General features: G+C 30.1%; 5 protein-coding genes, 2 non-coding genes and 2 pseudogenes across 9 annotated transcripts; 5 read left to right on the top strand and 4 right to left on the bottom strand.

The window, feature by feature from the left end:
- Nucleotides 1–328: 328 nt before the first annotated feature.
- LOC100781534 (serine/arginine-rich splicing factor RS40) lies at nt 329–4,467 on the bottom strand. Of its 2 annotated transcripts, XM_003556037.4 has the most exons (6): nt 4,346–4,467; nt 3,533–3,643; nt 1,949–2,061; nt 1,622–1,857; nt 695–1,330; nt 329–589 (listed from the first exon to the last, which is right to left on the bottom strand). In XM_003556037.4, the coding sequence occupies exons 1-6, from the start codon at nt 4,353–4,355 to the stop codon at nt 565–567; spliced, it is 1,131 nt and encodes a 376-aa protein (XP_003556085.1). In that variant the 5' UTR covers nt 4,356–4,467; the 3' UTR covers nt 329–564. The 2 variants fall into 2 exon arrangements, with proteins under 2 accessions (XP_003556085.1, XP_006606092.1); XM_006606029.3 differs by lacking the exons at nt 3,533–3,643; nt 4,346–4,467 and adding an exon at nt 2,290–2,625.
- Nucleotides 4,468–8,255: 3,788 nt separating this feature from the next.
- Nucleotides 8,256–13,721, bottom strand: LOC100780993 (uncharacterized; annotated as a pseudogene).
- A 9,742-nt stretch (nt 13,722–23,463) lies between these two features.
- Nucleotides 23,464–25,072, top strand: LOC100776717 (ethylene-responsive transcription factor ERF027). The gene has a single exon (XM_006606027.4). The coding sequence runs from the start codon at nt 23,744–23,746 to the stop codon at nt 24,362–24,364; it is 621 nt and encodes a 206-aa protein (XP_006606090.1). The 5' UTR covers nt 23,464–23,743; the 3' UTR covers nt 24,365–25,072.
- Nucleotides 25,073–38,891: 13,819 nt separating this feature from the next.
- LOC100101894 (dehydration-responsive element binding protein 7) lies at nt 38,892–39,770 on the top strand. The gene has a single exon (NM_001248108.2). It carries the CDS (start codon nt 38,997–38,999, stop codon nt 39,618–39,620), a length of 624 nt encoding a protein of 207 aa, NP_001235037.2. The 5' UTR covers nt 38,892–38,996; the 3' UTR covers nt 39,621–39,770.
- Nucleotides 39,771–42,323: 2,553 nt separating this feature from the next.
- LOC100776179 (valine--tRNA ligase, mitochondrial 1-like) lies at nt 42,324–45,355 on the bottom strand (annotated as a pseudogene).
- A 7,898-nt stretch (nt 45,356–53,253) lies between these two features.
- On the bottom strand, nt 53,254–53,927 carry LOC100500035 (uncharacterized). Its single transcript, NM_001248988.3, has one exon. It carries the CDS (start codon nt 53,907–53,909, stop codon nt 53,604–53,606), a length of 306 nt encoding a protein of 101 aa, NP_001235917.1. The 5' UTR covers nt 53,910–53,927; the 3' UTR covers nt 53,254–53,603.
- Nucleotides 53,928–61,277: 7,350 nt separating this feature from the next.
- Nucleotides 61,278–64,343, top strand: LOC100780453 (protein HOTHEAD). Of its 2 annotated transcripts, XM_041013325.1 has the most exons (6): nt 61,278–61,470; nt 61,547–61,672; nt 61,888–62,532; nt 62,779–63,176; nt 63,445–63,980; nt 64,097–64,343. In XM_041013325.1, the coding sequence occupies exons 2-6, from the start codon at nt 61,591–61,593 to the stop codon at nt 64,146–64,148; spliced, it is 1,713 nt and encodes a 570-aa protein (XP_040869259.1). In that variant the 5' UTR covers nt 61,278–61,470; nt 61,547–61,590; the 3' UTR covers nt 64,149–64,343. The 2 variants fall into 2 exon arrangements, with proteins under 2 accessions (XP_040869259.1, XP_006606089.1); XM_006606026.4 differs by having other exon boundaries at nt 61,278–61,672.
- A 901-nt stretch (nt 64,344–65,244) lies between these two features.
- Nucleotides 65,245–65,338, top strand: MIR399C (microRNA MIR399c). The gene has a single exon (NR_126681.1). It is a non-coding gene; the product is annotated as a microRNA MIR399c (primary transcript).
- Nucleotides 65,339–68,386: 3,048 nt separating this feature from the next.
- MIR399O (microRNA MIR399o) lies at nt 68,387–68,497 on the top strand. The gene has a single exon (NR_161751.1). It is a non-coding gene; the product is annotated as a microRNA MIR399o (primary transcript).
- The last annotated feature ends 3,592 nt before the right edge of the window (nt 68,498–72,089 follow it).

Here is a 72,089-nt window from a genome sequence, read left to right as displayed (position 1 = left end):
TTAACCTAGGACCACGATTCTCATCCCTCACCTAGCCTTTGGAGCTAATACATGATCAAGAATATAACAAAACAATTGCCTTGAATTATCAGAATTTCTCCATTAGCCAAAATAACTATATTGTTAGAATTGCTTTTAGGTCTTACGGTTCTACTTATTTCTAAAATCCCGTTCCACAGAGTAAGTGGTTTTTAGGATGATAAGCGAGTTTGTCCAACCTCAAATTCAGCAACCGTCTTGCAATAAAATGGCGGCCAATTATGTTGGAATGGTTCAAGGGCACCCGAGGATTTTAGCGACATTGCCAACATCTATAAGTTCGCCAATATTAATCAAAAGATATAGTACCATCTTTCTTTACTGTAAACAAAGATTCTACAATACTAAGCTGACAAAGAAATATGAAACTAACTAAACAAATAAAGGACTAAGTCGTCGCAACACAAGTTTCAGAGCTTTATCACTACTACACTAAAATAAATTGCTTAAATGAAATTTTTAGTCCAGCCATGAAACAGAACTACAATCAGTTGGCCCTTCCGGCTTCTTCATCAAAGACTGCAATCATTCTTCTGCAGGGGGTGACTGGCTACATTATCAAAAATGAACACAATTAAAACAATGAAGATTACAGAAGGCTGAAGAAAATAAACAGGAATAACAAACTCTAAGAAATAGTTAGATGTTTGCAAACCTGCGGTATCTTTCATGCATGGGACTTTCAGGACCGCCATAGTTGGGACTGTCCCTGGGATCAGGCATATTATTTGGGCTCCCTCCATAACCATTGTAAGGGCTGGGATTCCCTTTTTCATCAGGACTTCCGGAGCCAAGTCCATTTTCAGGGCTAGTCTTCCCAGTATCATGAGGACTACGGCTAGAACCATGACCATTTTGGGGGCTTTTCTTCCCTCTTCCTTCTGGACTCTGAGAAGGAGAAATACCATGGTCAGTTCTCCCTCGCTCTTTGTGATAAGGACTGCGGCTGGAGTCACGAACAGGTTCAGAACCCTCCCTTTCTCTTCTATGTGGACTAAGGCTTCTACGCCCATAAGCAGGGCTAGCTCTCTCCCTCCTAGGGGGGCTTCTGCTACGGCTACGGTCACGGTCACGGCCATAGTCAGGGCTGCCCCTCTCTCTCTGATATGGACTGGGCCCACGGCCATAATCAGGACTACCCCTTTCTCTACGATAAGGACTAGGAGATCGCCTTCCATCACGGCTTCTATCACGGTGACGATCACGGCCTCTCTCAGGGCTATATCCATTTCTCCTATCATCATCATCTTTAACAGCAAATTCAACAGAAATAACTCGATCCAGTAACTTGCTGTTGGAAGAAAAAGAAAAAGTGTTATCATAACAGTGGTAAGCCAATAATAAAATATACCGGAAGGTAAAACTGACTAGAACTTAAAATTAACATGATAAAATATCATTTGGCCATAAAACTAACTGGCTAAAGGACACAGGTATACAGAAAGACCAAGCCAAAAAACCCAAATCTGCTAACAATGGTCAATTGGTCATACAATGACTAGTGGCCAATGACAGATTTGAAAGAAACATGAAACAGAAATGCTTAACTGTTTGAAACAAATATCCAAATACATTAACTCACCTCATATTTGTAGCTTCCAGTGCTCTGCTAGCATCATCCTCTGATTCATATTGAACAAAAGCAAAATTCCTTCTGATCCTCACACTAACTATCTTTCCATATGGTTCAAAGTGCCTCTCCAAGTCCCTTGTTCTGGTATGGTATGTATCAAAATTAATTACAAACAAGGTCTTTGATGGCCTCCCATTAGCTGAAGATCTTCTTGAACTAGCAGGCTTTCTAACACCACGTTCATGCTGCAACAAAGTATATGTAAATGTGTAATGATGAAGAAAACATAATGGATGAAAACAACATTCTAATAGAAAAAGACTAATGATGTGTTACCTTTGTCCATTCCACACGGAGTCTGCGTCCCTTCCGACCAAATTCTACTCGATCAAGAGCACGAATAGCAGCCTCAGCATCTCTCTCGTCTTCCATATAGATAAAAGCAAAACCTACAGACCATGCAAAGTTTTCTCATTTTGATATTAAATTAAATTTATCATTAAACTGAGAAACGACATTTCAGTCAATTAGTCCAATCAACAAACACTTGACGTCTGATGTGACAACTGACCCTTCTGCCATGCACAAAAATCTCAACAGTTACTACTCGAAATTAAAATTTTGGTAAACCTCCTTATTTCTAGAAACTAATTTGACCAATAAAATTAGCAACAGACCTTGATAAGTAAACAAATTGGTGTCAAGAACAAGAACCCAAAAGTGTAGGTCTCATGGATGGTCAATGGAAAGTGAGTGCCTTCTCCATCCATTCTGCTGCCTCTGCTGTGAGGTTGGCAATATTTCAACCTCAAAACATGTCCAAAAGTGGGCTGGGCAAAGGCACAAAAATTGAAAGGCAAATGTGACCGATGAATACGTGGAACAGGTGTGCCATTGCAGATCAAATTGAACAATTCTTCATTAAAAGAAGAAGATGTGCATCACAGGCAGGAAATGGATTTCTGAAAAGCCCACCCATTGGCTTGGGAGTAAATGGATATGCCAAGATAATCCTGCGTCAAAGAAAACGTTGAGTATGGGGGTCGATGCTTCAAAAAAGATGATTTTTACTTAAAAGATATCTTGATCCCCACGAATGCTCAACAAGAAGCTGTACACCAAGATCCAACTCCTGAAACTGAATCACCAATCTTGGAAGATACTATCTAGCTGCTGAACCAGAGGAAAGTTGTCAAGCCATATGTCAGATAACTTCTCTGCTGCTGCTCCCATGCTGCTGGATGTCTTAAAGGTCCAATTGCGAATGTGCAACTTGTGAATGTTACTCTCGTCTAGAACTTAATGTTCATGCTCAGGATGACAAATCATTGAGGTACTTGTCCAGTTCACAAGTTAAAAGTTTTAATTATAAATCAACCAATTTGTTATTTTAAACAGCCATGTCATGTTAACATGACATTGCTTATCCTAGACCCAGTAACTCGTCCTCAATTTCTCTGGAGTATATATAGATGATAATATATAATTTATATTTAATAACTGAATTCAATACCATAGTTATTAATTCAGTCCAGTTCACAGTTCCTAAGTAACAATAATCTCATTTTCCTTTCAACAAGTGGATTGAACCACACAAGGCCACAATCTAATGGAAAAAAAAAACTATTACACACAATAAACTCGCCTGTTTAAAATGATCGAATCTGCTCAATTTTAAGAAAAAAACATCTTTTAAGTTTCAAAATTCAATTGCTTGTAAGCTTGATGACCCATCCGAAAACCACTTAATTAATAAACACCTAAAAGTCCAAGTTCAATCTCAAATATCTGCTCCAGGATAATCCCCCAACCCCAATCCAACCAACAAAAATAAACAAAAGGATTGACGGCTATTAAGTCATCCACCCTAAAATATACAATTTACAATAAGAGAATGAAAAGAAAAAGGAAAAAACTTACCAGACTTCATATCCACCCTATCAACCTTCCCATATCGTCTAAAAAGCCGCTCCAGCTCTGACTGCCGGGCATCATATTCAAAATTTCCACAGAAAATAGGCCTCATTTTCCCTGAACACAAGTTAAGAAATACTCAATACTCGAAGTCACCCTGTGTAACATGGATAAGCATAACTGCGCAATTATCAAACAGAGAAAATTCTCTCAAGTCAACTCGAGAATACAAACACTCCTTGAAGCTTCTGCAAATGTTATAACCTAATACCGCTATTACACATCATTCATGAGAAAATTAAGCATCAAATTTTGCAAAAGAAAAAGAACAGTAAACAATTTCCAACACAAACAACAAAAGTTATGTTACTCTTCTGACAGTTTCTATACCACCACCCAACCCACATCTAAATTTTATTTTATTTTTAAAAAGAAAAACTATATAATCAAGCTCAAGCACATACAAACTAACAGTATCGCAAATTGAAATAGAAGTTATTATTACAACCAAAATCCATTAAAAAAAATACAAAGGGATTAAATCTAACTAATGGAGAAAAAAAATCGGCATGCAAAAAAGGAGAGCACGAAGCATACTTCGTAGAACAGAAAGAGCTTCAACACCAAATGGTTAGGGAGAATCTCATAGAACAGAGGGTAACAGAGAATCAAAACCTGGAATTTGGGTTCCAGATCTCAGATCTCGGTTTTCCCTAAAAGTTGAAAAAGAAGCGAAAAGAACAAATTTCGAATGAAAAACAGAGATGAAAGATGAAAATTGAAGATGGGAATTGAAGGAATCCGAGAACGATGGATCACCTTGTTGCATGAGAACGATAAGTGTTGGGTTGGAAGTTGGAACCCTAAGCAGAGTAGAGAGCAACAGATATTTTTGGTGTTGACCAAGACAAAGATGCGGATCTCAGGAAACTCATAAGCATATATATATATATATATATATATATATATATGTGTGTGTGTGTGTGTGTGTTTATTTTATTTTCTGCCTAAATGCCCTTTTTTAATTTTGCAAACTGTTTTCTTATTTTATTTATTTTTTATTGCATCAACCATGTGATGACAAAACATATATATCCACGGATTTTTTTTTCTGGATTTAGATTAATTTATTTGAAAACTGATAAAAAAATAATTTATTTAAAATAAAGAAAAAATGTTATAAGTTTTTTTGTTAAACTTTTTAAAAGATATATCAACTAAAAAGAAAACTCTTAATTCTTAAACATGTTTGTATTTGTTTGTGATTTTTTTTTTGAATGGATGTGAAATTGATTTTAAATCAATGTGATTATGTAAAATTTAAAGTAAATATTTTTGTCAAAAAGTAAATATGAGTTTATAGATATGTAAATTTTGTTCGGATAAAAAATTAGAAATTAATTTTGACAAAGAATGTTATTTAGAAATTTGTAATTAAAATTGATTTTGTGTAAGTAATTATCAAAATATATTTTAATATTCATATAAGTTTTTTTTATGTAAATGACTTTATATTGTAATTAATTATATTTCTATAGATTAATTGTTTATATTTTCAATATTTAAAAAAATCAATAAAATAGTTGCATGATATGTAAGCATAATAAATTTGTAGTCAATAATGAGAAATCAAGTTTGACTTCCACAGCATAATAAATTTAAATATATTAATATCCAATATATTAATTTGGGGAAACTAACAAAGTAAAAGAAGTATTCTATATATTAATTTGGAATAAACATATAAAATAAGTAATAAATATGCAATTAATTTTTTTATAAAGAGAATTAATTATTAATTATATTTAAATTGATGTATACATTAATAATTTAAAATCAAGTTGTTAGGTTTGCAATGATTTGTATAATACATTTAATAACTAGAATATTTGCATACTGGATAAATAGTTAGAATGAGAATTGGAGTTTGACTTGTACAATCAACTATACTCAATATATCAATTTTAAAAAAAGCATTTAAAGTAAAAGAAAATTTCAATGTATTAATTTGGAATAAGTATATAAAATAAGAAAAAAGAACATGCCAATTAATTTTTTTATGTAAAAGTCATTTGTATTGTAATTGATTATATTGAAATTTATATATACATTAATAATTTAAAACCAAGTTGTTAGGTTTGCAATTATTTTTATAATATATTTAATAACTAGAATATTCGCATAATAAATTAATAGTTAGAAAAGATAATGAAAATTTGATGTGTACCGTCGCAATTTATCTTTAACGCGGAAATGACTTATAAACTAGTATATTAATTTGTGCATTGGCAACATAACATAAAATAAATATTTATTTTATACCACTAAAATTTATAATTTATAGTTAAAATTAGTAACAAAATGCTGTCAATCCACAGACTAATATACTAAGATTATAAATTATTATATAAATAGAATGAATTTATATATTTATTATATACAAAATGTATTTATATACACATTTTGTTAATTTTTTTAAAAATACCACAAATAACCTTTCTAAGATTTAAATTTGAGTGAGCACTGATTAAGTAGGAATTAAAATTCAAGTTACAAATTTTTTTAAAGACTATAAATAATATTTTCAATATTCAAACTAGACAAAAAGGTTAAATTAAAACAATTTTACAGACTAGTTGATGATAATTGCATTTGTTTTTAACACAAAAGTTACATGTAATTGATTTGAATGAAACTCTACTTTATTCTAAAAAAGTGTTTTTTTTTCAATTCATTTACAAACATTCTGAATGAAAGGTTTTTTTAAAATATCATGAAAGGGCTTGTTAAATAATCTAACTTTACATTTAAGCAACACGGTTGGAGTTGCTTTAAGTAATTAAGTATAAATTACTAATAGATTATAGTTTATCAATCAAATCCTGCAATTATTTTTCCCATAACGATTGCCAATCTTTCTTTTTTTTCTGAGGCCTGGGACGATTGCCAATCATTCTTTCCTTTTATTATTTAAAGTTTGTTGGGAAAACGAAAAAGAAACAACAAATCTTCAAGGTAGATGAATTGTTTTATTTAATTCAATCTTTAGCACAAATAATGCATTCTATTATATCAAGCAGAAATTAAAAATCCCCAGACAACCTTGCTTCCATAAAAATTTTGAAAGGAAATTGCGTCCAAACTGAAACAGGCCCATGCTATGTGCAAACAAGACATCGAAATTTGATTCATATTCAACTGTTGGGTTTTGGAGCCTGAGAATGCTAATTTGAGCTTGAATTTTGGCTAACTCAGTTTCTGTACTATGGATTTGTTTCATAATATAAACTATCTGCGGCCTGTGCCCGGACATTGGGAGGAATTTGTTGTAAAGTTAAAATTTCACAAAATATTTATGAATACAAACCTCTGAATATAAAGTTACTTTCATTTTCCTTAAAAATATGATATCCAATCATCCACCATGTTATGTGGGAGAAATGCTCTAATTTTTTTATACATGGACCTGCCTTAAAAACAAAACATATAAGATCCACGTCAAACAATTGTCAATTTTTCTCTTATATATATATATATATATAATCACTCTACTCTTGTATACGAGGTTTATTACTAAATAATTAAACATTTTAGATCATTTTTATAAACAAAATACTAACATTAGTCTCTTTTAACCATTGATTGATCGAAATTTACAGATTAACTGATAGGTTTAAGAAAAATATGTAACTGATAGGTTTAAGGAAAATATGACATGACATATTTTCTATAAATATGTTGATTATACATATAATTTTAATTGATTGTCAAAAGAGACACATGTGAGTAGATTATTTTGGAAGAGACTCATATTGATATTTTATTTCTAAAAAATGACTCAAAATAGATAATCGCTCGTTTATTATTATTATTGTACATTTTTTTTAAATATTGAAATAATTTTTTCTATTAAATTTCAATTAAAACAAATGATTCTTTAACAAAAAAACTAACAAAGGAAGGAAACAATAGTAATTTCTAATGACATTTTTCTATTAGAAGGACCAAGAAAGAAATAAAAAAAAATGGACCTGAAAGATGAAAATGGAAGGTCAATATACAAATCAAAGTTGTACAATTATATACTTGAAAGATTAATTTTGCACCATTGAAATTCGAGGATGAAAATCACACAATTATGATACATAAAAAAACTAAAAATATGATTAAGCAAAAGAAAAATTTGTACCAAGTATAGTTTGAGTTAACAACTCTGAGGCATAGCGAGAGTTACTAGTTAACTGTTTCAACATTAAACTTGTTTTTCTTTTTATCATATTGGACCATGTGAAAAATAAGATTATTTATTATTGGATAAATTTGTTGCAATATTTTATAATATTTATAGTGTTTTAGTTTTATGAAAGATCTTTTAATAGGATCATTAAGTTATAGCACTTCAAGTTCAAATTCCTCAAATTTTCAAAGTAATTGTCATAGTGAGGAAGCTTTCATTCTAGCAAGTCAAGTTCAAATTCCTCAAAGTTTCAAAGTAATTGTCATAAAGCTTTCATTCTAGCACTTCAACTTCAATCGTCCATAAAATTTGAAAAAAGTTTAGTAAAAGAGATATTTGAATCTGTTTCATTGGTCAAATGTACAAATAGATAAAATGTGAGACACTGTAATTTGTACATTTTTTATATAATAAAACTAAGAAACATGACATGATATAATGTGATAAATAAAAATTAAAAACAATATCATAGAAAGTGATATATAAATAATATAAATCATAATATTTTCATTTTTATATTTAATCAGTGGAAAGTTTTACTTGTGCATAATATTTGTTTGGAAAACATCAATTAATCTAACACAATCCCATTCTTTCCTTCTTTTTTCCTATTTCTTTATAAAAATGAACCACGCCCGCCTACTGTATGCGAGGTACAACAAAAATCTCTTAGCTTATATCTATTGCTCTTTATTTTTTTAATCTTGGAAATTATAATAAAAGATGAAAAACTAAATGGGCCTGCTTCATGTTCCTCCATTTACTAATTCATATAAGGCCCATAATGATTGTGTCCCTCACTAAGCTCTTGATTAGATCATCAATCCAACCACTAGAACCTCCATCATATGAATCTTTCCCTACAAGGTCTCGAAACCTCAAATTTCCTGTGTCGGATAACAATGCATATATTACACCGTTCATATGGCCTTTTCCAATGACACCCACAACGTTTTTACTGTTATTCACAGCTTTGCTCCGCTTCAATGACCATGCAAGATACTGCACAAACCACCATTTTTTACTTGTATTTGTTGGATCAATTACATGCAAAAAGATATTATAAGTGTAACAATATTTTAGTCAGGGATAGTTAGTCATGGGCTCATACATACAACTTGAATGAAAGATATTTATTTATGCAATAACTTCTCAATGAGGTGGTCCAACATTTATCTAGGCTTAAACTATTTTTTAAGATGAGGCATTTATAAAAAAAAAAAATTGAAATGATTATAATTTTACATATTTAGAAGGACCCAAAGAGGAAAACATTCAAGTGAAATAGACAAAAGAAAGACTTACAATGTCTCGTTCATGTATGAGAGGTGACAATAAGGAAGGGTATGAAAAACTCAATTGCTCATAAAGTTGAAATATATACCATCATCCGAACTTGCTTCCTCCAACTAACAATATTTGACTCTTTAGATTTTCAAATATCTACTATCGCAAACTCTGACATACATTTCATGAATATCATATTGAATTATGTATCTTTCTCTTACACACACAAATGTAAATGACTAACGTAGATAAAACAAACATTCTTATGATAACATTGTTATTACATCATGTATTATTATATCAATAAGATAGTTGTTAATTATCTAGAAAGGACAATGCCAAAATCCTTTTATTTCAACTTACTGTTCTTTCCCTTTTCATCTCCCAATTTTTTTGTTCATCCTCATCAAACTAATAACTTTCTTGATAATCAAACATACTGTTGTTAGAAATTTCAGACTACTTCACCATGACATAAGGCATGCATGAATGCAATTTTACTCAATTCTGCCAGACATGCTAATGAAACAGTATAATAATGTCCTCAAATGATTAGAATATGGGTAGATGAGTAAAAGAATTAGTTTACTCTGTATAAAAATGAGTAGTGAGTGTTCCACTTCTCAATGCAATTAACAATATGACAAACTATGCTTGAAGCCTCTCGAACCGTAGCATGGTGAGACAAGAAGTCATGAAGGTACTTTATTTTCTCAATCCGTGCATTGATTATTCTAAACTTCCCTCCGCCATTAACAATGGACATTTAACTTCTCAATTTGTTTTCCATCATTTTCTTTTTATTTCTGAAAATGTGAAGGTAAAAATAAATATTTTCACGTTTGTTAGAGGGCTATAAAAATATATACATTATTTCCCGTAAAGTTACATTACGATGTTTTAAGTAATTTTTATTTTCATGAGGAGGAGATGAATAGATATCTCGTATTCTCGTGAAAACAAAAGTTATTTTCTAATATATATATATATATATATATATATATATATATATATATATATATATAACCCATTTTCACTACATATTATGACATTTTTAAATTTTTTCTAAAATGACTAAATTGAAATAACATTCTTATAATATTTTTGGGAATGTGATTCCTTAATTCCATATGATAATCTAATGTTTTGGAGAATGAAAGTGAATGAATAATATAATAGCAGTGCTTGTGAAGTTGTGCTTACCTGCTTCTGCAGAGCTCAACAACGACATTCTCTGGCCTCAAAGCACGCACCACGCGTTCACCTCCATGGCGGAATCCTCAGAAACATGGGTGGTTCCAATCAACCAAATGGAATCCGGTTCGAAGAATTCGGTCCTCCAATAAGGGACAGGGCCGAACCGCTTCATCTAGACCAAAATTAAGCTCCCATTGTCAGCCAGTTCGAGCAACTCAGGGTGAGATTCGGCTATGGCGGCTCTGGAGGTGGGGGTTTCACGGAAAGCATCATGATGTTGAGAGGGAAAATGGGTTCTTGGTCCTGGAAATTAGGAAGGTTGATCTAATCACCGTCATGGACTCCATGGAATGATGACGATGATAAAATATTATTCTAATGTTTTGTTTGTGAGTGAGGAAACAAATAGCAGCAATTTGTGGCGGCGAATTAGGTTCAACTTCACAACACAAAAAATCAAATCCTCTTTCGGCTATCTGCCTCTAGTTTTCTCGGTGGTCACTTTTGTCTTCTTATCCAAACTTTTGTATATGTATGGAAAGTATCACTTATTTTTAAAATTAATAAATTTATCATATTTATTAGATTATGATCAGATAATTATATAAAAATATTATTTTGTTAGTACATAATATTATTTTCTTCTTTTTCATTAAATAATTAATTATTAAACACTTTTGTTTTGAATACTTTTTTAATCCTTATAAATTTAAAGATTTTTTTGTTTTTCATCTTTATAAAATTATTTTTATTTTGAGTCTTTATAAATTCTATTTATTTTATTTTTTATTATTATAACATTTTACATAAAAAAAATCATTAAAAACTTTACCTAAATTATTTTAAGAACTAAAAAAAATTAAACTGTAAGGACTAAAAATAAATAATAATTATATAAGGACGAAAAATAAAAAAATATCAAATTACAAGAAATAAAAAGGTATTTAAGTCTTGTTTTTAAAAAATTTATTTACTTATTTAATAAACAAAAACATATCTAATAAAATTTGCTACTTGAATTCAATTATAAAATATAATGTTAACCAACAATGATGAGTTATGGTTTGGAACTTACTACACCAAAAAAATCATAAAATATAATGTTAGTATGTAATAAATTGTTGCGATGTATTGCCGGGGTATAACTTTATAGAAACAATTTAACTTCTATATTGAATTATATTATTTAATGTGTTAATAAGATATTTTATACAATCTAAAAGATCTGAACTTAATCAAATAATAATATATATTTTTTGGCCCTGCGTATAAAAAAATACTGAAAAAGATAAAATTTACTTCTATGATGGAGATATTTTGCTTTCAACAAAAATAAATAAATAAACAAATAGTTATTATGTTAGAAGTGTAAAGTATCAGTTAAATTATTTGATGTTAAATTTTTTCAAAGAATTTAGACAACAATCTTAAATAAATCTTATCTTTCAATCATGTATTTTTTATTTTTTTTGAGAAAACTTAAGAGCACCTCATTTTGGATTACTTTTACTTGATAATTTCAAAAATTTTAAAAATAACAATCAATTTTTTTTTACCAACTTTTAGTTTCAAATAAATTCATTTTAAAATATTTTATCATATTAAAATTATTGAGGATATTTTTGTGTAATGATAATGAGAATAACAATAATAATAGTTTTTTGTGTCAATACTATTGGCTGATTGTGCTAGAGGCAATGAAAATAATATGTTTTGTTATATTTGCAAACCCGCAGAAAAATTATACTCACATAATTTTTGGGATTTAACACAATTTTATTTGACAGCTTCATTTCCTTTTTAAAAATTAAATTGCTTAGCTTTTTTTTTAAAAAAAAAATCAGATAATACATTTTCTGTTTTTAAAAAGAAGAAAAACTATAAAAAAAACCTCAAGCACCGTGATGGGCTTATGGGCTTTATGCTTGTTTATTCTCACCTATTAAAGGCCCCCTTCCATGCTCTTGAATTTTCGAAGCGGTAAATTTGGACTAAATGGACATGTTGCTATTTATTAATGGAAATTTCTTTATGTACTCCCCATTTTTTAACTACACTTTCTGTGTTTTTTGTAATCTTTCTCTAAAAACATTTCAATACACATGGCTGGATTCATCTTACCGAAAATTAAATTATAGAAATTTGCAAGGTTTTCATCTTTCTGGAAATTAAATTCTGAAGCATCACATACTTCCATAATTTATTTTCTGTACAGTTGAATCCTATCAATAAGATATTTGTTTATGCTGGAACTCATTGAATTTTTTCAAAAGTACCATTTTTATTTTCCATTACTAGTACAAATTTATTTAAGGAATGTTTTATGTTTTCCCGTCATAGCAACAAGAGAGAAGAAAAAAGGAAAAGTTGCAGACTTGCACGTATAATAGAAAACTTGAAGCTGCAGGAATAATAGGTATGAAAACTCAAAGAACAAGTGTATCAACTTGCTGTTTCTACATAGCAAAATCAAAACCATACATAGATATTTAAATTTTCAATTTAAAATATAATGGTTCCTATAAATGAAGGATTTAATATTATTGCACTCCATTTTAATTTTTTTACATTAATTAAAAATTATAATTAGTATGACTTTTAAGATAAAGTATTAAAGTCAATAAAGTTATCCTATATGATTTGTAACTAATTTACAATGGAAGTATATAATCTAGTTCTATTTTCAAGAACACAAATAATTAATATATTAAAATTAAAATTGAATTAATTAATATTTAAATTCAATTCTTGACAAAAATAATTATTGATAAGATTTTACTTACTTTTCGGTCGAACTTGAGATTACTCATATCCTTTTTCTCTAATAAACAGAGAGAATAATACCAAAAAAGATACTCACAATCTGTGTATCTCTGATTTTTTGAAAAAATATATTGTATATATATGGATAGTGTAACCATTTGATCTTCTTGATGTTTTAATATCAGATTCCCTCGTTAAAAAAACCCCACTTTCTGCATTATATAAATGCACTGTATAACGGGTTTTTTAGGCCCTTAATCCTATTAACGAGGCCTATGCTTTCCTACCTCACATTCTTTCACTATACACACACTTCTCAATGTGAATACCCTCCATGAAATAAAGTTGATCATCCAATTAGTACCTTTGCACGTACTATTTCTCAGGACATACACAAATTTGTGACAGACAGACTAGAGATTTGGACCAAAAACAACAAATAGATATCAAGGGTACTATTTTTACATTGAACATACATCCAACTCTATCTATATTCACATAACATAAATATATTCTACCTACCATCACAGTTTTCCAGCAAAATTAGCACACATACTATCAGAGCAAGTGTTCCAAATAAACAATAATATGACTTCCCACCAACAACGTACGTCTGTGCTTCCTTTTGGCACCACACGCGGACACAGCATGTTAAAAGAAGACATAAGACAAACCAATGCACAGAGCTAGACCAGAAACCTCGAATAACATTTTACCTTTGGGGAAGTTCATAGAGTACGTACATCAGAATCTGCAGAAAGTGAGAAGCGGATCAATATTTTAAGAGTATTAATTAATTTTCCCTTATTTCATTGGAATTAATCAAGCTTTGAAAGAAGCTGACGGTTACAGTCTTTACAGAGAGACAAAAGTTTGTGCTCCGAAGAGAATCGTAGTTATAATCATTTTGAAAAGCACCATGACATGACCCAAATAAACAAAGAAATGCAACAAGAGAAGGATGATGTTCAAAACTGTGAAGAGGACGATCATTTCCTTATTGGTTGCGCCAAAGGAAGCATCATTTGATGGTTGAAGATATAATATTAATGTACTGTTAAACCATTGTCTGAGTTTGAGGACTCGATCCTAACTATAATTTTATGCTTTTTCTAGCATATGATCGAGTTGTTTTTCTTCTCTCTCTACTCCCATTATAATTTCTTAGGATATAGAGAAAAATAATAATAAAAAGAAAATGAGAAAAATGTATAATTATATCAAATGATATTTAAATCTTTATGATATGATAAAATGAAGTTGACATATTAATATACACAAATTTGTCATTTGGATTTTTTCCTCATCCCGTTTTCTCCTCAAATCAAGAGGGAAATTTCTTTTACATGAATTTTACTTAATTTTATCTTTCTCTTCATTTTTCTCTTTTTTTCAAGAAAAAAACTATTAAAAAAAACATTTTCTCTCTTTTCAAATCACTACTTAATTATACCCTTATATCGCAAGGTACATCTAAAGTAGAACACCTTTTGTTATCCATTTTTATTTTGGGAGAATATATTTGAAATCATACATATGAAAAATAAATAAATAAATTATAGGGTAATACAATTGATATGATAATAATACACTAAACTTACATGCAATTTCTTTCCCAACGCAAATTCGTTTAATACCTTAAAAAGCTTATTCTATTTTAGGAAAATGTTAATAAATATTCTTAATATACTAGTCAAATAATCAAAAGTGGAAAGTTAAAACATAAAGTGTCGTCAATAAATTATCATCTTGATTTCTAATGCATCATATCGTGATTGTCATATCAATTTTTTTATCGATCGATTTCTTCAGCAGTGTGAATTGATTAGTAATTAAGTTGGACCCTTTATTTTATTCGATCAATAATATATGCTTACTATATTTAGAGTACATACAAAATCTTATTACATTAAATAAGTTAATCTTCTCAATAAAGAAACATGTACGGGGTGGAAGTGAGTAATACTCAGTACAGATGCAGATAAGAAAAGTTTCCATAATTATATAGGTTATCACAGGTACACTTGCGTAAAAAAAAACCTACTTTCTACTGTTTAACCTAGAGCATACGTATCGTGATATACGAAATTGTAGTTACTGTTTTGCTTTTCTGGGTAAAGTTAATTAGGTCAAGGTCAAATGTCACTTTCTTTTTTAATATGGCATGGTCAAAGCCCAGAAGTCAGGTAAATATGGCTTTATACATTATTGAAACACCAATTGATCAGTTTGGCAATTTAACATGACAGACACCCATATCTTTTTTGTGTGTCCTTACTAGTTTGAGCCTTGAGGGCGGGGGAGAGGGGAGTTTGTGTTAAAAAGTAGTTTGCTTATTTTTATCATAGTTATTCAAAAATAATAAATAAATGACAAGGTAATGTATAATTTAACTAATAAATAAATCTGTAAGATTGATAAAAAAAAACTTTATATTATTATATATATATATCGATTGTGCATAAAAAACTTATTTTAAAATATTAAAATGTTAAATGCTTACATTATTATCTAATATGCTTTTTATTTTTTAAAAAATTATAACTTAGACAAATACCTTTACAAAATATTAAAATTCAAGGCTAAAAACATATTAAGTATGGGAACTGAATATTATGTAAAGTACAATAATATATTTGTTATGATACCAAAAATATAGAAAAAGAAGAAGAAGAATGTAGTGACCCAGGTGGGCCAATAGTTACTTGCGAAATCAATTTGGCATCCACTTGGCTCAGTCAGTAAGTGCCACACACTATTAACAGAAATGATTGGATCGATTCTCTACATAAATATAAGATTTACTCCACTCTCCAAATCTATTTTACTATTTTTATACTATCACCAATGTTCTAAAAGCAAAACATCAAGTCAGACAAAAAAATAACTGGACAAACTGGCAATTGGTGAAAATTTCGTGCACACGCATAGAACAAAGCAATATCAGTGCTGATTGGTTGGAACGCAATACTTCTAAGTTGCCTTTTCGTTCTTCATATTTTCAACCATTCAATTCAGATATAACTTTTCTTTAAATAAATTTGGTATTTTTTTTATGTTCTTAAATAGATTTTTACAATCATAAAAAATGGTTTTTTTTATAAAAATAGTTATAATTAAAGCATTTAATAATATTTTTTGTAGTATCGTGAGTTCGTAACCACAATGAGGTTGAATTTATAGTTTCTTATAAATTATTTAAATCTTAATAGTTTCATTCTTTAATAATTTAACAAAAAATTAAATGAATATAAAATCATAAATAAAAGGCAAACTCTTGCAGATATGATTCGGTTACCTTTTGTAGATACTTAATTAAGACTGTGGGGGTCGCAGGTTGCTTGATTTTGCTTGACCAAGACATTTTTTCTTCTTCTTTTTTTTGTCCTTTCTTTCACTTGATTTTGGGGGTGGCCCTCCATCTTAACCTGAAATAATAGGTTGCAAATAAACATACGTGTATCCACGTGATTAGGGTGTGGGCAAGGGGACACTAGGTATGGAGCAATAAGAGATTTGTTGTTTGTTGTATTATGATAAAAAGATTATTTTAATTTAATCAAGTGATATGTAATTATTTTAAATATGAAAAGAAGTTTTATCATTATGATAATTTTACATAACTCAAAAATGATTGTTTTCTACGTAGTAGTATTATAATAATACACTGTACGTGAAGTAAAAAAAAAACCTACGCCAACGAAATGAGAAATGCTAAGTTGTTAGAGACAATGGATATATTCCAGATGGGCATGAGACTATCCAAGCATAATGTATAATGTGTGGACCAGGGAGGCAAAACTCAGCAACCAATAACAGAAGCTGAAAATGATCGCAAAATGTACCGTGCAGATTTTTTATGATTTCACCGCACTCCCAAAAGAAAAGAGAGAAAATAAATTATATTCCCAAAGATATTTTGCTTTTGCCAACAACGGTATAATAATGATATGATTGATTACCCTTTAAATAATTGACATAATTTACAAGGCGCTGACACTACTTCGATTGAATTTTCAAAAACAAAATTTTATTCCTTAATTTGTCAAAAGACTGACAAATTCGTCTCATCATTTATTTTTTTTGTTAATACAAACGCGCAGTTTACGTGACATTATTAGATCGTTAATTTAGTCTCAATCGACTTGTTTAGGATTCCTTAATGATCTTTTCTTTGTCTTTCCGTTTATGGTTAACTGGGGAGTTCATTTTTACGATTAAATTAAAATATGAGCCTATTGACTACGAGAATATGTCGATGAGCAATTTTCACTCGATGCTTCGTAAATTGTTTTTAAATTTTCATTTATTTAAAATAAGAGATGTATATTAAAGAAAATATAAAGTTGTAATTATTAATTCAAAATTTGATGAGTTAAACTTATCATTTAGGATCGCCTTTAAGACCATTAAAGATTCACGAAAAACTAAAGTATTGTATGTCAACTGTTTTGGATAAATACTTAACTTATTGAGTTCATAACACATTGACACTTGGATCCTTAAATTTTTTTAAAAATAAAATTGTATCCCTTAATTTGTAAAAAGATCAAAAAATTTGTTCCACCGTCTATTTTTTCTGTTAACACAAATGACACAATTTATGTGATATTATTGGATAATTTTGATAATGAGAAATTGTGTTGAGTGAATTGCTGACTTTGATGGATGAAATTGTCAATTGAAATTTTGATGGACTAATTTGTCAGTTTGGACAAATTTTCATTTTTTTAAAGCATGGATAATACAAAATGAAATAAACCTTTGTTACCCATGCATTCTCACCAATGCCTACTAGTTCTATCTTTTGGTGTTCATGTCTTCTTTGAGTGAGAGTGAGAGTTAGAGGGAGAGACAAACCCTTAAATGAGTGGAAAGTTGTCGTTGACAATTGTGCTTTGACTGACATTTGAAGACGAAACCAATCGTTCTTCGTCAATTTGATCAAAAGGTAAGCATTTGATACTGGACTACTCATATTTTTTTGGAAGTTGTTTGGCAATGCATGATTGTGTCATGAACTTTTTTCGTTGTTGTTTGTACAAGAATACATTTATGATGTTGAAAAAGCTATTATTTTTCATTTCTATAACATAATTAGGGTTTAGGGTTTGTATTGATATGTTTCTATTAAAGTATGGGTGCACTTTGTTTTCGATATACAAATTTGACAATTGGTATTGATATTAGTTTAGATATTGAAATCATCATGTTGTTGCTTATAAAAATTGTCTTTGTGTTGGTGCTTAAGTAAATGGTCTTGTATGTGAAGAAATTAATCATGTTAATTTTTTCATGGTTTGTTGGATGTCTGATCCCATCAATCTTATTATGCACCACAAGGGGAGATATAGAAGGGATGATCATGGTGCATTGAAATATGAGGACGTTGAGTTCTATGTTTGGGAGAATTGTGAAGTGGATTTGGTGATAGTGTGGATTGTTTTTTACTTGTGGAAATGTTGTGGAGGTTATCAATGATTTTCCATGTGTATTTTTTGGATCCTAGCAATAATGGGGATGGTGTGTTGCTTCAATTGGAGAATGACATAGATATCTTACACATGTGCTGCATAGGTATGGCTCACCTTGACAAATATGTGCATGTCTACTATGAGCATATAGTGGATGATTTTTTTAATATAGTAGGTGGTGTGCTTAACAAGGTTGTGGTGAATCAAACTAAGGATGAAGTTGAAGGTATTGATACTAACCTTAACAAGGAAATTGAAATGTCTGATGATTTGAATAATGTTACAAATGTCTGATGATTTGAATAATGTTGTTGATGCTGAAGATGGTATTCAAGCACCCGTTGATGGATATCAATGGTTACTTTGTTGTTGTAAAAAAAGGAAATTTTTTTCAAATTGACAAAATCATTCATCCAAGTTAGCAGCTCACTTAGCATAATTTCTCGATATCAAAGTAGTCCAATAATATCATGTAGGCTGCCCGATTTGTGTTAACAGAAGAAATAGAAGGTGAGACGAATTTATCGATCTTTTTACAAATTGAGGAATAATTTTATTTTTTCAAAATTTAAGGACCGAAATGTTACTATCTTACAAATTTAAAGACTAAATTAGATATTTATCCCATTAATAGCTTGGTTAGATAACGGTTTAGAATGAGTAGATGTTTGTCGAACTTTCATAAGAAGAAGCAACTCCTTTGTAACTTTTGCAATAAATGTACTTTTAGAAATGGATGAATGGATTTCCAAACAGGCTATAAGTTCAACAGAAGCTCAACACACACATATAATTCTCCGATAGCTAGCCATATGAGTTACTGCACCACGATTTACATGTAGGTCAATCATCCATTAGCACCAAGTTCTTTTCCTAGACTCAATTACACCTACGTAAATCTCGCCTAACTCACAAGGGTCAAAAGCCTAGCTCAATCCTTTAGTCTCCTAATTATAACAAGAGGCTCAACACTATAAATGCATTCATACAATTTTTTTTTCTTTCTTAACAAGATAGTTATTAAGTGTTATCTGAAATATATAGTTTCTGAGAAAGTGTTATATATCTAAGTTGTCCTCAGAAAGTGCTTATTTTGGATGCACTATTTGAATTATTAAATTTGAAAACACTTAATTGAATAACCATTAAATGAAATAACATTTAGAAAGAGTTTTCCTAAACAAGTCCTATCTAAGTTGCACTCAAATAGCACTTTTCTAGAAAATCTCTACTTGGTGTCTTTTTTTTTTAACCCTTTTAAATTCAACAAATCCAAGTGTATAACAAAATATGTTAATTTAACAACAAGATATTTTGCAATCCAAGTGTACACTTTTTTTCTTTCTAAAACTAATACAAATACAGATTAAGCTTGTTACACATAGCTGTTAATAAAAAGCTTGTTACACATAGTCTATAGACTTTGAACAATAATTCAAGTAAACAAATCTTCCTAAAACTAACGCAAATACAAATTAAGCCCAGTGCATGAATATGGTTTGCATGTGAACTCTTCTTCAACTTAAGTAAGTTTTTTCTGTATGTCTTTTTTATTTTATTTTTAAGTTTAGTGCAATTCACAGAGAACTCAAAGTAAATTTCACATATATACTAACCATTTAAAGCAGACTTAACACTTCATAGTTAGTAATTCCATGGAAAAAAAACTGGATGAGTTATAGATGTTAGGGTAATTCAATTTTGTGTCTGGGTAATTCAATTGAGTATTTTAATTTTAAAATTCTTCAAAATTATATTAATAAGCATAATATTATTATTTTATAACAATTTAAAAAATATCTTATTGTATTTAATGTTGGTAAAAAAAAACTATATATTAATTAAAAATAAAAATGAAAGATTTCATTCAATTGAATAAATAATTAAATAAAATGTCTATTTATTTTAATAGTAAATCTTTCAAGATATGTTACAAATGTGAGAAATACTGAATCCAGTTATTAATTTTTAATTAATAACTATAACTCTTTTTTTCTAAATATCATTGGAAAAAAAACTAAATTTCAATAGTCGCCTCTACTTAATTTATCTCAAGGTTTTCTCCGTATCCTGTAAGGTTTAAAATCTTCTAAAAATAGCCTCTACAATTCTAGACTTCTAGTTACAAATCTTATACAGAAAACAAAATGGAAAAGAGGTATTCATCAAATATATATTAAGGGTTTTATAGTCTTTTATTAAAAATTCAGGGCATGAAAAAAAAATATTATAATCTTGTTTGGTTTTATTTGTTTAGTTTTTACTTTTTCTCTTTTCCTTCAACTACGCATTGGGTATCATCTTTGGCATGGAAAGCATCGGCAAGTGTCGTTCATTGTCGGAATTCGAATAAAGATATTTCTCCTTTTTTGATTTCTATACTTTCTAACTGGCTCCAGTCCTGAGTTCGAAGGCCATTTCTTCTTCGAACTCTCAATTGAACTTCTAGTGACTGATCTTTCCTTTTCCATCAATCAATAATGAGAATACCAATATGGGTTGAATTTAGTTGCCTGCGAGAAGCTGTCGTCGTTAATGTCTTTTTGTTGCAACTAAGATTTTCGAGAAAATGCCACCATTAGAAAACAGAGTTTTGAATATACTTCATATAGAATAATAATCAATCTATTCTACGATAATTAAGCGGTGGATGGAATGGAAGAGTGCCATGTCGTAGATGAATAATTATATAATAACTTAAGGATGTTAAATGATAAATATATTATTATCGAGATATATATTTGTCGTGGTGATGCATCAATGAATTACACTAAACTTACATTTCATGTTCATAATTAGTTGAATGTTGTCAGCATTCCTCATTATATTAATATATAGAGTTTTTAAAGTAAACTTTTGTACTTATCTTAATAGTTAATTTTATTTCTTTAAAAAAATTTGTTGCCTTGCTTCTTTGAGGTAAATAAAGAAAAAAAATCTTGAATTTGGAAATAAAGTTAAAATTAATTTGACCAAAGACACAAATGACCTCCTAACTTTTAAAAGAAGTTCTGAGAGAAAGTTTAGCTTACATAATTATTGGTAAAGTTATTATGTCAATAATTTTTGTCTTTATATGTTTCTGTTTATTTTATATTTTATTTTTCTTAATCAGGATTTGATGTCTTGGTTCTTTTGAGGTAGAGAATGAGTCCGATCAAATCAATTGGGGTACGAATTACTATTGGTGAAAACATATTCATTGTTACTTATAATAGTGAAAATAGTAATTCATTGTTACTATAGGTGAAAACATATTCATATTAAAATTTTATATTAAAAATGTAAATTCATTATTTTAATTTCTCATCCAATATGAAAGTATTTCTATTATACGTTCCTCCAAAGTGGAATATAAGTTTTAATATTATGCAGATAAATACTTATAATAAGAGAATGATCAATTATGATCAAATAAATGTAATGTCTATATTGAAAATTTATAAAATTCTCCTATATACTTTTCATTACATTTTGAGATATCGTCATTTTTTAATAAAATCTTGGGATATAAAATTTATTAATTAATTTTGCCATGGTGATAGAATTCCATTATCCATTGTCATTGGCTAAGTTAATATTTCTGCAAAAAAAAATTGATTTGTCATATTAAAAATTCTTTTTACAATTTCAATCCACAAATTAATTTGTTTGCCTAACATGTTATTTATTAACATATGAACTTTAATAATATTTTTTTTCTAATACTTAATAAAAATGTTGCTAAATACTTTTGACAATATTAAAAAATATTATCAAATATGAATAATGTTATTAATATATTTTTATACTATTTTATAAAATATTGTGTATAACCCATGTTAATAGGGATACAAAACCAACCAATTCACTATTCCAAGATTTAAATGTCGCAAAAACATATTTATGAGTAATATTTATTCATATGGGATGATATTTTTTAAATATTGTTAAAGCTTTTAACAATATTTTATTAAGTGTTAGACTAAAAAATATTGCTAAAGTTTAAGTATCTCATATTTCATAATACATTTCATATATGTATTACATATACACATGTGTATGTTAATATACACTCATTTATTATTTAGAAATGGTATTTTAACAAGCTACACATTCAAATATATTTTATAAAAAAATCAAATATAACACATGCAATTGTACAAAGATATTTATTAAAAAAAAGGCAGTGTATATTATCAATAATAAGTTTTCACATACGTCACTTAATTGTTTTAGAAAGAATATATTAAGAAGTTAATTATATCTTTGGGTTTACTTTACCAAAACCAAAATTCTATCTTTTAATATATAAAATAGCATTTGTGCCTACAACCTATGGTTAGAATAAGCATTTCAATAGTTGTCAGTTGATGCCTAACGTGTTTAATTATAGTCTTAAAAAAAATCTTGACCTAGATAGTATTTTAAATAGCTAGGCTTGGTCACGTTTGATTTAGTCTTAACGTACAGAGGAAAAACACAAGCTAATGACTACTGATCAGTTTATTAAAAATATCAATTAAAAAACGATAAATACATATATTAAATACTTCTTGCAATAAAAATATACTAATAGTATTTTATTTTCTACGGGTGCCTTTAACTGAACCATCACATAACACACTCGATCAGATGTTTACTCATCCAATCCAATGAAGTGTATGATAGAAAAGGGTAAGAAAAGGTATAGTAGTGACACTCTTTTTGCAGTACGTACACAAAATGTGGTCATTAATATTTAATACTCATAAAGAGAGACCCCATCCCCATGTGTACAAAATGAGTGAAATCCATGATCCTCCCAATGACCAGCAAGTAAACAGCTATATATTAATTTGTTGCTGCAAATTGTGTGCCTAATACGTGTTCATAGTGTGGCCTCTCCTCAACTTGACGTTCGTAGTATACCATGCCAACATCCGTATATACAAAAGAGTGTAGCATAGCAAAACCCGTTAATTAAAGTCCCTTCCGCGAGTTTCCCACGCTTTATCCCATTGGTTCAGTTTCAGTTTAGTTCCCCTTTTGTTACTACTTATTATTAACCCCTCCCAACACAGAAAGAAAAAAAAAAAAGAAACATTGCTTTCAGGTTTCATTTCAACTCCCTCTCTCTCTCTCTCTCTCACCTCTTAAAGCAAAAACCCTTAATTATTATCAACGACCGCACACCACAGTCACTTTTATCAATTTCCTTAATCTCCACACAACAACGAACTAACGCCACCACATTCATTCTTTCCTTCTATGTGCCTACAATACTACTACTAATTCTACATGGATGGCAACCCTTTTGGAAACGTGCCACCCCCTCCAATACAAGTCCCTGATAACTTGGCTATCTCTTCCTCGTCTTCGCCAACTCCTACGACGTCGTCTCCGTCTCCGACACCCTCCGGAGGCGTCCGGTACCGCGGGACGCGGTACCGGAGCGGAAAGTGGGTGTCGGAGATAAGGGAGCCACGTAAAACGAAGCGCATTTGGCTGGGGACTTACCCGACAGCCGAAATGGCTGCGGCGGCTTATGATGTCGCGGCCCTCGCGTTGAAGGGTCCCGACACGCCCCTTAACTTCCCCAATTCGATACTCTCGTACCCGATTCCTGCGTCATTGTCCGCCACGGATATTCGCGCCGCGGCCGCGGCCGCCGCGCAGGCTAGGATCGTGAGGGCGCCGCAGGAGTGTGGGGAAACGGTAAACCCTGATGATGGCGGGGGGCAAGGGATGTCGGAGAGGCGTGAGGAGTACATTGATGAGGATGAGTTGTTGAACATGCCGAATTTGCTCGATGATATGGCCAGGGGAATGCAGGTTAGTCCCCTTAGGATCACTTCCTATTCTTCAGATGATTCGCCTGGGAATTCTGATGGAGATAACCTTTGGAGTTATACCCTTTGATCACTGGTTTGTTGTTTGTTTGTGTGAGTGAGTGTATGGTAATTTCTGTTGTGTTTGTTTGAGTGTGTGTGACGTAGTATTAAGTTTGAGTCCTGAGTATGTATGTTCAACCTTGTCAAATATTTAGAAGGAGAGCTCTAATGGGATTGTGGGAATACTTGTGGTCTCGTCCAAAAGAAAATTGTTTGTGTGTGTGTGGTTGTGTTTGTGTTTGGTTTGCCCTCTTTCTTGGTTGAAGGCTTGAAGCTGATTTCGGTTTTGGTGGCTGCGATGTATATGGAATGCGATAAGGTGAAGGGATGAGATGAGGTTACTTTCATCGTCGCTGGATTTGGTGAGAGATGCCATCGCTGGTTTATGTGATCCATTGTGTCTTAGATCCTTAGTTTCGTAGTTTCCGTACGGTCTAATCAGTTTGGGGAACCTAGCTAGCTAGAAGGATTCTACTTTTGGTCATGGGTCTTTCTTTCTTTCTCCCTAGTCCCTGGTAATACATTACATAGACGATTTTATGTGTGGGTTTTGTATTGCCCTTTTGGGTACTTTTTCGACAGATTTGTATTGAATGAATAAGTACTATTTCTGGCAGTTTGTCTGTTTGTTTGTTGCTGAGATGGTGCTAGCGGTTTGTAGAAGTTTCAGGATCTTTCGTGTGTATGTAACTATTAACTAAGCCCTTTTGGAGAATGATATATAGTATATGACAAATGACTCTTGTATCTATTCTCTTGTGTTATATGTATATATACCTGGAGGCTGGAGGCTGGAGGCTGGAGGCTGGAGCCAAAAGTTTCCGTACACAGCAATGTTTCTGCTTATCATAACTTGCTTCATATATATCAAATTATAAACTGATGCATCAGCATTAAACAGGAGAGTTGCTATGCTAGGAAGAGAAATGTAAGGGTTTTGGTACAATTGTTTTTTGAGCCACTAGTTAAATAAGTTAATGGAGACATTAATTAGGCATACCGTAAGAGAGCGATAGAGAAATCTAACAGTTTTATTACAGTTGTTTTCTGAATCGATAGTTGGATGAGTTTGAACACATCAAGGAAGAAAGGAAGAGTTTCTCAAAAATAGTATCAAAACCCTTAAATTTCTGAGGGTATTATAGAATTTCTCTTTAAACAGATATTAGGAAATGATTAATTCCAAAGTGACACGTCTCTCTTTTGATGCTTTTCTATTAGCTAGATTAGAAGAATCAATGATTGTTCTCTTTTTCATTCAGCAGTGTGCAATCAAGAGAGATTTTGTTGGCATTAAATATCGATGTAATTCTAGAGGTTCTTTCGGGTGTGTGTTGGTGGAACAAGATATTTTACTACTCTAGCAAGATATCCATCACGTTCATGTCGGTAGCCTGATATATTTATAGTATATGTTTCTGCTTTTAATTATTAGTAGGATTCAATCCCTAAATGTTCTGGGTTCACCGAAACTTGACCAATGAGCAGACAATTATAAGAAAAAGAACTTTGGTATGCATCAACGACGGTTGAAAAATGACAATCACTCCTTTTCTTTTGGTTATGGATCCCTTCTCATTGACATGTGACCACTACCATGTGTACAACTATAAGGATTTTCTTGAATTAGAACAAGGTTTATAAATGCTGTGGAAATTGGAACATGGATTAAGATAGAGCACTCTGGTCTATCATAGACATTTACCTTTTGGAGGCCTTCCATTGTCAATATTTGCCGACATGATGCAAAGTTTCTGCCGACGGTTATGACAGAATGTTAGATAATATTGATGATCTGACCAAGGCGCCTCTATTTGAACAGTGGCTTTTTTTTTCCTCTGCAATTGTTATATTTACCTATTCATATGTTTGATTAGGATATAGTATTTTTATTTGACTCATTATCGAAAAATAAAATAAAATTGATTGGGATAAGGACGAAATGTCAGTATACCAAATTCACCAAGTTATAACATTATGTTTGTTTGAGTGTGAGAAGAAAATTTCCTCCTTATGGTATGGTATCAATGTACATTGTTGATGAAGTTATTAGAAATCGATAAAGAAATTATAACAGATGATTAACCAATGAAAGTTATCTAATTTTTACCTTACTCGAAACTTTGAAGAAGATTGCTCTTATATACAACTGTCTACATGTAAGATTAATTAATTTGGTTTAGTTTTTTTCTCTCTTAATTTTCGCTGCATCTTTAGATCTTCTTTTATGACAATATAATCTGAGAATGCTGGTTTCGGATTTATAATTTAGAAAGGATATTTGGTGGACATTAATTAGCAGGAAGGATATTTTTGTTGAAATGAAAATTTGTTACTCCGTACTTTAGATACATGAATATAGAATCAATGTTGTTTGTAGAATTGAGATGTTTTTATTGTGGGAAGTTTGTAGAATTGATATGTGTAAATGAAATGATGATTAATAATGCACAGAAGACGTCTAGGAAGAAAAGAAAAGAGAATATTAGGTCAGAAAAATGGCAATCTCATTATGATATGACTGTCATGTTCTTCTGTGGGGAAAAACTTATTTGTAATTTAATATTTACATAAGATATAATGACATTGGCAATTTTTCTTCTTTTATCCAGAAAGAGCATACTATTTTCATATTGTGAGAAACTTTTTACACAAAAAGTGCATGATCATATGATGAAAAACTCACTCAGACAATTGTATTGTGCCTAACATTAATTTAAAGTTGAATTAAAATACATTGATGATATAGATATTTTTATATTATAATTTAATCATAAATTGTTATATTTTTTATTTTTGTAATTAGTACTTTAAATTTCATATCTAAAAGGGATTTTAATTGGTTGACTATTTTATATAGTTTCGATATAAAAAAAAAGTCTTAACTTTATTAAGTTACATTGAGATAACTGTAACACTTGAAAGAGGGGTTTGGGGTGAGTTAAAAGTTAACTAACTTGTTTGATTTCAACAAAAAATAAATGTTCAAGATAGTTCTTATTTAAATTTAAAAAAAATATTTAAGTGCAATTCAAACATTCATTTAAAAGGATGAATAATTAAGTTTCACTCACAATGATTGAATCTAAATAAGAATGTCAAATTGCAGGAAATAGCAGTGTGGCCCCGCCTCCCTCCCTCTCCCTTCTTTTAATGTTTTCAGAATCTTATTTTTATGCATGATCAAGACTTATGAAAGGATTAGTTTCATTCCGGATTATGTAAAGGCTATTTTTTTCAACCAGTATTATTACAGTTGAGTTTTTAGGGCCTTTTCTTATTTTATTTGTTCATATATATTCATCAGTCTTGTTGAAAGGTGAGATATTTGACTGCATGTCTTAAATCTAGTGGAAGACGTAGATAGGAAGATTCATTGTCACACTTTACCTATTTTGTTTTGATATGCGCAGAAGGTCTAACCCGTTGAACTTTGCTGAAGCGAAATGGAAAAGGTTGGAAGGTGAGAGTCAAAGAGCAATTGTCCCTCTATCACCTATTTTTCCATACAAAGAATTGCTTCCACTATTTTCCCTCTAAAAGCACACCGTAATGAGTTCATAAAGTATACCAAGAATCAGCGTTTGAATGTGTATTAAGTTTTTTTTTCGTTCTATTTTTTAATTTTTGGTCAAGATAAATATTAAGGAATCCATCATAACTTACAATTTATTTTCGTGGGAATCAAAAATAAATATTAAAGAATTTATAATAACTCACATTTTATTCAATTAAATGAGTTAGATGCCTTAATATAAAAAGGAAGATATAATTATAACTATAAATCATTTTTTTTAATATCCATTATTTGTTAACAATGATAACATTTTGAAAAAAAATATTGACGACCAAATGGGATAATCCTTTACAATAATATCTACGGATACTATATTGATATGGCATAGGATTGATATTCGATTATTAAGAAATCCAAAATTTAGAACATTCAATTTTGATTACTAATTTGAAAGGCAACGACAGACTTGGTTGGTAAGCCATCTGATGCAGGTAGCGAAGTACTCTTACAATATCAATTTTGTGGCACATCCAGTGTGTGTATAATGAGTAGTTTCAAGTTTCCCAACTCCCTGAACATTAATTTTTTGGCTTAATAGTAAAAATAATCTTTCTGATTTTTCCAACTCACTTTTCTATTTTTTAATTAATTATTAGAATTTTTTTCTTTTAAATTGACTATTTAAATCCTTAGAGAAAAATTGAACTAGGTGTTAGTATCTAATTGGTCATTAAATTGGTGTATGAAAATTAAATGGAAAAGATGGGTGTCAAATCAAATGGAAAAAGACTCTTCAGGAGAAGAAAGCTCTTCTGCTGGATAAGAATCCGGTGCCTCACATCCAAGAGGAGTTAGACCTTGAATTTGCTTACCATGAGATGACTAGTGTGCATTCTGACCAAATTTTTAAATGGTTTGAATCTCACATGAGCTGATAAAAAATTACCTGCGTTGAAACCACATGTATATGATGGACCTATCCTTCTTCTCAGTTTTCCTGAAATTCAATCCGAGATCCATTGACTAATGTAAAAACTGCTATAGTGGTTTCTTTATCAGAGATTGAATCTCAAGGGCTGGAATTTCTTAACTGGGTGTTACTGTCAGAAGTTATCTATGTAAAAGGTATGCCTCTGAACCTTTTCACCAATACCATATGTGCTTTGGCAAGCACTATGCTGTATGTTATCCTAGATTTTGTTAAAATTGTAATCTTTCTACTATTTTTCTTGAGATTCGAAGCAAAAATTGTTTAATCAACATACATTAATTGAACGATCAATTAGATAATGATATATAACGGTCAATATTTTTCCCTAATAATCAACATTCAAATTTTGTTTCGAGGACTTAACTAATCAATTTGAAAAAAAAAATTAAAAAATTAGAAGATCAATTTAGTAAGTTGAAAAAATAAGGGGATTATTTTTACAATTAAGTCTAATTTTTTTAATAATAAAATAATTAAAGGCATCAATTGAGTTATTTAGGCTAATCTATGCAAGGTTTGTTTGGGTTAATTACATGATTCGAAAGCAGATAATACAATCCTACTAATTATCGCAACGTTTTTCAAAAACCAATTAAGTGGAATTAATCACATATTCAGTGAGTGCAAACGGGTCTAATTATTGTGCCCATGTTTGATGAATAGGAAAAAAAAAAATTTATTCCCAAAAATAGAAGCAATATTCTATTGCTATGTGGTGAAAAAATCAAAACCAATTTCACTGACAAAAATATATTCCTAATTTTAGGCTTAAATAAGTTTTTCATAACTAATGAATAAAAATTTTTCAAATTATTATTTAAGATTCATTTTTTTAATAGTACGTGAAAAAATTTTATATTTCAATTTATTACCTATCGTTAGTCTCATTCCGTTAAATGATGACATGACAAACCAAGTGTTACATCATTACATTCCTTATGATACTTCATTGTCTGTCACGTCATCACTTAACGGAATGAAACTAATAGCAGATAATGAATCAAAACATAAAAAATTTTCAAGTACTTATTTGATAAAAAAATAAATTTTTAAGAAGTAATCTGAAAATAAACTATTTTTCATATTTGAAAAACATATTTAAATCATATATAATTGGTGTTTTACGATCTATGATCAATATAGACATACAACATGTCATGTATTTCTTCACTCTTCCTTCATTTAAACTCAAAATATATATCTCATCATTTGATCTTGTTTGGTTCTCTTTTAGCTTTGTCAAAAATATTAAATATATGCATATTAACTTTTTAATTCAACTTTAATATTTTCTTATTAATCTAGTTTAGTTGGTTAAACGAGATAAATTGATAGGTGGATTATTGTAAATTTCAAATAGTATTTTTTATTCCTACCAATAAAAAAATCTTATTAATTTAATGTATTTCTTATTTTGAATGAGAAATTATCTTTAAAAAATAAATAGGATAAAGTTTTTTATTGACTTATAAGATTTGCTTTTAAACATAACTTAAATTTACAGTTATCATTTTTATTTTTAATAAAATAATAAAATTTATCATTTTATCTGAAATTAAATTATTTATTTTGATAAAACTCTACCTTATCATTTGTTAACTAAAAAAATTATTTTTCAGATTGGCTTAAATATGTTTTTCATATCTAAAAAATATATCATTTTTAGATTACTACCTAAAAATTTATTTTTGATCAAATACCTACCTGAAAAAAGTTTATGTTTCAATTTAATACTTAGTCTCTTTTTGTTAAGTAATGATGTAGGAGACGAAATGTCACTTAATTAAGCTCTCTTTTTGTTAAGTAATAATGCAGCAGACGAAGTGTCACGTAATTAAGCTTAATTGCTGACATGTCATTATCACGTCATTAAAGGTAACGATAGGAATGAGATGCCAGTAATAAAACGTGGTGACGGACACTCCATCGATCATATTGTCACTTGGAGAAACAAGACCAACAACATGTAATAAATTGAAATATAAATTTTTTTCTTTCATGTACTTAATTGAAAAAATAAATGTTAGATTATAATCCTAAAATGACCTATTTTTTAAATATGAAAAACTTAATTAAACCTTTCATATATAATATATTACTCTAATAACATATCATTTTAATAATTACACACTTAAAAGTAATTTTTATCAACATATTCAAAAAATACAATTACTAAAATTTATTTTAAAATAAAAATTAATTCCCCGAAATTAAAATCTAGTTTACAAGATTGCATCTAAAAACCTATTAAACTTTGGAGGTAACTGAGAAAGGAAAAAAAAAACATTCTTAATTTATAATTAAGGATGCTTAGAGGCAACTATTCCCTTTTCCATTTTTGCCCTAAAGCCACTAATTAAAGGGTTATAATCTGTATTGGGTTTAGATTAGCCACTTAAAAGGGAAGGGTGTGACAGATCGTGGGGTCGAGTGAGGGATGAATTGAGGATTATTCTACTATCTAGATTTATATGGGATTCTAATGTTCATCTGTCCCATCTTTTCTTTTCCTTTTAATTATAAAACTAGGATTAATACAATGGATATAGACCAATACATTTAGTTGACTTAAATTAAGTATCCTAAGATCAATAAATTAATAATACAACAATAATATAATACAATACTTAATCAACTCATACCGTACGTGTTTGATAATGAATTACTAATGTACTCAAGCATTCCAAAGTTAAGCAACTACTTCTTAATAAATGGATACACAAGTACTGTATGATAAAAATAAGATCTGCTTGCTCCTCATTATATTACGTCAAAAAATATTTATTACTCAGTTTTAATATTTTTAAGTACATATAGAAAACAAGTAATTAAAAAGTTTGCCCCAAAAATAGAAATTCATTAAAACTTATTCTTAAATTTGATTTTGATATTATCCCTTCCATTCCCAATATATAAAATTTATAATTCTCTAATATCAATATAACCTTTATTTTTATGCGAAAGAAGACCACTATTTATAACTTTTGCTGGGAGTTCAAAAAATGAACAGTTTAACTTTCATGTATTTTCAGTTAAATAAGTTTTTTGGTAGTTTTCAGTTTTCTCTCTTTTCGATTTATTTATTTCACTCGATTTAATCTTTATATTTTTGCATTGAATGAATCGATCGAGTCTATAATCCCTAACTCTTTACAAGATAGTTGTAAGCTCAATGTTGACATTTTTTTTTTCCATCGCAGACTCGCCGTAAAACAGAACTTAGTTGCAAGAAAGATGCAATGGTGTAAAAGGGTTCTCATGTTTTAGTTAATGACGGAACAATGACGCACTTGTTTGAGGAAGATTCTCGAGCTTCACTCATGGCGGACCCTCATTGATGTTATGCCCTGTCTTCATGATAAATTGGTAGCATATATACTTCATGCAAAAAATCAATACAAACAGTGTTTCCTTTGGGTTCTCTACAACTCCTATAGCCTTTATGGGAAAGCAATAGTCTCACTATATATTTTAATTTGTGTTTAGATCATAATGTAAAATTTCTTTAATATAAGTGAATATGCTATTTACTCTTTAAAATAAAACTTGAAATTAGACTGAATAAAAATACAGGAGCAATTTCATAATCCCAAAAAAAACAAAAACAAAATTGTCTTTTTGAAAATTGAGGGAAAAAATTAAAATAAAAAATAACCAAAATCTATTTAAAAGTCTTTAAAAATAAAAAATAAAAAAACTTTCTCCACGTAATAACTGTATGGATTGAGGTCTTATTACTTGTTATTCTACATTCTGATACCCTGTTTATGTTTTCCCTTTGAGAGGGATGCTGTAAAATGTACCTGTCATTCAATAAATGATGTAGAATTGCTTTTATAAAATAAAAAAAATGGAAGAAATTACACAAGAAAGTGAAATAATATTTGCACATACTAAAATTTTTCGTAGTCTTAATTACATGCTCTGATGACATTTTCTGTTCATCAGCATTCGTGATTTCCCAGTTGTACACATTTGGAATTGGTAATGACTTTTATAAAGTTAATTATCTTATGTGATAAAAATGTAAAATTTCTAATACGTGTATATGTCATTTTTCTGTAAAGAAAGACAAGAAAAGGAGGCAAAGCAAAGGTGGTTGATGAACATGAAACTCGTATAATTGGCAGTGTCACCTGCATAGAACGAAAATTACACAAACATCATTCACTTATTTGTTTAACGTTATGGTGTGTCCCACTTCTTTTTCGTCAGGTTGAAATAACGAAAAAAGTAAAACAATGTGTTTATGAGTTTTGTAAAGTCACCTTGTCCGTATGTGTGTAATAACCTTTTGTCTTGAAAAACTTGATAGAATAATGATTGTCTCACTTCTCTTTTATGGCATACTTAAAAAATTATAATAAGAGATTATTTTAAAGATATTTAAAAAAAATAGAATTTAATTTATGTTTATTTACAGTCGTAAAAACAAACTTTTTTTTTATAAAAAAACAAGTGATTTTGTAAGAAATTATTCAAAATAGGTCTTGGTTTTGATCAATTTTTTAAATTTCTAATTATTAAAAAATTATCAAACATACCCATGAAAAAAATTTAAAATAATAATTTTTAAAAGAAGTGATTCTTTTACGAAAAACTATAACAAACAGAGAAATGTAATAGGAATGACAGATTTAAAAAATAAGAGAACAAACTTAGTTATACAACGATTGAAATTGTACTTTAGAATTGATTATGATATTCTTATTTTTCTAATAAAAAATCTTATTCTATTTTTTGATAACATTAATTAACTATAAAAGATGGATTAAAATATTTATTAAGAAAATTTTAAAATTTTAAAATTTTAAAATGATAAATGATAAATATTCTTATTGCATTTTGGGTAACTATTTTATTCTTTCCTCTATTTTGTATGTAGGTAAAAAGTTATAAATTTAAGTAAAAAAAATTAGAATCAAATTTGTAAATTAAATTATAAGAAGATTATAATTAAATTTTGAGATAAATATAAAATTAAATTTACAATTTTGTCTTATATTTTCAACTAAAATCCAAACCCACATTTTATATGCAAACCAACCGTGGGAAGCAAGATAAAAAAATCATTTATTTTTCACTGCAATATTCAAACATAGAGTTTGTCGTTCTCTTTGAAAAGATATTTGGGAATTTGATTATTCATTATAACAAATGAAATGCATTGAAAAGGGTCCTTGACTAGACTGGTTTTTAACAATTCCTAAGAATTATTCGTTGTTGATTAGATGTTTGGCCGACCTGACGACACATAATTGAAGAAACGAAAATAAAAGATCTAGATAAGGACTGCGCTGCTCATATCACGGCTATGTATATAGATTTGGTTCACTGCACCCACCCCCCACTACCTTCACCTACCACTTAACACAAGGATAACAGTAATAACTGTTCTTCAACCGGCTCTCTCTCTCTATTTTTAATAATGATCAGTTTTTATTTTTCTACTTAATGGATTTTGTCGTCTTCTTCTTTTTAATTCGTGTGCTAGAAAAATCTAACGGGACATATGAGACAGTGCGTCAATTGAAGGGACATATGAGAGGTTCTTCCAAATTCAAGAAATCAATTGCACCAAAATGAACACAATATTATTAGATATCAAGGAAGAAAGATACAAGAGATCCAGATAATTATTAATATTGGACCGTCCGATCCACTCCGTCCTTTGGAGAACCGACCCATACTTGGAATCAAGAGCCCAACTATAGCTAGTGATCCACAAATCACCCAACAAGTTGAATGATATCGAAGCTTTACTTGTAAGTTATTGTGCTAGTTTTCATATTAATTATCACTTTCATTCGATTACTCGGTAACAAATTTGAAATTAGTTACAACTAAAGCAATAATATTGGACTGGTGTTGATCGCAACCACAACAATGATAATGAAAAGATTGTAATGATTTTAGTGAGTAATTGTGCATATCATAATACACGAATGGTTAGATTAATTATATTATTATCATTATTATTGTTGTCGGCACAACTGTTAGTCTCATTATTATCTTTATTTTTATTTTTGTTATTGGAGTCACTTCTACTTCCATGCATCATCACCAACAAGCATCATTCTTGTTACCATCACTTGCATTGTCTTTATTATTGTCGGCATCACAATATAATCACTATCACCGTTATCATTATCACCATTATTATTGTCAACACTACTACCACCAACACCTATTATTATTTGATATGTATCATGATGCGGATTAAACCTTTGATAAGATTGAATTCATTGAAGTTTATTCTTTTCTTATTTTATTATGTTGTTATCATGCTACATCTTAATCACTTTTATAATATCTTAACTACCAAACAAACCCTAAGAATAAAGTTAGAGAGATTCTATGACACTTCCATAATAGCTGCTTTAATCTTTACAGGCTTCTTGAACGTATGATATATATGAATAGTCAATACCCTGTCCTCTTCAAAACTAACTACATTTCAATGTAAAATGCATGTTTCGCCTTCGCTGAACATGTTTCGATTGTTACTTTGGTTATGAGATTACGCCATAACGGAATGCTTGTATTGTAGATATTGGGTGGAAAGGGCTGGGAAAAGGAAAGGATCAAACCGAACATGCATGTGTTTATTTTAAATTTTAATAAAATTTCGATGTGTAAAATTAGTTTGTTACAGTACAATTGGTAATTGATAGTTTGATACTCTTTGAGAAACGAGGGCCACGTGGATTGTCAAGTCCCTTTCGATCAAAAAAAGAAAAGTGTAGTGCATGAAGCAAAAGATAGAAAAGATACAAACAATAATATAATATGATCGATAAACAATCATGTTTAAATATGCGATTAAGGATTATATTAAAAGAGAATAAATTTTAAATATATATTTTTTTTCATTTTGAAAAATTAATAAATCTCTAATTGTTGATTGAGAGATACTTGAACAACTAAAGAGAGACTTTCCTTTATTTGCTTGTTGGCCATTGGGCAGTGGCATGGTCATGGTCTTTTGGTTTTGGGATAATTAATAGTAGGATTGGGTCGTAGCTCCCCAATTAATTTTCTTATGGTAAAAAGCCGCAATTAAATGGTCTCCCCGGGCCCTATGCTCAGCTTTGTGCTTTGTTTTCCACCAGTCACTGTCACACTCTGATATGTGTTTTATTACCCTGATAGATAATCACCCTGTTCTTGATAGAAACTCAGTGCCAAATGAGATGATGGTGACTGGAATCTGGATCGTATCTTTCCCAACTCAACTCAACCCAACCCAACCAAGCCAATTAATTACCAACCAATTTGTAGATAAATATGGGAATATAATAGGCCTTGCTAATAAGAAAAATGAATAAAATTTCTCTTTAGTATTTAATTGAGTAAAAAAGAAAATGAAAAATAAACTTATATTCATAATATATCAAGAATTTCCCCATTTTAAATAAATTACCTGTTTTACTTCTGTTCTACGTCATCTTTTTGAAAAAACAGTGATGTTTATTAAAAGTAAAGTTAGCAATTGGAAATAAACAACCAGACATTATCTCGTACTTTGCAAAGTCAAATGGTAATCTTCCATTAATAGGAATTGAAGAGACACGACTAGAAGCTGCATGGACCCAAATATCTAATTAATTGTTTTTGCGATGGCCCACTAAGAAAATATTGTGGGAGCCCATTGGTATGGGTTTGCTTCGGATTAGGAAAGTAAAGACAAATCCACGTAATCTACGCGTTTCCGCGGAAACGGAAATGAATGCCGCCGATTATGTCACTCTCACTCACTCTTTTTTTATTTTTTGATACTACCTCCTTTCCCTCTCTTTTAGAATCCAAAATCTACTAATTAAGAGAATATCCATTTGCAATTATTACGCTACTTGTTTACTAATATTGTTTTTGAGTTTTTTAATCCGTATTGGTGCATACATTAAGTTATAACATACTAACAGTTAATGGATATTTTCCACGTGTAGAATGACTTTTATGAGATTATTCATTATTTGTGACATATATTTTGAATGGTTCAATATTAATATATTTTATTAAATATTTTTAAAATACTTATTCATAGGATTTATTTAAAATACTTGTAACATATAAGGTGTGATTAAGAAAATAATTATTAATATTATTTTTTAAAAAAAAGTAACAGTTTAAAAACACAAAACAGTAGTACTACTATTATACAATAGTTCTCGAAAATGAAACAACGGTTATTAACTGTCAACCGTGTTTTGGACGCGTGCGATGTCATCCGGAAAAGAAGCACAAGTCAAACAAAGCTTGGAAGGTCATTCACTTCTCTTTTTCTTATTAGTCTCAATCGCATTATCCATAACTTTTTTTTCTTCTTCTTATAAGTCAATCTTATTTTTCTTTTTTCAACTTATACTAATTAATATTCCTATTATTTTCCCATTGTTTGGGCTTGTGTTTGGGTCAATCTCACAAATTTAATGCATGATCCTGAACGTAAAATCTAATTCAAATTTGGTTTGTTAAAATTAGTCCTTATAATTATTTTAAAATATTTAAAATAGTCCAGTAAAAAAATTTAATAAAAATTTAGTGAAAAAAATTAAAATACTTTATTTTATTTAAATATTTTTAAGTAAAAAAATAATATTTTAAATGTTTTAAAATTAATTTTAAGGACTGACATTAATATTTTTCTGAAAATTATAATGTAGCGTTATGACATGTTTTAAAATTGTCAAATAAGGTCTTCTAACTTCAAAAACAAACTCAGAAAAAGAAGTGCTGGTAAATACTACTTGTAAATAATATAAATTTAGGATTTTAGTTTATCGTTTTTTTTGTTGCTTTTATAGTATTTTAAATTTCACCAAAGAAATTAGTTCCTTAAGGCATAATCAGCCGCTAAAGGAAAAGACGTTTCTTAATAGTAATTTTATTAATTATATACAATTTAGAAATCAAGCATAATTTTTTTCCCTTCTCAGAGCAACAACTATTGGTTATTCTATCAAGTGGTTTTTGTAAAATAAATATAACCCGTATGAATCATACAAAAAATGTATTGATAAAATCAAATAGTCATCTCAATTTTTTTTATATATTTTCTTTAGAGCCAAAAGTGAAAATAGGTCAAGCCATTTAAAACCTGAGTTATTTTTCCTGATTTCTTTCATTAGGGCTGAATGAGTTATCAGTGCATCTACAAAAAAAGAAGTTAATAAAAAGGATTTTTCCATTAAATTAATCAGTATATTAGCTTGAGGTGAATTGTTTTAAACGATTGTAAAATTTAAATTAAAACTCTTCAGCAAGTAATTGAAAAGGAAAAAACAACTAGTAACCACAAAGACCAACAAAAAGAGAAACAAGAAAAAGCCACTTGGGCAGTTACATATGCATGTAGTACTTGAATAAAATACCAATAAAGAAACTAGGTTTTCACTCTTTTTTAACATGTGTGTTGTGAAGTTTGAGCACCAAGCGTGAGCTGTCCATGATCCAAAAACATCACCACCTCTCTACGCAAATCCAGCTTGTGAAAACAATCTCATGCAATAAAATAAAACATTTTCAATCAAACAGTCATAGCTAGTAGCGTGAGTTGTCTCCTGCTACATAAAAACACTTTCCCTCCTTTTACGTCACACAAAAAGGCCCAAAACCAAACAAGCAAGAAACCCCTACTAGTCCTCAGAATCCAGAAAGAATCTAAGCCCAACCCTTTGACCATGACAAAAATAGATTCGAGCTAGACACATACATGGTCACTCCCTCACTCTCCTTCTCTTCACCTTCCCCTTTCCCTTTCAGTCAAAACATCCTTATCCAATTTCAAGTTCTAGAAAAACAAAACAAATACCCATTTTGGAAACAAAGCCACACGTGTCAAAACCACAGTTCCAGACAAACCAATCCCCACCCATGCGCCACTTTCAATTCCTTAACCATAGTCCATACCGTGGGACCAAACCTCCCACGCCCCCCAAATCCGAATTGGCTAATAAACTTAGCTGGACACACACATAGTGTTGACACTTTCCTTGAAACACAACCTCACCCTCTCATACATCCTTAAACTCACTTTCCCTCCCAAAACAACAACCACGCACAACGTTAGTTACTACTAACTACCCCTTTTGCACACGTTGTCTCATTCACTCAAACAACTTCAAAGAACGAAGCTTTTCACCAAGTAACATGTTTTCCATCAATCATTTCTCCGACCCAGATGCCACCTCGCCGGGGTCGGGAGGAAGCTCCCGACCGGCGCTGTCGGACGAGGATTTTTTTCTGGCGGCAAGCAATCCCAAGAAACGCGCCGGGAGGAAGAAGTTCCGGGAGACGCGCCACCCGGTGTACCGCGGCGTGAGAAGGCGGGACTCCGGCAAGTGGGTGTGCGAGGTGCGCGAGCCCAACAAGAAGTCCAGGATTTGGCTCGGGACCTTTCCCACGGCGGAGATGGCGGCGCGTGCGCATGACGTGGCGGCGATCGCGCTGAGGGGAAGGTCAGCCTGCCTCAACTTCGCCGACTCCGCGTCTCGGCTCCCGGTGCCGGCGACGGCGGAGGCCAGGGACATTCAGAAGGCTGCGGCGGAGGCCGCAGAGGCGTTTCGCCCTGGGAAGGATGATGATGCGGTGGCGGAGAGGGTGGCAGCGACGGCGACGGAGCGTGAAGAAGAACAAGAAGAAGGGATGGTGCCGGAGTATCTGAGGAACATGGTGCTCATGTCGCCGACGCATTGCTTCGGGAGTGATGAGTATGGAAGTGCTGACGTGGAATTTGACGATGCTGAAGTTTCTCTGTGGAGTTACTCCATTTAATTTAACTCAGTTATTGGATTTTTTTTTTACTATTTTGAGTAATGTAAAGATTGTTCGTATGGGACAAGTAGAATAGTGTCCGTACTTATAATTTTTTACTAGTACGGTTGCTCATTTTAGGTGTCCAAAATAGATTAGAGCAGAAAGGACCATAAAAAAATATTAGATCAAAAAGATGTTAAGAGAGTTTTTTTTGTGTGTATATTTGATATTTCAAAATAAATATTTGTAATTATTTTATTAATTATAAATACTTTTCCAACTTAATTATGCATGTGTCTGACAGAAGAAATAAATTAATAAAAATAATCCATAAACACCTTGTGTTCATATAGTCCAAGATAGAGAAAGAAAAAAGATAGACAAATGTTTCTGCTGGAACAGTTGTACATGTATTACTGTAAATTAATTTATGACTTATTTGATTATCTTATATGTTTGTTTGATTAAATTAGTTATGTAACATAGGAGTTTGTTTCACTAGTTATAGCATATTTAAAAAATGGTATTTTAATAACTTATTTTTGAAAAAACACTTCACGTGAAAATTTGATTTTAAAGCTTTTAACTTATTTTTTTATCTTCACTATTTTAATAGAACTTCTCCTATATTCCTCTTTTATTCAAAAACCAATACTATCCATACTCAATTTTATCGATTCAAATACAATTTATTTATAGTGAACAAGATTATAATATAAATCAATCAATATTATCTCATTTCATTTTAAAAGGTGAATACCTTTAAATTTACTATCTATTTTTTTAAAGTGATAAATTATTTGAAATGAATTAAAATATGTAAAGTGACAATTATTTACAAATTATATATAATGAACAGATTTTAAATTAGAATTAAGTAATTCAAGATATCTTTTAATGTTATTTTATATTGATTAACTTATTTCTCTAATATACTGAATAAATTTAACTAGCTTAGTGTCATGTGTCTAGCATGAACATTAAATTTACATTTTATAATTTATAAGAATAGTTTTTTATATTTTTAGTATGATTTATTTATTATTTTAAATTTATTACTTTATTAGTGTTTGATTTTAATCTACAACTATATTATATTATTTTTAATATTTATTATTTTAAAATAAAATCCACTCATCCACAAACTTAGAAATATCATTTTTTATGATTAAGACATGTTTTATTTTAATTATTAAAATTAATTGTTGATTTAAGTTAAAAAAATTTTTATTAGAAAAAATCTCAAAATCAAGTAATGCAACTCATAAACTTTTCAATTTTGAAAATGATGTTAATATAATTTGAATTAGAATATACCTGTGTTGTGAATTTTACATTATTTTGTTTATAGTCATTTAATGTAGATACTTGGTATTAATAACATAATTTGTTCCCCTGTTACTTAATATCACTTTTGACGAAGTATCAATTTTATATATTATTTTGTGAATTAGAATTGCTCTAATTATCAATTTTGATTATGCTTTAATTTATTCATTTATTGCCTTTTTGAATTGATATTTCCAATAATGCATTAATAATATTGAATATGTAAATATAAATATTTTTAAATAAAAAATTAAACATATATTTTTTAGTCAATCAATTAATATTTTTATTATAGGAATTAATTTAAGATTTAATGAAATTATTAAGAGAATGATAAATAAAATATTTAATTATTAATTAATTTGAATCAATCAATTAATATATATCAATTAATTTAAGATTTAATGAAATGATTAAATCAATTTAATAGAATAAATATAAAATCCACATTAATTAATTGAATTATTTGAAAGAAATAAATATGAAATTAACATCCCATAAAATCAAATATTCTTTTATTTATATAATAGATTTAATTAACCAACGAAACAGATGTGAAGCATATTCATTTTTCATGCCACAAGAATTGGTCTTCTAAAGTTTAATTTTAATAAATAAAAAATTATCATTCTTAACACATAAAAAATATAACTGGAACCTTTAAACTTAAAAAAATAATTTAAAATAAAGACTTTTAAGAAAAATATTTTTCATAAACAGATAGGATTTATTTTTAAAAGAAAACAAAAACTTTAAAAATTATTTAGACAAATATATCAAAAAAATATTATTTTTTGATCTTATAAATAAGTGTTTCTTTTAAAAAATAAGCTTAAATAAACTTATCAAGTGCTTTTTAAAAATAAGTATTTTTTAAAAAAAATACTTTTGAGAAATGAATAGGAGTTGATTTAAAAAAAAACAAGAAATGCTCATTTTAAACAAAAGCACATAAAAAAAAACTACTTAGTTTATTAAAAAAACACTTATTTTAAAAAAATAAGTTTCTTAAAAGAACTTTTAGTTCAAAGCAACCATCTTTATTATTCTTTTTGAACATTAGAATTCGCAACAAAACTTTTTCAACATTTATTCAAATATAGTCGTAATTGAGATATTTTTTTTGGGGGGGGGGGGGGGGGGATTTTCCGTTCCCACAGGAGTTTTGTTTGAAAAAAAACAATTTTAAAAATTTTTTTGAAAAAAAAAAAATTTCCCAACCCCCAAAAAGTTCGAGTCCTTTGTCAACCCAAAAAAAAAATTTGGAAAATTTTTTATCCGGGATAAGGGCCCACGAAGAAAAAAAAATTCCCCCAAACCCGGGGGAAAAAAAAACAAAATTTTTTTTGGTTTGGAAAAATTAATATTTAGTTTGGCCACAAAAATACCAAGTTCGAACTGTAACTGAAGATCCATAATAATATATAAGCATGTAATTAATCAAAGTTCATACTTTGAAGCTAGAGAGTCAGACCAGCCATTTCCTTGAGCAATAGCTTAAGGGAATCTAGCTTCTCCTGGTTCTTTTCTCGAATATTTGGCAAAACCTTCTCTTCATAACCTTTAGCGTTCATCATCTTCTCTAGCCTTTCTATTTGCCTGCATAGAAAGAAACTCCAGTCTTTTAGTTGAAAGCCATTAAGAAAAAAAACTGAAGCTTTTAACAAATATTTTGCAACGAGGTGGGATATTAGTCAAAATGCAAATGACATACGTTAGTTGCAACATGATACTTTAAGACTTCAAAAACAAAGTGAGGTGGCCACATAATAGACAACACAATGGCTAAAAACCAAATTTTTAGGAATACTATTCATTATGAAATCCCTTTTAATAATTTCCTTCAACGTAATGATTTGGTCTCCTTCCACCTACCCCTTTTCATTGATACCTAAAGACTTGACATGTTAAAATGTATTCTAAAAAATAATTGGAGATAAAACATACTTTTGCAGCTCATCTATCTTCTTGATCTTCCCCTCTGCTTCTGCAGAATTAGCTCCTTGAAACTCTAAATAAACAGAAAGGTTTTCATTTACAACAGCATCAGCATATCCAGATGAAACAGCATCTTTTTCAGTGATTACCTGTGAATCATATAATCATCATTAAAAGTGAAAAGTATGGCAATTAAATGAATTGAAAACAGGCTATACGATTAATTAAAAAATAGTGGAAACAAAATAGGAGGGGGGATATGAGAAGAGAAAACAAGAGCAACTGAGAAACTTACTGTCAAAGAGGATAGATTAGCTAATGTTGCAATATCTAGTTGGTGGCTGTTAATAATCTCAGTAACCACCGGTGCTAGGCAGAGAACAAAAGCCGGTCACCTAGCAATATATGCATCATTTTTAAAATCAGCATAGCAAGTTAGTTCGAATAACAATACTAGATGAGAAGTTAATATTGACAGAAACAGATAAACAAAGTACCATGCAGAGGCCATAGTCACCAAAAATGTTTCATGTTTTGTTTGCTTTGGTTATTTTAGGGAGATTTATGCAACTCTTATTTTACTGGAAAATATTTTCTCATTTGTGAGAGTTCCAGATATATTTAGACAAAGCAGAGCAGAAAATCTAAGACTAGTACAAAAGCAAATGTTGCTAACACATACCTGTCACAACTTTCTTTTGCTAGTGACCTGAGAGACTTAACAGTAGACTCAATAATGTCCATATCATTCTCCACCTTTTCATTATTCCAGCCCTGATGTAAAAAAAAAAAATTATATTATTGAATAGCCAAAGCATGTTAGTTAAATATAGCACATTATAAAAACATAGGAGGTACAATAAGCTGAGTCATGATTGACACTTTCAACAGACAAAAAGCCTAAATATTATAATATTTTGAAGAGCAAAACTAACCTCTACAGTTGATGGATAATCACATATCATGATAGATTCTGCTCTCTCGCATTCCCTGGTTGAAGGAAGGCGCTGCCATAATTCTTCCACAAAGTATCTTGTGCAAAGCGTCTTTCGGAAGCAAACTTAGGATCATTACCAGTAAAGTAAGGCTTAATCACTTCGATGAATACATCACACAATTGATACTGCCACCAAGAATACACAGCAGTGGTAGCTTGTGAGAATTCAAATGATTCTAGCGACTTCACTGTTTTGAATATGGTTTTATTTAACACTGAGAGTATCCACTTGCAGCTAAATGGGAGAACATCTGGAATCAAATTGGCAGGAGGGATGTAATCATCCCCAAGCTTGCTCATAGCAAATCGTACTGCATTCCACAGTTTATTACACCATTGGCGATACCCAACCACCCTTTGAATATCTAGGTTAATTTTGTCAGACTGAAATGAAGGAAAACAGCACAATTAAATCACAATAGTTGACATACTTGGTGAAAAAATCAGCCATATAAAACATTGAAAAGAGATTGACACCTGAGCTGTGTATGAAACCAGTGCAAAACGGAGAGCATCAACACCACATTCATCAATACCATTTGGAAAGTCCTTCTTCTGACCCTCTATAGCAATGGCTAGTTCTTTGGGGTCCAGGTTACCAGCCTCTAACCTCTTATGTAGACCTTCAAGTGATATCCCATTTATCACTTCAATGGGATCAACAACATTCCCTAAGGACTTGGACATCTTGCGTCCATGTGCATCACGAACCATGGGATGCAAATAAATCTGCATAGGATTTGTAAGTACATCCATGAGAAGGTCATTGATCAAATTTTTTAAGTTATACATAAGTGCTTGGTTAGCTTTCCTTAAATGATGATTTAATTCTTTACTCTCTCTCTCTCCCGCAGAGGATCTCTTATATCTCTTTGTAATCTTCCTCTGTCTTAATGAAGTTTCTTTCATCAAAAAAACAAGAAAAAGAAAATTCTTAGGCATGCATGACCAGAATTCACACTTCACATGTGAGAACACAAAGTAACAACACATCATTCCTTACGCTCAAACAAGGATAAAGTTCTCACAAAATGATCTGCATGAGATAGTAACCTCACCTTTGTAAAAGGCACATCACCACCCAACTTCAATCCTTGCATCACCATTCGGGCAACCCAGAAAAAGATGATATCATGGCCAGTTTCCAGAACAGAAGTTGGATAGAATGTCTTCAGGTCCTCTGTGTCATCAGGCCATCCCAGCACAGACAATGGGAACAGACCAGCAGAAAACCATGTATCAAGAACGTCAGGATCCTGGCTTAAATGAACTGCTTTCCATTATACTTTTGGCTAGCCTCTTTCTGAGCTTCCTCTTCATTTTTTGCCACTACCCAATGATCATTATATGCACCAAATTCCCGAAGCACATCATCCTCCAAAGTGACATACCATGCAGGTATTTGGTGACCCCACCATAGTTGTCGTGAAATGCACCAATCACGTATGTTTTCTAGCCATCTGCAAAAAAAATTACCTTGAGTGTGACATGGTTAACTATCATAGGATTATAAGAAGAATAAAGGCACATGAGAAGAAAATTAGAACAGAGCAAGTCAACGAGCCAACTAGCCGAGTTCCAAACACAACACTGTGCCATAAATGTAATTTAATGTAAATCTAACCACTGATTCCATTTAAATATATATATATATATATATATATATATATATATATATATATATATATATATATATATATAACGTATCATGGAAGAATGATATCTCAAGGAAGAATGATATCTCAAGTGAAAATAAATCGTTAAATTAAAACATTTTAAATTTAAATTAAAATTTCATTTAATTATAAATTTTTTATAAGATTTATCAATCAAAAAATAAAATATCTTAAAAATTTAAAGTTAAATTATTCAGTTGATCTTTATAATTTCATGATTTTTACAATTTTGGTTCCTATCGTTTGAAAGTAGTTTTTAGTTCCTATAATTTACATTTTAATTCTCTTTTAATCCCTATAATTTTCGAAGTGATTTTTTTAGTCCTTATAATTTGTATTTTAATTTTCTTTAAGTCCCTTTAGTTTGAAAGTGATCTTTTTAGTCTTATATTTTATATTTTATATTTTAATTTCATTTTAATTCTTATCATATGAGTAATATTATCATTTATAATTAACTACAAAAATATTAACAAGTAATACATAACTAATTTGTCATAAGATAATTTGTAATAAAAAAATAATTTATAATTTATAACTAATTAATAATTAATTATTTTTATATTTTTTGTAATAAAGACTAAAAGTTAATTAAAATACAAATTATAAAAACTAAAAATATCACTTTCAAATTATTGAGATTAAAAAATAATTAAAATAATTCTCCCTATTTTCATGATCTGTTTACTTCTTCAAATCCCCAACAGATGGATGAGGTGGCAGGTTTAGTACTAAAGGACAAAATGACCCCCAAGCAAGATAAGCTCGGCAAGCATATTTCCAGGCAGCAGAAGTTAAAGCAGCTCTATTCCAGATGCACTCTACAAAGGCTCGGGTTCGGATGGAACTCCAGCTTTGTTATATCTGCAGTTTTGGGACATTGTAGGAGCTGAAGTGACTCGCTTGGCCTTGGAAATCCTCAACGGCAACAAAGATCCTTCAGGCATAAACAAAACACACATTGTTCTCATTCCAAAGTGGAAACAACCATCACATGCCACCGAATTCGACCTATTAGTCTATGCAATGTGATGTTTCAAATCATCACAAAAATCATAGCTAATAGGCTGAAACTAGTCCTTCCAGAGTTGATTGATGAGACCCAAGCGGTGTTTGTCCATGATTGTCAGATTACAGGCAATGCTATTGTAGTTTTTGAAGCTTTCCACTACATGAAGAATTAAAGAAGGGGTCGTAAAGGTGTGATGGCACTAAAGGTGGACATAGCCAAGGCCTATAACTGGATTGAATGATTTTTCCTTGAATGTGTCTTGAGGCAAATGCTTGCCCAAATGAGATATCTGATCTTAAAGTGTGTGTCTCCAAGGTTTCCTTTTCGGTGATGATCAATGGACAGCCTCAGAAGGACTTCGAACCACAAAGGGGCCTCAGACAAAGGGACCCCCCTTCCCCCTATTTGTTTATCCTCTGCTCTGAAACTTTATCTGCCCTCATTAATAGAGCTATTGAGAGAAAGCATCTCCATGGTATCAAATCTGTCCCAAAGCTCTAATAATCTCTCATCTGTTTTTTGCAAATGACAACATCATCTTTATTAGAGCTACTGTGGAGAAGGCATCCTATCTCTGGCCAACATTCTAAAGACCTACGAAGTAGCACCGGGTCATAAAGTAAATGTTGGCAAATCTGAATTGTCCTATAGCCAAAATGTCCCCAGTCCCAAATAGATTGAGCTACAAACTCTCCTTGGTGTAAAGACGATGAACGGTTCTATGACTTACTAGGGCCTCCCCACCATCATTGGTAGGTCCAAGTCCCAAGTGTTTCAATTTGTCAAGAATAAGGTGTGGAAGAAGCTTAAAGGGTGGAAGGAAAAGTTCTTTTCTCCAGCGGGTAGGGGTTTAGCAGTGGTCCAAGCCATTCCCTCCTATGTCATGGAATGTTTTAGGCTTCTGAATTCTGTTTGTAACCAGATTGAAGCTCTCACTGTGAAATTTTTTTGGAGTGGCAATGTAGATGAAAGGGAGATCCACTGAAAGTCTTGGGAGAAAATGGCGAAGTCCAAAAAACAAGGTGGCATGGGTTTTAGAATGATATCTAGTTTCAAAAAGGCTCTTTTGGCTAAACAATGGTGGCGCTTGCTCAACAACCCACAATCCCTCATTAGAAAGGTTCTGAAAGCAAAATACTTCCCTCCCAAAAAGGCTCTTCATGCCACAAGAGGCCCCATCCCAGCTACACGTTGACCAGTATCTTCTCGGCAAAGGACATCATGGAGTGTTTTTGGGAGAATGGGCAATGGACTCTAGCTGAATATTTGGAATGAGAAGTGGATTCCATCATCCCCAAATAACAAGTCTCAACCCATCCCAGAGATGAGGTAGAGGAGCACATGCGTGCTTTCGAGCTTATAAACCATTGGGACAGAACCTGGGATGAAGGGGCACTCTTGGTGCTTTTCCCCTGATCTGATATCATAAACATTATGGCTATTCCCCTCAGTGAATTTCCAGGTGATGATAGGGTTGTTTGGAAACATTTTGAAGATGGTGCTTATTCAGTGAAATCAGGATATCATGTGGCTGTGAAGAAGCTTCAAATGAGGCATCCACTAGTGCCATTTTGGGGAGGTTTTGGCAGAATATTTGGAATGTGAATGTGGCACCAAAGTGTAAAAATATGTTTGGAAGGCTTGCAAAAATATCCTTATAGTTAGGAAAAACTTACAAAGGAAGATCCAAAGCATTGACCTCATGTGCCCTTGCTGTGGAGAAGATGAGGAAACCGTGGAGCATACTTTCCTACACTGCAATGAGGTGAGGCCCATCTGGTCTTCAAGTCAACTTGATGGAAAGGTAAATTGTCATTCTGGTTTTAATCAATGGATGTAAGATTGTTTTGAGACAAAGGATATGGAATTCATGCAACAGATTTTTGCTTTGTTGTGATCTATTTGGAGAAGGAGAAACTCTTGGACCTTTGAACACAAGAGAACTCCCATCCATTTGGTCATTAGCAAAACCTTTTGAGTCATTTTCCTAAGAATGGAGATAATAGAAGTTCTCAAAATCACCCTTTCAATTGGAGGCCACCCACGGACACTGAGGAAATTAAAATAAATTTTGATGCAACAGTCAGAAAAGGGTGTGGCATTGGTCTGGGGCTGGTTTGCCGAGATGCTGAGGGGAATTGCCTTGTTGCTGAAGTTATTGCTGTGAGATGGACTCTTCGAATAGCAAAAGATCTCTCCTTTACCAATTTTGTCATTGAATCTGATTGTCTTCAACTAGTTCAGGTGTAGCAGTCCAAAAAGAAGTCTCTAAACTCTTACTTTCGCAACATTATTGAGGATTGCAGAACACTCAGTATAGGGGTTAGAAATTTTGATATTCATTTTGTAAAAAAAACAAGGAAATAGGTTAGTTGATACTCTTGCAAATATGACTTTTTATGATATAGAAATTTTATGGATAGAGGATGCCCCACCTCAGGTGGCATCTTTTCTTTTATCTGATGTAATTTCTGCTTTTAGAAATGAATAATATATTCAGTTTCCACCCTAGAAAAAAAAAAGAATTTTAGGAGGGGAGAGAGACAAGTAGTGAGTTACATTTTAAATGAAAATTAGTTGTGAAAAATAGCTTACCTCTCTTTCAAATTAACTTTTTATTTCCTTTTCTCTTATTCTTCTCTTCTTATCAACAAATATAGTTGTTAATTTGTTAGTTTTTTTTTTTTTCTCTTATTGATAGGGAAGACAAGATGTGCTTATTTTCTGGTTACTACATTGGGGCTCATCAAACACAGTCTACGTTAGTTTGGGATGCTTCCTCCGGCAAAAATACCAAATAGGATTCTTTTTACAAATTATTTACTTAAATGGGTCTATTTTGAAATTATTTACTTCGTGAATCTGTTTTTTTATTACAAAGCGTCTCCTCGAAGGGCGCGTTCCCCGTAAAGCTGACACGTGACAGACTTGGGAAGCGTCCTGCGTACAGGCGCGACGAGACGCGCCCTGCATACAGGCGCGACGGGTCGTGTTGGGGATCCAAGCGCAATCCAGTTGGGTCGCACTTCATTTAATATTTTTTATATTTTATATATTATTTTTATTTAATATATTTTTATATTATTTTATTTATTTTTTATATTTTATTTAATAGTTTCTATATTAAATAAATTCTTAACATTATGTATGATTTTAAAGTCATAAATAATTTTTTATATTGTTTTTATTTACTATATTTTTATATTTTATATAATATTTATATATTAAATAAATCATTAATATTAGAAAAAAAATAAAGAAAATATTAAATAAAATATAAAATATAAAAAAGTAAAAAATATTAAATAAAATAATATACAAAAATATAAAAAATATTTAATAAAATAATAAAAAAATATTATTTTAAATAAAATTATTTATGACTTTAAACTCCAAAGTTAAATTTTAAAAAAAATATAACTTTTTTACTATTTTAGTAAAAAAAATAAAAATCCTAAAATGATTTATTAATGAAAATATCTTACACATATTCTTTCTGGCTATTTATTTATAATTTACCCCATTTGTTAATTTAGAAGAAAAAAAATATCCTAAAAGATCGTTTGGTCATCCTTGTCAGGAGTAGAAAAAATTATAATAGTTTGAATGTTCCAGTTGTCAAATTGGTGACGTATCTCAACCCAAATTTCCCTCAACTATAATCCCACTCTTACTAGCTTGAATGTTTTTATAATATTTTTTATATTATTTTATTTAATATTTTTTACTTTTTATACTTTATATTTTATTTAATATTTTCTTTATTTTTTTCTAATATTAAGGATTTATTTAATATATAAATATTAAATAAAATATAAAAAATATAGTAAATAAAAACAATATAAAAATTATCTATGACTTTAAAATCATACTAATGTTAAGAATTTATTTAATATAGAAACTATTAAATAAAATATAAAAAATAAATAAAATAATATAAAAATATATTAAATAAAAATAATATATAAAATACAAAAAATATTAAATAAAGTGTGACCCAACTGAGTCGCGCCTGGATCCCCAACACGACCCGTCGCGCCTGTACGCAGGGCATGTCCCAAGTCTGTCACGTGTTAGCTTTACGGGGAACGCGTCCTTCAGGAAAACGCTTTGTAATAAAAAAACAGACCTATGGGGTAAATAATTTCAAAACAGACCCATTTAGGTAAATAATTTTTAAAAAGAACCTCATTTGGTATTTTTGCCTGCTTCCTCCCATAACTTAGAGTCCATTCTCCTTAGGTATTATCTAGGTTGAGCCTCTTCTGCAATCTTTTCCGTAAATAAGAAAATTAAACTTTTATTTGTAATTGTCAAATTATCTCTTTTTATGGAGTGAGAAGAGAGGAAATTAATCTTAATAAATCTAAATAACCCCAATGACTTGAATACAATTTTAACTCTAACAATCATCACATTAGGCACTATTAATTTATTTTAAAAGTCATTTCACAATTACTTGCACAAATTATTATTAGATTAAAACAATTTAATATTTTTGCACTTAGTTCATCTGATGACATGAATATTCAAACTATAAATGAGCATCATACATTGAAATTACCAAGCCACCATCCTTAATTTTATTGAAATGATTGGGTCATGATGGTTACAAGTTATTCAACAACTTAATTCCTTATATGTATAACAAAAATCACCCAACTCTACTAACTTTAATCAAGTGAAATGTGCCGTTCTAGGTCCTTTCAAGGACAAACCTTGTCATTTCACAAAAGAAAATATATAATTTATATTCATACAATGTTAATGACAAATCTTATAATGTTGTCATTGTTAGAAATCGCTTCTAGCAACTGTGGATGATGACCAAAGAAATTGCGATGAGGGTTTGGTGTGATCAAATATGTGATAAAAAGATTGATCTAATGGTTGAAGATTATGATTCATCATGGACAACCTATCAATGTGGTCTACCTGAAATTAGTCTTTAAATTAACCTTTTACTTAATTTGTCAAAATTTCCTTTCATTCAAACCTTATTGATGTGATTTTTAAAAAAATCATTTAAAATTTGTGTGTGCGAGTCATTAATTTACGTAATATATATTTAATTTCTATTTATTTTGCATATAATATTTTTTAGGAATGTGCATATAATCTTAGGCTACCCATATTTTTCATCTTAAATCCTTATTGGATTAAAAAAAAACAGTGAATGAGTGTATAATTAATGATAAAAAGCATTGAAAATATCTAATTGAGAAAATGAAGTTTTACTCTTCAATATTTTAATTTATAATGTAATAAATTTAACCATGATAGAAAAGATGTATCCATGAATTCAAAACTAATATCAGTATTAAAATGTAAAACTTCTTTAATTTCTCTTGAAATATTTTATTCGTTCTTTTAATTTGTATCTTCCTTCGTTTTGTCAATTCCCAAATCAAAATGTTGACAGAAGTGTTTCAATCAAAAAGTCTATGAATTTATGATGGTTGATTCACAGTTAAGTTTCTTCTCCTAGCCGCATCTTCTTCTTGTTTTTTTTTTCTTTTTACTTTTAAGATAGAGTAATTTAAAAGATAATTAAAGTAAAATTATAAGTGTTGATTAGAAAATCAGCAATTACAATTAAACCATATACTTAATTACATATATAACTAATCATATAATTGTTCAAATATTTTAATAAATTTATAAGTATACTTTATATATTTTTTAAATGCGTTCCCCTTCTTTAAAGGAGGTAAATCCATTTTTCCAAACTCTTGTTCCTTGTCTTTTTCTTTTCAGAGATGAAACAACCGTTTCAAATGGCCGTTCAATTGGGGCAAGAGATAATCTTTAATTAGGGAAGAACGTATATCTTTGAAACAAATATCATTTGCTCTCTGTACTTAAATTTTCGAAAAATAATCATCCAACAATGGTATTTGGCATATGGTATGTTTTAGAGGAGAGAGCTTGACCACCCAATTTCTTATTTTCCCCTTTTTCAATATTTTTTTTTTCTTGATATGGTGAGATTTTTTTTATCAACAAATATTAATAATTAATTTATTAATTTTTTAATAAAAAATCCATACTTTTTTTTCTTTTCCTTACAGTCAAATCAATCTTATATTTTCAAATTCACAATCTCTCTTCTCTTCCCTTCAAATTCAAAGTACTCAACACTAAAAACTAAAAGTACACATCCTCTTCCCCAACCCCATACACCCACCAAAGAATCGCCCCTGTTCAGCTACTATCCTACACCCCTCCCCTCAACAAAAATAAATAAAATAAATAAACACAGAAAAATAGCTGCTGTTAACACATATATGATATACATAGCTATATATATCCAACGTACTATTACATCTTAAGAAATTCGAGACAAAGAGGGAAAAGAGTAAAAATTTATCCAAAGTTAAAGCATTCTCTCAAGTCACGAGCTTCAACATAAAATACCAACACAATTACTTGGATGTCATATAAACGAAGAACTATTGACAACACTCAATCATATCCACTTAGTATTGGATGAAACATGTAAGGTTTGATAATATGCGTGGAATTCTAAGTTCAAATTTTATTATGATCCTTGTTGCACAATTATATTTTTTACAACAATCAAGCACAAGATCTTTACATTGAATTCGCAAATAGATCTTATCAGTCGAGAGTTGAGACAGTTTTATTTTTACATACAAAATATTAGTATACCATTGGAGAATCCATGGCTGAACTGAACGAATCGAAACTGTATATCTTCATAACTTAATTATTCGTCAAGGGGTCACAATTCACAAACCCGAAGAACTGGTAGAGATAAATTAACACAAATTAGGAAGCTAAGCTACCAATTATGAACATATTTTCCTCCTTATACCTCTTTCCTGAGAAAATATGTATACGAAGACGTGTAACGGGACTAGACTAATAGCAATAGAATGAATCTTACAATTTAGGTTTAAGCCTAGTTGAACTATAAAAGAAAAGTTTACAAGATAAAGACTTGTGACTTATATACACTAGCTTCCTCTCGACACTAGTTGATATGAAATCTCCCGATCTACCTCTTCTAAAAGTTTCTTAGAATCTTAGTATTGGTGGATGGGGGTGATTTTGATGACAAGGCCAGGGAAAACATCATCGGGGTCATGGATATGCGGGTTCCGCTCCACGATAAACGGGTCATTGCACTTGTCACTGATTGTGTGCAGGGTCTCCCCTTCTCCCACAACGTATATTTCATCACACGGTCGTTGAAGGAGGTTGTTCCCTTTTATAGGCTCACCTTCTTCTGCTACGGTGCTTTCCCTTATTGACCCCAACAGTATCGTGGCCAACAACACCATGGCACAGTACCACGACGCTGAATCTGCAGCAGAGGAACCCATGTTCATGTTATCACAAATGGAGTTGAATAAACAAGCCTCGACTCTATATATATATATATACATAAGAATGTAATATAATGCGTATTTTAGTTGGGTAGTTTGCGTATGTAGTATCTTTGCCGTTTGCTTCGGGGGAAGTTGGATTCAACGACATGGGTTTTTGGCCGGGTTAAGCTCTGTTTCATGTGATGACTGATGACACAAGTAGTCATCATGATCTCTTCTTAATACGCTAAGGCTTTGGTTTGGTCTTAATTGGGGGTTTAGTTGAAATTTGTGGAGTGGATGAGGGTATAAATTTCAGCGTTGTGGGAATATTGGGCTTTGTGAAAAAACTGTGTGGGAACTGGGAAGAGTATTTTTTTCTTTCTCAATTTAACTAAAAAAATATTCAAATAATAATTTTTTAACATTATCATTTAATTAATTACATATCATATCATGCATGAGAAATTTGTTTAAATTATAATAATAATAATTGAAAAACTATTTCAAATGTAATGTCTGATTGATTGAAGATATAAACATTTTCTTAAACCCGTTTATCATATATATATAAATTTTTTACTCTCCCTTCTTTACATCATCTACCATATTACGTACGTTTCTCTCTATCTGTTGTATTGTTTCCGTCTTATTTTATATAAAAAATACTATTGGATAAATATAAATTTAATGTATCATTAGTTTTTGTGTTGAGTAAGAGGATGCTAGGTTGCGTACTCTAGCACTCAGGTAAACTGAATATTCGACGCGTTGGACTCCTCTTTTGTTGCCACCTAGATTCGTTGATCTTAACCTCCCCAGGATAGCTTGGTGGATGGCGAAAGTGGTTCAACGAGAACATGATATGAAATTGGATTATATAAATATACTATTTTTTATTTCGTCGTATTATTTATTATATTTTTTATTTTCTTTATTTTTCTGTTGTTTCTAATCCTTACACCCTAAAATAAGGTATACCATATGTCATTTTCCTAAGAAACACTATTAAATTAGGGATCCAGTCAAATATTAATTTATGAAATAACGTTTTCTAAATTAATGTTTACACGATAAATAATAACATCGGGGCCTAATTAGTTTAGGAAAATAATTCGAGAGAGCTGAATAAAAAATCATAATGATTCCATAGCCATCACCGGTCAATAAAGAACATTATCTTCTTTAAAGCATTGTTGAGAAGTCGTTTTGATACTATTAAGGCATAGTTTAAGACAAATTTTCGTCCCTTTGAATGGGTCATTGGAGAGTATGTCAAGAAAATTAAGATTATCAACCCAAACAATGTGAAGTAACCATTACTGCATTTTATTTGAGTAGGAAGTGCAAAAATACAAAATTCTCGATCCAAACAAAGGGATGTTCCAACAATTCCATTAGCATAAAGTGGGGTTGGAAAGGGAACATAAGAAATGGAGACAGGCGAGAGAAGTATCGCGTAATGCCATTGGCCTTCTTGAAGAAGGCCACTCGTTATTTCATAAATATGAATATAAATAAAAAAAAAATCCTACATAAATGGTGAATTCTTTCGGTTAAAATGTAAATAATATATATATATATATATATATATATATATATTAATTATTATCTAAATAAAAATTATTATAAGTTTATTAACTTTTATACACTAATGAAGACATATCATATAATATAAAGATATTTTATACAAAAATGAGATAATTAAATTTGGTCTGAATAACAAAATATGAATAATTATGATTTAATGTTAAAAAGTCACATAATTTTTTTAAAAATTTATATGAAATTAAATTTAACCATTAATATTTAATTATAGGATTCATATTTAATCTTTTTACTCTTATATATATTAAAAAATATATTAAAGATGGTTTTATTTATTTATTGATGATGTAAAAAAATTAACTAATAATACATGACAATTAAACTATGACTTTTGTTTCTTAAAACTCTATCCTTTACAAAATAATTTAATGATTTATTGTTTGATTAAATTTTGTTCGTATATATTTTTAATGAAAAATAAATTATTAATATTAACATTATAAATCTATACTAAAAAATGTGTTATAATCATCGTATCATATATTAATTTTTTATACTAACATAATTATTTATTGACATAAAGTCTCGGTATTTATATTAATAATTTAATTTTTGTTAAACAAAATCTACACGGGCAATAATAAGCCAAATAATAAATCATTAATATAATAAATTGAGTTTTTTTTTATTATATACTACATTTTGTTCCGTTCATTTTTGCTCTATGCAAAAAATAGAGCTCTGACTTTTTTCAATAATAAATGTATGATTGCAAAAGATGTGTTACCAAGACAAGACAGATAAAAATACGACCAAATCCAATTTAAATGATCAACCGAGTTCTTGTTAGTTTTGACGGTGAAATATTAATTATGCTCATTTTTTAAATTAAAAATGCTCGTTTTAATTTTAATTATACATAAAGTTGAATTGCAAATAATAGTTAAGAATTAGTTTTAAAAAATTATACTTTTAGTTCTACTAAGTAAAAAAAGTTTATGCACATAAAATATAAAATAATTTTATATTATTATTTAATTATAAATTGATGTGTATATTAAATTTATTAATTTTTATAATAATTATTTTAAAAGTCATATAAATAATGATTTAAGATTAAATGATAATATAAAACTATTTCACATTATTAGTACATAATCATTAAATTTATATATTTATTATGCAAATTAATTTCCTTCATTTTTAATTATACAAGTTGCATATGTTAAACTTTTTTTTTGTTAAAATATATATTTTTCATTCTCATAAATATGAAAATATTCGGAGTTCATTTCTATAAACTTTTAATTCATTTTTTCGTTCTAATAAAATTAAAATGTGTCATTTTCTTTTTGAAAAATTTAAACATTTAAATTTATGTGTATTATTTTTTTAAAATTAAGTGTATGCATAATTAATGTAAAAAAATATCATATTTATATCAATTATTTATATATAAATGATGTAAAAAGTCTTCATTTCATGTTAGAAATTCACGTGAAATTATGTCTAAATCAAATCTGAAGCATTTCAATTTTGTAAGCATGAAAAACACATTAAAAATTTTGTAGGATGAATTTTAAACATTTTTGTATTTATGGGAAACAAAAATATATTTTAATAATTTTTTTCTTTTACAATTAATTAAATATCTCCTTCCTGGCAACGGAAAACTGACACGATAGAGTAAGAGTGTAAATGGTTGAGAGTGGATTGAATTTCGTCTAATTTTGAATTCAATCCAAATAGACTTTAACTTTTTGTTTTATATAATTAAAAAATCACGTAATAAATATAATCGAATTAAAACATTTGGTAACAATAGATAAGATATCGTTACTTTTTTTTATCTAAATATAATAAAAAATATTGGTAAAAAATATAACTAAAAATAATAATAAACACAACTATATTAAGACATTTGATAAAAACTAGATAAAATCATTAGAAGATAAAAAATAATGAAAAATAAAGAAAAAACTTTAAAACAAATGAACGGTAAAACTGAACCCCAAAGCTGGGTGCAAAACTGAAAGCAACTATGCTTTTGGTAGCATTGAAAAACGTTTTTGATGATTTATGATAATTTGTATTGTAGGAGACGACTTGTGCGGAGGCCTTGAGGGGTTGGCAGACTTGGAGTGGGAGTGTGGGGGCAATTTGACCAAGTCATTTGAATTTTGAGTTTATCAATAAATAGCATTAGCTATTTTATTTGGCACCCATTTTCTTGCTTTTAATATGACCCAAAAGAAAAGATTGATTCTTCCTCAATGATAATTTGTGCTTTGAACTTCCACATAAAAAGATCGCAGAGACTTTAGTAAGAAGAAAGTGCATTAGTGGTTTAGACGTGAATGCAGACAAAAAAAAAAGAGTAGGTTAGACGTGACACTGCGATGTATGATAGGCGGCGCAAAAATGAATGATTAAAATTAATTTTTTTAAAATGATAATGCAAAAATGTAAACTTTAACCATTACAAACTTAGAAAAACAATGCAAAATGCAAGACACAAGAAAATAAATACTTAAAGGAGGAAATTGATGTTTTATGTATTTTGCAGTTCTGTTGGGTGTTTGACATACTAAAATTAACCTTGATGTAATTTTAAGAATTTTTTATCATTTAAAACTATTTCAACTATTATCTTTATAAACTAAACTATTTTAATTATGATTTCTCATGCGAAATAGCATAAATCACTTAATTTCACTCCTAATTCCTTTAAAGCTAAACCAAGTAATTTGTGTTAAGAATAAAGATGCATAAATAAAGGTAAATAACATCATTCTATCCTTAGACATAATTACCTAGAAGCACTTTTAAGTTCTTAGGGTAAAAATATTTTTCAATGATTTAAATCCTGTAACATACATGTGAATGAATGGTCAAATCATAAACAAAGAAATAAACTTAGAAAGGAAGCAATAATATTGAAATAACATTATATGGATAGTAAAGATGATTACATCAAAGAGTGTTTGGTAATCAAGCCCTAACAATAGGTAATTTAGTTTCTCATAGTCATGAGAGACTAAAAACAAAAGATGAAACAAAGGAAATGGAAGAAGAGCTCTCAAGTGAGTGCTTTGCTCTATTTCGTGCCCTTGCTGATCAACTCCCTCCAAAAAGCATAGTGCTCACCCTTTTATAATCTTCAAAACGTTGCACAATCATGTTTTTCGAAAATGATTGTGTGCTAAACCTGCATGTGCACACATGTAAAGTACAACTGTCTTAAGTGACCACATGCTAAGCCTCCAATCGTGAGCTTAACACCCATGCTCAATACAATTGACTTTTAGCTTGACCTTACGCGTTGAGCATGCACTGGCACGCTGCTTTAATTCTTCAACATTTTCCAAACCTCTGTCGCTGTGTTAAAATTCTACAAAAAAAAAAAACCAAAACACTGTAATTCACTGACTTTAGCATTCTTGGGATAAAAACTTAGAAGAAGCTAAATTCCTATCTTTTTAAGTCAAAAGAAGCATTAAAGATAAAAAAATTAGATAATTATTATGTAATTTAAATGTACAAACTAAGTATGCATAACAATTATCAGGTATATACTTAAAAAAAAGGACTGGCAGTTGCTTCCTGCACTTTATTTTTAGCTTTTGGAACACCTAATTCGAAATATAAAATTACATTTCAAAATGAAAATATAGGAGGTGTAATAAAGGGTGCAGGAAGTAATATGAGAGGTGCAAGAAGTAATTGCCTATAGCACTTTGGGATGAGTTATCTCAATGTGCCGTATTGGACCTCAACTCAAATCCAGTAAACAATTGATTTTTTTATGGATAAATATTATAGTTTGTTAATTTTATTAAAAACATCATTGAGAATTCAAATTTGTTATCTCTCCTCTCTTCTCTCTTCTCTTTTCACTTTTTTTCGGACTAACCTATGAACAATTGATTATTAAAATGTTTTTTCCTCGGATAATTTAAACACGTGTTAAATAAATGCTTTAGTCTTTAAAAAAAAATGAATTATAATATTTTAATTTTTAAGAAATATATATAGTAATTTTGTTATAATCAATTAACTTTAAATGATTACTGTCATAATAAAAGAATGTATAATCTATTGTGAAAAATGACGAGAGATACTCTTACTGTATTTAAATAAAAATAGAAGTATTTTATTTCCCATGTACCAAAAAAAAAAAGAAGATCAAACTTAGAGACTTTTCTTGCAAAAGTAACAAACAAAACTACGTAATTTGGCCTTTGTTAATGAAGTTAGTATTTTTTTTCCCCCATACTCTAGTAATCTAGTATTCATGGTACATCGAATGCCAAAGGCAGAAACATTGTCGATTAAAATGAAAGAAAAAAACGTGAAATGCAAAATGGTTAAGTTATTATTAGCTTACGCCCAGAAGCAAGACAGAGATTCACGGACCCACCTGGCTGGACCACTTTTTGTTCTTCGCATGATTTCTCTCACAAGTCACAAAATGTATATATGGCTATATATTTAACTCTAAAATGAACTTATTAATACATCCAAATTACTGTCTACATCAATACCCTAAAAATTTTAGTGGATAAAGTCAGTAGCAGAAACATAGAGATCTTTCAGAAGCTGGTGTCCTGATTCAGAGTGTAGAGACATACTCTTAAGCAATCCAACCTTTCATGTAAGTTTTGTTGGAAGACAAGCCAATGTTGTGACTTATAGCCTAGGTAGGGTGGCAACATTTCATTCTTGCCTTCATTATTATCATCATATCTCCTCTTGTATTGCTGCTTTGATTATTAATGAAATGTCATAAGCTTATTACTTTTAAAAAAAATCAATACCCTTAAAATCTGAGGCCAAGTACGTATTTGCAATTTTATTATTCATAATTTTAAAGTCAATTATGTTAGTGGTTAAAGATGCTTGTATATTGAGAAGAGTAAAAATGAGTGATGTGTATAATTGAATTCCATTGAAAATATATTTAAAGAGTTGCTCAATTGTGGATGCTTTTAGATGTAACTTACACAAGATTCATGAGATTGAGATTGACATAAAAAAAAATCTTTGATATTATAAATTCAACGTTTCATCAACTCTTATGTTATCACTTTTTTTTTTTCTATTTAAGACTTTGGTATTCAAATATTAGATTAGACATTAAACCAGTTTAATTCGAGCTTGATATGACCATCATACAAATAAAATAGAATCTAAAAATTCCCTTAAAAAATCTCTAAAAATTAGTTTGTGTTAAAAACATCATATATGTTCTGTGTTGGAAGGAATAAAAACTCTACAAAGAAATATAATGCTGGATTATTCTAGAAAAATAAAATGTTAGATATTGTTTCAATGTGAAGACCATAAAAAATTTGTCGTAATAAACTTACATTATAGTTCAAAGAAATCACATTTAAAATTGACACATTAATTATTAAAATAAGAGTTAAATGACTAAGTATTGTTAGTATAAAATGTTTTACGTTGTCAATCAACAAAAAAAGTCATTAGTAGTATATTTTAAAAACAATTATTATTAAAAAAATAACAAACTCATGTACACAATGATTTATGATTAGATGATGATATAAATTTGTCAATATATAGACTATTTACTCTCAAATTAATAGATATCAATATACTTTTAACAAAATGAAATTTAAATAGTTTTTCGGCGTATTACATGGGTTCATAGCAGAGTCATTATCAAGTAGAATTTACAGATATTGTGTTAAGAATGTAAGTTAACTTAATTTGTAAGAAAGGTGTTGGATAAAAAAATACTTTCACTGTCGTGTTTTTATTTTCCCTATAGTCTTGAGAGTTCATATAAACTCTTTCGTTATGCGTGTGATACAACAATAAAGTTGGCTGTTATATTTTTGGTTAAATTAACAAAAGTTATTTTGACGCATAATTTCGAAGATCCAATTGACGTCACTGTCACACTTCATGCATTTCGACAAGTTTCAAGAACACTTAATCTTTGTATGAAATGAAATGAGACGCAAATTGAATGTAGTTGAACAAACATAATTTATGTGCAAGAGCAAAGGTTAGTGCATGAAGTAGTAGTGACTTCAATTTTCTGGTCATAATATTATATAAAGGGGCTTCGATTCTTTGGGAAGACATGCAGATTATTCAAGTTTCTAACAAGTGAAGACAGACATCAATGAGTTGGGTGTACGAGCAATTTATATGTGCATTTCTTGTTGGGTGCACGTTCCTTAGTGTATTATCTCATCCTGATAAAGGTAATGCTTTGTTGTGAAGTTCCATATTGTTACAAAGTTGATTTTATTACTAGTTTCTAATCGATTTCTTCAAAGAATTGAAAATAGAAAAATGAGAACAACTCAGAAGTTTCTTTTGTTTAGTTGGTCTGATTGATAGGTAGGTAGGCAATGTCTCTAGGGAACTCATTTTACATCATTCATTTTCTTTGAAATCTCTCTCTGTGTCCATGCAGCTCCAAAGTACACATTTCTAAGAGAAGCAGCATCTGCTCCACAAATCTTAACTTATGATTACATAGTGATTGGTGGAGGAACATGTGGGTGTCCACTAGCAGCAACTCTCTCACAAGGTGCAACAGTCTTAGTCCTTGAAAGGGGAGGCTCTCCTTACACAAACCCTGAGCAAATCAACATAAATAACTTCGTGAATTCCCTCGCTGACATAAGCCCTTCATCATTTTCCCAGCCATTTATATCCAGAGACGGGGTCCTCAATTCGCGGGCCCGTGCCCTTGGTGGTGGCTCTGTCTTGAATGCAGGGTTCTATTCAAGGGCTAGCTCCAAGTACATAGTGGATTCTGGTTGGAATGAAACTTTGGCTAAGGACTCATATCAATGGGTTGAAAAAAAAGTGGCCTTTGAGCCCCCTATGCTGCAGTGGCAATCAGCAGTGAAGGATGGTTTGCTTGAAGTAGGTGTGTTGCCTTACAATGGTTTCACTTTTGATCATTTATATGGGACTAAGGTTGGAGGGACAATTTTTGACAAGGAGGGTAACAGGCACACTGCTGCTGATTTGTTAGAGTATGCTGATCCCAAGAGGATTTCCGTTTATCTCCATGCCACAGTGCAGAAGATACTATTTAAGTATAACACAGGTAAAGATTTAAGAATATATAGGTCTGTTTAAATAAACTTTTCTATAATTACTTGTAAGATAAGAAAGAATAGATTGAACCCTTTTTATAGGTTAAAATCAACTTATTATGTACATATTGACTTAAATTCTTTTTACTTCTTATTTTCTTCTTCGATAAGCGTTTATCAAAATGGGGTTTAGTTCATTGTTCTGTTATGAATTTTAGACGCCTAGACTGATGTTAATGTTTTTGAATTTTTTACAGAAAAAAGAAGGCAACAAGCTTATGGAGTAATTTTCAAAGATGCATTGGGGGTGATGCATAGAGCATACCTAAGCACAAAAGGAAAAAGTGAGATAATCTTATCAGCTGGTGCAATTGGAAGCCCACAGTTGCTGATGCTGAGTGGGATTGGTCCTGCTAACCATCTTCAGGCTCATGGAATCAAAGTGGTTTTGGATCAGCCCTTGGTGGGTCAAGGGATGGCAGATAATCCATTGAACGTTCTATTGGTTCCTTCCCCTGTGCCTGTTGAAGTCTCTCTGGTCCAAACAGTGGGCATCACTAAGTTTGGTAGCTTCATTGAAGCAGCCAGTGGATTGAGCTTGGGCCATTCTTGGTCTGAAAGGCTTCAAGGGATTTTTGAATTTGTGTCAAACCAGGTCAGTATCCCATTTGCACCTTGTAGCCTGAAATAACTATTTGGGCTTTACATTGGATGTCTCATACTTCGATATAATATCTAGTCCTCGACATAAGACTAAACATGTAAACATTTACTTAAAATTACATTAACTGATAGTTAAACGCATTCAATGGGAATCCAAAGAAACACTTAATCCCATGTATTCTCTCTTAGATCTCAACACTTGAAGTTAAAAAAAATTCTTATAAAGGGTACTTACTGTTAAATTTTTATCTCATTTGAAGTCTGGCCAGCCTTCCATGTTTCCCCCAGTTGCAGACACCATTAGATCTTTAGCAAATCCAATTCTCAAAGGAGGAGTGCTACTTGAAAAGATCATAGGACCACGGTCCACGGGTCATTTGGAGCTCATAAACACAAACCCCAATGATAATCCATCAGTTACCTTCAACTATTTTAAGGACCCAGAAGACTTAAGGAAGTGTGTTGAAGGCATGAGAACCATCATAGATGTGATAAACTCAAAAGCATTCTCAAAGTTCCGCTACCATAACATGCCGGTCCAATCTCTAATAGACTTGATGTTGCACTTGCCAGTGAACTTGAGGCCTAAACATGCTAATGCTGCCTTTTCTTTAGAACAGTATTGCATAGACACTGTGCTAACAATTTGGCATTACCATGGGGGGTGCCAATCTGGTAAAGTTGTTGATCATAATTATAAGGTTATTGGTGTGGAAGCTTTGAGGGTAATTGATGGATCCACTTTTCATCGCTCACCTGGTACAAATCCTCAAGCTACTGTAATGATGCTTGGAAGGTAAGTATTGGCACATATCAACCAATATAGATATTGTATTTGATAATGATAATGATTTAAAATACATTTATTGCCTTACTCTTTCGATAATTATTTTTGGTACAATTTTTTTACAGGTATATGGGAGAAAAGATTATAAAGAAAAGATTCTTCCATGGGCGGAAGTGAAGGGATCAATTGTCTGGGTGGTCACTTGGACATTTCTTGATTTTCTTCTGAATGCTGTCTGTTTATAAGAGAAAACTTTCTCTGTTTTCTTTTGTACGACTACTCTGTAATTTCCATTATAAAATTGCCTTTTGATATAATAGTTTTTGGAGAGAATTTTTTTATACTTTTTAGAGTTGACATTTGACAATGTAATGACATATATTGATAGATCGAATTTAAAATAATATAATGAAATTCGAATCAAATCTAACAATGTTTCACAGTCCACTAAAAACAAAATATGTGAAGAGGTAAATAAAATGGAGTTAACCAGTTTTTTTTTATCTTATAAACGATTGATATAATTAAAAAAGTCAAAATGTTAACCAATATCTTAAGTATTGGTTAAAAATTTAAAACAGAAATATTTTTATTGTGAGAGAAAAAGTTCATGATCTTTTTTATTTCTCTTATAATTTATATAATGAATATTTTTTGTTTTAATTTCTTAATCAATATCATAAGAATTCTGAGTACTAATAACCATTAAAAAAATTGTAGAAACTATCTATTAAGAGAATTGCATTAATACTAAAGAGTTGTTTAACTCCGTTTTATTTGAGTTAGATAACCCATTTTTTTATTTATTTTCAAAGGACACAAACTCAACAATATAAAATGCTAGTTGGACTTAACAAACGTTGAATAGCAGGCAAACTGCATACACAGTAGTTTTAAGTAACAGAATAAGACATGAGCATATGCATATGCTCTGCAACATCTGGTACCCCAAGCCCATGTACCTTCACAAAATGGAAGAAGCATCAAACTTTCTCCAACTTTTCCCCAAAAGGCAGGTGAAGATAAAGAGCAAGAATCCGTTGTTCAGAAAGATCACTTTCAGGACTTGGGCATGAAGGTAAATCATCTAGTCATGAACTTGGGTATGAAAACTCTTAAAAGATATTCACAGCATAAGCCTCAGGCATATGCTTTTGATTATTAGTTTATTCCATGTCCTGTGCTTAAGTTGAAGAGCTTATAAATTGGAATGTTCAAGGAACGTTGTGTGCAGCCGCAAGAGCCGAGCTCCCACTTGATATAGTGAATAAGCAAACCAGCTATAGGGCTTCTCTTTATTGGCAGGAAATTATCATGACCACTTCATCAGATATCTTGCCAAAGGAGAGTTGCCCTGTTGCTGCTTTAGCTTAATATTTTGTAATCTTCAATGCCATGCTATGTTAATTCTAGAGTAGTATGCAAAGGAATGAAACTATTTGCATCCATATGTTCATCTTCCTCTTCTTTTTTTCCTTTTTTTTTTTTATTTCGCAAGTTTTTTCAAAGAAAGCAAATAATGTGATTTTCATGACACTAATCTAATTATTTTAGTCAAATTAGGTTCTAAGCCAGTCAAATGTATTAGACATTAACTTAAAAACCTTGTCAATTACATTTAATATCAAAGCAGTCACAGACTCACAGTGTTGAAAACCCACAATTTCATCCCCTTTTTGGTTTTCAGCATGAAGCAGATCCAGAAATGGATAAATAACAAAAAAAGTTGTTGTAACAAACTTGGAGAAAACCCAAATTGTGAGGCTGGGAGAGCAGTGAAACAAGATTAATAAAAGGGGAGTTTCCTCTAAAATATTACTATTGTCTGTTGAAAGATACATTTGATAGTGTGAAACTGATTTATTGAAGCTCTCAACAATGCCATAGCCTATAGGCTATAGTATATATAATACTCTTAGTGCCAAGATTTTTTATTTCGTGTCGAAAATTTTGCATGTGTATTTACATTATTTAATGTCTGATTGTATTTTTATAAAAGAAAATTAGTTTTAATTAAAAATGTGTTTAAAACTTTTAAGATAATCATATATGTTAGTAGTTTATGTTTCTTTTTTCATACTTAACCGTAGATACTAAAACTATTATTATTAGAGAAAACATATAGAAAACAAACATCATAAAAAAAATTGTTTAGAAACTAAAAGTATATATTTAAAAAAAGTTAAGGAATAAAAGCATATTTAATTATTTAAATTAAATTTAACTCAAAGTACCCAGACCTAAGTTCAGTTGAGGAATAGAATGTGTCTTAAATCCCCTTAATTCTAGTATTAGAAAAATTAGCTAGTAATATATTTATTAACATAGTTTTTACATATACTCTTTATTATTGACTTAAATTTATTAAAAAATTTAAAATCTTCTAAATATTATTCCTTATTTAATAAGTTTCATTCCTAAATTTCAGTAAAATTTAATTAATAATATAAAATAATTAAAAAATATATCTCAGCAAGTATCTTCCTATGACCTATACTCTTCTTCCAACAAGGAAAACACATTGAATAGTCAAATGAGACATTTGTGGTCCCGCGGCCCATCATAAGTCTTATGAGTAAATGAGACTTTTATATGTTTAATTTATATTACCAATTTTTGTTACGCAATTTTGTAGATTTGACATTTTTTAAATATTGGCACTTGGCAGTATATATCACTTACTCTAAACATACTCTTGACTGTTTGTCTTGCATTTCTTCCATATCAAGTCCCTAGAAAAACAACATAACAAAAATAAAGATTTTAGATGCAATGAGATGGAGTTCATTCTATCATTTATCATTTCACTCCATTACAATTTAAATTCTATTTTACTCCACTTTTTTTTTTTTTACTGGAATATTTTACTCCACTTTGTTCCATCACATTTCACTAATACAAACATACTCTCGAGATAAAGTTAAGATTGGAAATTAATGAGACACTTTACATTAAGGAAGTATAAATATATGTATGTGTGTGTGAGGATATGCTTCATGTCATGACATGAAGCATATTTTACCAAATCATAGGATCAGAAAAGGGTTTCCATTTAAATTTCTAGATCGGTGGAAAGCTAAAGATCATTGAGTGAGTACTTATATCAGATCCGTTCTACAAAACAAAAGAGATTAATGAAGAACAAGGACAAGATGGACGAGCCAATGAGAATGAGCAGCTCCCAGGGTATCCATAGGCATAGCATAATTCTGAAGCATATGCTAATAGCTCCACTGGATTATACCATTTCTAGAACAGCCTGAGTTTCCTATGAAGTTTAATTACTAAGTTCTCCTCCAAAATCAGTCATAACTAGTAAAAAGATGAATTCATTCAGATAGCAAATCAGTGATAAGGCATCCCTTTATTGGCAGGCAATGGTGATTGGGTCAGCAGTGCTAGTCAGTCCAGGAAGCCATAGTGAATTGCCCCACAGAATAAATTTTGAAGTTACTAAATAGAGACATTGATGAAAAATTGCAGACAACTCTTTTTAAAAAGACCTTGTTAAAAAAATATACATGTGATGTGCAAGTCTCACCACCTTCTTGGATGAGCCAATAGCCAAGTGCTTGCTTTTGAATTAACCTGTTTCCAACCAAGTATATATGAGTTCAAACTTTAAAATCAATCTAGCAAATAATTTGTGAAGTTTCAGCACTTCAGTTTCAACTTATAACAATATTTGTATATACTTAATATTGTTGTAGCTAGCCAAATTATCGGTTTTTATTGGTAGAATAGTGGGATTTTTTTATTTGATGTCTCTTCCATGCAATGCCTAAAATTCGGTGTGCTAGGTCTTTTACAGTATTATGATCCGGCTTTTGTCGTCAATCTGTTTGTGAGACAAGATGTGAGCCATTTTTGAAATGTTACAACTTACAATGTTACTGAGTTATCTTTTCTGAGCCACTGGTATAAAAGATAAGGAATCATGCATGATAACGATGGGGGAAAAATAGTTGCCTTAGCTAGCTGTATTGCATAAAGAGACACAAGCGCAACAAAAAATCAACTTTGCCTAGGAAATCTTGTAGAAGTTCATTAAAATCTATCAACACGGAATATGTTTAAATAGAAGTCCCAAACTTGCTGATGCAGGAAACATTGAAAGCAAACACAAACTTAAAAGAAAGAATAAGACATGACACAAGAACCTTGATGTCAGTTTCTTTTCTCCACTTCTCTCATTTAAAGTATCAGGAATCTACAATTTTATGGGCCTCAAGTATGAGCGAATGTCAGCAAATGAAAGCAGCATTGAGTGGATATTCATGGCATAAACCTCAAGCATATGCCAATGTTATATAGTGGTTTATTCCTTCTTCTAAGCTATAAAAACTGCTCAAGGCTCAAGTATCTCAAGCAAATCAGAGGCACCAATTCGAGTTGAAAACTGTTTTAGTGAGCAAATCAGCAATAGGGCTCCTCTCTCCTGGCATGCAGACAGACATTATTTTGGTAGTTACCTACCAAAAGTTGGTATTAACAACATGCCAAGGGAGAGTTGCCCTGTGGCTGCTTTAGCTTAATCTCATGCATTGGTAGCAAATAAGAGGGTAATGCAAGGTTAAAGGAAATGCATATCTTTAGCCTAACATGCTTATGAGTGTAAGGTTGATTTTTCTACAGCATTTTCCTAGTGTCACGTAAAAGCTAATAACATGTCGTGAAAGATGCTTGAGAATGTGAGTTTCCACTTTCCACCAATGTGTTTTCAGGGTATTTTGCATTCGACTCCAAAATTGTAAGCGCTATTTTATTTCTAAACTTGGTGTTTTTTTAAATAAGTTGAACTAAATGTGTATGCAATTTGAACATCTTACACTATTTTCACTCGAATTTTTATAACATATTTCATTAATCATTTTTTTATTTCCTTTCATTACATCACTTGTATTATTTTACATTTTTATTTCTTCTCTTCCTATGTCTCTTCTTGTTGATTGTAAGATTTGTTGTGGAAAAAAGTATTGGCAAAAAGTAGCATTACTCATCACTATTCACTAATATGATCATTTTTAGTGACTAGTCCTAGATATTTTTAATTAAGAGATCAATATATTCAGCTTTATTTGATGATAAAAAAATGTGTTTGAAAAGCTTTGACACGAGTAATCATTTTTGTGTATTTTATTTATCATTCACATGAGTTTGTTTAAAAATACTCTAAGAAGAATGTTTTACTTTTCCTTTCATTCATTAATTAATGTTTAATTAGGCAATTCAAGAGCAAAAAGGGATTGATGAACTGAGTAATTAGCAAATCACAAATTCTCAGAATAGTTTATAAACACTTGAAAAATATATTTATAATAAAAAAATGCTAATCATTAGGATTGTTTTTATTAGTATATTAACTTTATTTTTTAACAGAAAATAATTTGTTAATATAACTATTTTAAATTTAAACTAATGATGCAAGTGTATCGATTCTCTGCTTGCAGTGTTGCCTTTGCAGCCAAAAAATACAAAAAGAAAAAGGAGAGAAAAAATATATAAAGAAAAATTAAAGTTAGATAATGGATAGAGATGGAATGGCTGTACAGAGACTGTATAGAGGATGGTTGATCAAACTCATCATATTCATGAACAATTTTATTCATATAAATTATTAATATATACTATCGGTATACCGTACTATATAGTATAATATATTATACTAAGAAAATAGATACATCAGTGTAAAGTAATTTCATTATATCATCCAATTACAATAGTATGTCAAAATTAAAAATAGGCTATTATACCTTGAAAATCTGCTGGTAGTATGTCAAATTTGTACTAACAAACATTTTTCTTATTCAACTAGTAAGAGTATTTTTTTATAAAAAAAAATAGGCTATTGAATGGTAATTTAAAACGGTTTAAATTGATAGTGCATCAACATTAAATTATATGGATTAACATTATTTGATGTAAAAATAGGTTGTATATCAATAGAATAAAATAATTTTATATCATTATTTAACCACAAATTATTATATAATAAAGTGTTAACTTTTATAATAACTAATTTATATTCATGCTTAAGAAGATGACTAATTAATTAAAGTTAACTTTTGACTTAATAGTCACAAAACACACTTTTGCTTCAATACACGCCTCAATCTGCACTTTAGTGTAAGTTAATCATAGGTAACAATAATTAATAGTAGTAACAGTTCTTTAGATACAAGGTTAGAAGCTTTTTTTAAAAAAAATTTACAGAAAAAAAATTTATATTTCCAGTAAAAAAGATCTTAAAAACACTTGTAGCTTGTATCCAAATAGACCTTATAAATAATATTTTAATTTGCAATTCGTTTTCTTTCTATCTTTTTCAATCAAAATTAATTAGGCGCAAATCTTTAAAAAATATAAAGAATAGTTCCCCCATCCAACTACCAGATTTTAAAACAGTCCCCAATTGAGGACTTCAACCCTTCAAAGTGGACCTATTCATATTCAAAGAAAAAAAAATCTTGGACAACTTTATTTTACTAACATCTAACTATCTTTTTTTAGAAACTATTAATTAACACCTTAAAGTATACCTTGAACATAATATAAAATAAAAAATACCTTCAAACGTTTTAAGAAGTTTATGAAGATTAATAGCCTTAACCGTCAATAATTGAACTTTATTGATAATTGACTTCCTTTATTTCAAAATATATATTCTGTCTAAAAAAATATATATATATTTTTACCTCAATTACCATTTGTTACATTTGATTTCTAAAAGTTTTCCGCATTTTCTTTGTCAAAATATATTAAATTGATAAGCTTCGTATTGCGAAAATAGTGGTTTTTCATTGTTTTTTTTTAAGTGTCTAGTTTTAAAATTTTCTAGATAGATAATATAACCAGCTCACATATTTTAATCCGGTATGATATTTTTCCAATCACATCTTTCAATCCATTCTATCCAACCAGACTGCATTTTTAATAAAATTTCTTTTATTAGAAAAAACAAAGGTTAAAATATTTGATTCCTGCACTGTCAGTAGCAAAAAACAGGGGAGGAGGGATGATGAAAAAAATCAATAAAGAATTTTAGGTGAAGATGAAAAACTAATTAAAAGTGACGGAGCCCACATATAAGGGAAAGTGAGGAATTACAAATGAAAAGATGAGTTAGAGGTGAAGATTCCTTCTACTAAAGAAAGCTTGCATTTTGGACAGCTCAGTTGTAGCCTTGTAGAGAGATACATACAAACTCGTCTTTCTGTGAAAATTAAAATTAGCACACTTTCATTGGATTTATGTGTATCCTTATCCAACTGGACTAGAGGATACACTCACTCTCCTTTCATTCCTAAATCTAAAAATGTTGTAAATATTAAAGTCTTTTTCTTTTCCCCTCATAGTCATAGCAAGCTGGCATTCATGAGTAGAAAGAGTAAATACAAACCTATACCACTTTCTCTTTTATGTAGTAACACCCAACTTCGATTTCTGCTTTAAGACCATGTCCTTAATTTGAAATGGCTTTCCATAATCCAGAAGCATATGTCTTGTGTAAATACTTATAAGATATTTTTTTAATAAGATAAATGTAAATAATTATAAAAGATAAAAAGAGAATAAATTAATGCTAATTTTACTTATTTTATCTTTTTAAATTTTATTGTTTTAATTTTTTATTATCATTTTTAATAAAATTTATAGAATTTTTTGTTTGAGAAAATATTAGACTATTCCTCCACGGAACAAAATTTGAATCCGTGGGTGCCTGCATCTTTCTAAAATGATAGGTGCGTACCATAATTTCACCAAACAAAAAAGGAAATGAAAACTATTGGATCAGAAGAAATGGAATAAAAATAATTTCAAAAAGTAAGCTCAGCTCGATCAAGCTGTCCCAATGTCGAATGTCCATCTCCATCCATCGTTCAGAGCATTATTTTTGCAGTACTATTTTTAGTAGTCTTTATTTCTTTATTGGTGCAACTACGTGAAACTTTAGGATATTTTGAAAATAATTTAACGTTTAAACTTCGGTAAACAAAACTCTTTCGTGTGTTGTAACGGGTCTACAAACGTGAATAAATTTTGATGATCGTTAACACGTGCCTCAATAATTTTTCTGACAAATTATCAATAGTTTCAACTTTATGATTTTTAATATAT

The sequence above is a fragment of the Glycine max genome, chromosome 20 (genome assembly GCF_000004515.6).
Source record: "Glycine max cultivar Williams 82 chromosome 20, Glycine_max_v4.0, whole genome shotgun sequence".
In the NCBI taxonomy this organism is placed as follows: domain Eukaryota; kingdom Viridiplantae; phylum Streptophyta; class Magnoliopsida; order Fabales; family Fabaceae; genus Glycine; species Glycine max.
The sequence above is the reverse complement of the archived record's forward strand: the minus strand, read 5'-3'. Positions and strand labels throughout refer to the sequence as shown.

Bases quoted from the DNA above. Each gene is read 5' to 3' on its own strand.
- LOC100500035 (NM_001248988.3), bottom strand. From the start codon at position 53,909: ATGAACATGGGTTCCTCTGCTGCAGATTCAGCGTCGTGGTACTGTGCC.
- LOC100781534 (XM_003556037.4), bottom strand. The intron at 1,331-1,621 runs GTGAGTTAATGT...TTCTTCCAACAG, and splicing joins CTGGAAGCTACAAATATGAG to CAAGTTACTGGATCGAGTTA. The intron at 590-694 runs GTTTGCAAACAT...TTGATAATGTAG, and splicing joins ATGCATGAAAGATACCGCAG to CCAGTCACCCCCTGCAGAAG.
- LOC100101894 (NM_001248108.2), top strand. From the start codon at position 38,997: ATGTTTTCCATCAATCATTTCTCCGACCCAGATGCCACCTCGCCGGGG.
- LOC100780453 (XM_041013325.1), top strand. From the start codon at position 61,591: ATGAGTTGGGTGTACGAGCAATTTATATGTGCATTTCTTGTTGGGTGC. The intron at 62,533-62,778 runs GTAAAGATTTAA...AATTTTTTACAG, and splicing joins ACTATTTAAGTATAACACAG to AAAAAAGAAGGCAACAAGCT. The intron at 63,177-63,444 runs GTCAGTATCCCA...TCTCATTTGAAG, and splicing joins TTGAATTTGTGTCAAACCAG to TCTGGCCAGCCTTCCATGTT.
- LOC100776717 (XM_006606027.4), top strand. From the start codon at position 23,744: ATGGATGGCAACCCTTTTGGAAACGTGCCACCCCCTCCAATACAAGTC.